Here is a 72,089-nt window from a genome sequence, read left to right as displayed (position 1 = left end):
TGAATACCACTGCTCTAGCACAACTGTGGTAGGTGAAATATATCTTTTTCTGTAACTATGATGGGGAATGAATGTTTCCATGCTGACTCTAATGAAATCCTGTATGTGGCCCAATGTGAAATTTGCATCTTGAGAGAAAAAGGAGGTCCATGGAACATCCATGAAAAAAATTTTGGAGACCCTCCCAGTCTGCCCTGTTGTAGTGCCATTTAGTCACCACAACAGGTTCAGAGCAGGAGGGTGTGGTAGGTGTTGAACTGGTGGCTTGTATCAGACAGTGAACAGAGGATCTGAGGGGGAACTTCACTTCGACATTATAATTTTCTTAATTGGTTGTTAGAAACAAACCCAATAGGTGGGGATTTTGATCGGGGTTGTCTGGTACACATGTAGGTTGATTGACTAACTGGGTGAGATTAAATGAGTCTGCAAATATCTCACATTAAAGACCAGAGTCATCAGTTCTGGGTGAATAAGTGAGCCATTCGACATTATGGACATTAAAATCACCCAGGATAGTAGTTTCTGATGCAGTATTAATGTTGAGGACACTTAGTTGTGAAGACAGAGAGTCAAATAAACTCGGCTCTGAAGGGGCATTAAGGGAACGATAAACACAACAGAAATACTTAATTTTACCAAAAGAATTTAATTTATATATGGAATAGTCAATATAAGGACAAACAAATTTAGTATTCTCCTCCAGGGCAATTTCTGATTTAGCAAGGTAACATACGCCTTCTTTGGGTCTGAAATTTTGAATCAAGATATAACCAGTAAAATTAAATCTAGCTAAATCAGTGGTGGAGCTTACTTTAGGCCCCGTCAAATATAGCAGATCTGGGGATTCAAATTGGAGGAAATTGTGAACAGAGTTGATGTTGGAGTGAAGTCCCCTAATATTGCAGAAGCAAGTTTTACTGCATTGACGAGCATTTTGGGGGCGCTGCGACACTGACGGTGGCACAGTTGCTTAATGATGACCGGGAGGGCCCTGTGCAGACGACCCAGCCCTGCCAGTGGTGGTCATCCAAGAAACCACCGCACTAATTCCCAGTATAGCTGCAGCTATGGTTCGTTTTATGGGGTGGGGTGGGGGGGGGAGCAGGGATATGTTGTGGAATGTGCATGATATGTAAAGACAAGATCGGTGTTTTTATGAAGAGAGGATAGCAGGTTTAAGGCAATGTGATATAATGTGGATGTGTGTGTGTTGTGTATGGAGGGCAGCCTGATGTCCTCTGATGTGTGAGGCAGAAAGCTGTGTAACCAGCTACCAAGGTCTAGGAGAGAAAATGGAATCCAGGCTATTCCTTGAGTCTCCCATTACCTTGGCGGTATTACTTCCCTGGGCAGGGCTGTTACTGGTTCCCAAAGGTCACTGTTAATATACACATTAACAAGAAAAATTGTTGAACTACTAATTTATGTACTGAGAACCATGACATTTGATACTAAAATAACAGTACTAATATTGATGTTAAAATCCTTCCTAAATAAAATACTTAACCCTCCCTCAGAACGATTCACCATAGCAACCCTGGCTTTTTCAGACCATGTCGCTGGTACACACACACACTATCATACTCTTCGCCAACATAATCAGTCATCAGTAACTTATCTTTCAGTAACATTGTTTCTTGTAAAAGTATTAAATCAAATTTCTTAACGGTCATTTCCCGTATAACTTCAGCATTCTTTACAAGGGAACGACAGTTATTAGAGCATAACTTCAGATCTTGGCAAACCATGGTGCATTACAGTGCGGAGCTTACAAGTATGCACAGTAAAGAAAATGAAATAAAAAATCTATTAAAATATTTGTATGTATTATTTAAAAAAAAAATAAAAATCATATAAATAGGCTATAAATAAACTGTATGGGTTAAAAATTACTGCTGCATAAAAAATAGAAAAATACACGTATAAAAAGATGTACTCAAATGACAAAAAATATGTGTAAAATATATTAAGAAAATGTGTTAAACCTTAAAAAAAACAGATAAGAAAATGAATTAATTTATTAATGAAGAGAAAAAAAATCACAAATAATAACAACTCAACTGAAATGAAATACTCAGACAAAAATAGTCCCCCCAAAACTAAAAAGTGCTAAAGAAAAATTTATAAAGAAAAAAGATCTAATTGCACTCTTCAATGTTTGGTAAAACTTATCAATCACAATATCCTCGGGTCAAAGATCTGCCTGAAACAACTTTTCTTTACCAAATACTCTAACCTTTATCTTAAAGGCATTGAATTTTTGTGAAAGAATTTCTATCCTTGTGAATGACCTTATTTCTGCACCAAAAGTATAGTAAATGTAATTCTTTATACTCTCCTCCGTCGCTTCCTTGTCAACTCTTCCAAGGAACAACTCTACATATCTAACAGCAGCTTTAAAAGATCTGCCTTCTACTTTTCTCGATTCAGTTGCACCACGAACGTTGCTTCTATTCATTGCACCCGAGCTAGATTTCCTTTTCCTGTTTCGGGATTTCTCTGTTACCCACTCATCACCGTAGCCACCATCCTGTCTTCATGCTGACGCCTCCACAGGAGAAGCCATGGCGGCACGGCGAGGCAGTTGACAGACACCCATGGTGGTTCTTTCGGTACAGTACTAGGGTTAGTGACGAGCAGATGGGGTACTGGTACTAGTACCACCTCCTCTCACACCACCTCCCACTACAGGCCACGTCCCGAAGCACGACCGCCACTCACCACACCTTGAGGCCTCCCCTGAGGACTTTTGTCAACTCACTTTGTCCCACAGATGATAAATGCAGAAATACTGCCATTCCAACTGGAATCTTGTAATCTCAGCAGCTTTACCACAGTACGTAGCATAATCACGGATGTTCACTTGTCTGTCCCCCAGATTCATCTCTTCCTTCCAGAGTGATGCTGGAGTTGATTTTAGTTGGGTCTGTTCATAAATCCTCCATATTTTCTAGTTCCACCACTGTCTTATCTTTGACAGCTTCTTGTGTCCCCAATATTACACTACAAACTTCATATTCAGTTCACTCATATCAATTCTCATGTTTCTCACAGTGTCTGATGTAAATCTCAGTTTTTATGTCTAATATTTTCGGTAGAAGTCCGTTTATTTCGCAGAATTAGTCGGTTAAGTTGCACAGAACTGGGGCGGTGGCTGAGCCGCAGAGAGGTGGCCTGCAATCCAAGTGGACCGAGGTTCGAATCTCTGCTGGCACAGGGAACAGTTTAAGGATTTAAATTTAATAAAAGCAGACTTCGCTGATCTACAAGAAAATCTGCCGACATGTCGCAGAAACACCTCCACTAGTACCAATACACCAGTCCTGAATGAAACAGCCCTAGCATGTATTCAATATGGACGGTGGGTGTTAGCACCGAAATAGTGACATGTGGACGTGTATGGTGTGCAGGAGGACTACTGGGCCTTGGGAAGCAGGCTGTGAAGCTGATGCCAAGAGTCTGACATTTAAAAAAATGTATATTTGTAAACCCGCTGAAGGTATGGCCTTGCATGAGTCTGCAACAAACTTGATTTTCATCCTCTTCTCCACAACTTCATTATGATAATCAAACACATCATTCAAGTCTCTGTTATACTTTTCAATATCGTGACGCCAGGAAGTATCCCTTCGTTAAAATACTACATAAAATTTCTTTGGCCTTTTTATTTTTTTTCGTGGGAGTATATGGAATAGATTATGTCAACTAATCCATTTTGATTATCAGACTTGGCTGAGTTTAGATAGCAAAGATCATTAATTATTTTATCGGATGCCATGACGAACCTGTTTCAGACTTCCTGACCTACTATGGGTTTCAGAGGCCGTGTCCCACTGTTTTTCAGGAATAACTTATCAACAAACAGTTGGATCAGTATGAATTTCTGGCAGAGCTTGTTACACACCATGCCCTAATTTTCGGTGATATACTGCATTACCAGATGTGGAGAAATAAGGCACTTGTCCCTGACAAGTGATGCTAAAGTCCCACATTCATGACGAGGTAACGGACAAGGGTTCCGTGACGTTGGTCAGTAGGCTCCACCCACCCCTCCAACTCTCTCCCGTCCCCACCCACACCCCCCCATCTCTCTCTCTCTCTCTCTCTCTCTCTCTCTCTCTCTCTCTCTCTCTCTCTCTCTCAATATGCTTGTAAAACTGATACCCACACATACAGTTTGTTCACTGTTTTGGCCATACTGTTTAGATCGCGGAGGGAATCCAATAACCTCGAAAAAAAATCCATCTAAACATGGAGCCTGTGAACAGGCTCCATGTATTATTATTATTATTATTATTAGTAGTAGTAGTAGTAGTAGTAGTAGTAGCTGCAGTAGTAGTAGTAGTAGTAGTAGCTGCAGTAATTGTAGTAGTAGTAGTAGTAGCTGCAGTAATTGTAGTAGTAGTAGTAGTAGTAGTAGCTGCAGTAATTATAGTAGTAGTAGTAGTAGTAGCTGCAGTAGTAGTAGTAGTAGTAGTAGTAGCTGCAGTAGTAGTAGTAGTAGTAGTAGTAGCTGCAGTAGTAGTAGTAGCTGCAGTAGTAGTAGTAGTAGTAACTGTAGTAGGGGTAGCAAGGGTACCAAATATCCTCAATATTTTCTTTAATTTTCGTTCAATCTCTTTCAGGCATACAAGGTACTGGCGAAGTTATATGATGATGTCGATTTATTTCAAGACGAAACCGTGGAGAAAGTGTGTAAGATGTTCCTCTTGTGTGTGCATAGTGACTACTCCGGCCGTGGCATTGGCACAACAATGGTCAAGGTGAGATTGATTGGTTGATAGATACATCCATCCATCTATCCATATACCTAGGCTGCTTCCCCCAGAAAAAGGGAGGTAGCCGAGACAGGAAGACACACTCCCAATATACTCATCCACACAAACACATTCATTTGCATCTTAGCCCCAAGGCGAGAAGGGACAGATCCTCACTGCACCACTGCATGAGGGGCAACTGCGCAGTGCAATCAGCGACATCCACAGCAGGGCCTGACAGCAGAGCTGGTTTACCCCTGCCGCATCATAATGGACCCATCCCCTTACCCGCACCTGACAAGATCAGCTGATCAGACCAAATGCGGGAGAATATCCCCTTAGGGCTACTTCAGCATTTATTCCCTCACTATTTCTCTTCAGTCATTTCTATCACATGCAGCCACTCTTTCTTGCTCAACAGACATCCCTCTCGCATCAAACACTCTCTTCACACTATCCATCCATCCTATTCGTGGTCTTCCTCTCAGCCTGACACCTTTCACATCCGATCCAGCTATCTTTTTACCCAATCGCTTATCATCCATTCTCTCCATATGCCCAAACCATCGCAACACCCTCTGCTCAACTCCATCAGTCATCTCCCGCACAACTCCATTTCTCCTTTGCACTTCATCATATCTCACTCGATCAATACGTGTCACTCCACAAATACTCCTCAGACACCTCATCTCCGTTACATTCAAACTTTTCCTCTCTGCTACACCCATATTCCACGCAGTCGGTACCACAACACCCTCATACAGCCTTCTCTTTACATCCATTATAAGTGAACGACATCTCAACACTTTTTTCATTCCTCCCAGCACCTTTCGTTCTTCATTCATTCTAAACTTCACATCTGCATCTATTCTTCCATCCACAGCAACATACGACCCTAAATACTTAAAACACTCTACCTTCTCAAGCAAATCACCATTCAAAACTATATTCATCCTCCTACCATCTACCAACCTAGTACACTTCATTACTTTACTCTTATTCTCATTTACTTTCAATTTCCTCATTACACACGCCCTTCCTAACTCCTCTACCAACTGTCTCAATCTCTCCTCTGAATCAGCCACCAGTGCGGTATCATCCGCAAACAGCAGCTGCTTCAGATTCCACTCTCCACCATCAACATTCACCAGACTCAGACCTCCATCTAACACTCTTCCATTCACCTCCCTTACAACACCATCCATATAAATATTAAACAACCAAGGCGACATCACACATCCTTGTCTCAGCCCCACTCTCACGGGAAACCAATCACTCACAGCATTTCCCACTCTTACACACGCTCTACTATTTACATAAAAACTTTTCATCCCTTTTAGTAACCTACCATCAAGTCCATACAATCTTAAAACAGTCCACAAAGCCTCCCTATCAGTTCTGTCATACACTTTCTCTAAATCCATGAATGCCCAAAACACGTCCTTGCCTTTCGCTAAATACTTTTCACACATGTCTCACAGCGAACACCTCATCCTCGCATCCCCTCCCTCTCCTAAAGCCACACTTCTTTTCACTAATCACTCCCTCTGTACCCTCTCTAACTCTTAATTAACACTCTACTATACACCTTACCTACAGCACTCAACAGACTTATACCATAAAGCTAGTACATTCATACTGATCACCCTTACCTTTATGCATCGGAACCACACAAGCACTTGCCCAGTCAATTGGCACCATACCTCTCACAAAACACGCATTCAACAATCTTACTAACCACTCAACTATAGTTGGTCCACCACCTTTCAGGCATTCCACAGCACACCCGTCCATACCTGCAGCTTTCCCTGTTTTCATCTCCTTTACTGCCTTCTTCACTTCATCCATCGTGATCAAAGAATCATTCAACTCTCCCAACATATTTATTCCTTGCACCTTCCATCTGCCACAGCCTCAGCCTCCTTTTCCTCCTCTACATTTAACAATCTTTCAAAATACTCTGCCCATCTCTTCCTTACTGCATCCATCTCAGTTAACATCCTTCCATCCTCTGCTTTTACTCGCTCTTCCTTCCCAGACTCCCTTTCGCAACCTTTTCACTTCCATCCAAAACATTTTCTTATTCTGTTGAAAATTCTCAATCAACCGCCTACCCCACCTCTCATGTGCTGCCACTGTAGCATCACGCACAGCCCTTCTCGCCCTATTCCTCTCTTCCTTATACCTCTCATATGACACATCCATCCTGTGGAGCCACACTTCATATGCACATATCTCAGCCACAGCCATACTTACTTCCTCGCACCAACATTCACATCCCTTTCTTATGCACCACCCACTCGTCTCACACCACACACCTCTTCCATATTTTTTTTTTTATGTGAGGAAGAAGGAACCAAAGGCCATGAGCCCACAGTAACAGTTCCCTCCAAGAGAAAAACAAAATACAATAGAGAGCCAAATTCAAGATCCGATCATTTTGAGATGCCTGAACACACTGCGTTTGAAAGACTGGAGATCATAGGCAGCAGGAAATAGAGACAGAGGGAGACAGTTTCAGAGCTGACCTGTTGCATAAATGAAAGACTGGGAGTAACGGTTAACTCTTGCATTAGAGAGTTGGACAGAAAAGGGATGAGAGTTTGCTGCCAGACGGGTGCTACGCGCCCGTCGTAGAGGTGGAGGAATGCAAGCAGACAATTCAGATGAGCAGTGACCATTAAAGTAGCGATAGAAAAGAGATAAAGATGCAACAGTGCATCGAAGAGACAGAGGTTGAAGGGAGTCAGTAAGAGGAGGAGAGTTAATGAGACGAAAAGCCTTTGACTCCACCCTATTGAGAAGAGCTGTATGTGGGAAGCCTCCCCACACATGAGAGTTGTACTCCACACAGGGGCGGATAAAACCCCTGTATAGAATCAACAATTGTGCAGGGGTAAAGAAAGAGCGGAGTTGGCTTAGCACACCCAATCTCTTGGAAGCAGATTTTACAAGAGATGTAATATGATCTTTCCAAGATAAGTCCCGAGTAAATGAAACCCCAAGCATGTTCAAGGATGATTCAGTATTAAGCTGAATATTATTAAACATTAGTGGATATACCCGTGGAAGATTTTGTCGGATTGATAGGTGTAAGAACTGAGTCTTAGATGCATTAAAAACAACCATATTATTTTTACCCCAGTCAGAGATACGAGCCAAGTCAGATATTAGGTGTGCCATAGCCTCATCCCTTGTTTGTTGAAGTAACTGTTGAGATAGGCGTTGCGGGAACCGAATGGAAAGGTGAAGGGTGGAGTCATCAGCGTATGAGTCGATAGGGTTAGATGTACAGCTCAGAAGATCATTGATGAATAAAAGGAAGAGAGTTGGTGATAGGACAGAGCCCTGAGGAACACCACTGTTGATAAATCTAGGAGAAGAACGATGGCCGTCTACAACAGCGGCTATAGAACGACCAGAAAGGAAGCTAGCGATGAAGGCACACATAGAAGGATAGAAACCGTAGGAGGGCAGTTTGGAAATTAAAGATTTATGCCAGACTCGATCGAAAGCCTTTGAGATGTCAAGTGCAATGGCAAAGCTTTCGCCAAAGTCCCGAAAGGAGGATGACCAGGAGTCTGAAAGGTAGGTGAGAAGATCGCCAGTGGAGCGTCCCTGACGGAACCCGTACTGACGATCGGAAAGAATGTTGTGATAGGAAAGATGCCTTAAAATTTTTCTATTGAGAATTGACTCGAAAACTTTTGAAATACAGGACGTTAAAGCAATTGGACGACAGTTGGAGGGTTGTGACTGATCACCCTTCTTTGAGACTGGCTGAATGAGAGCAAACTTCCAGCAAGAAGGAAAGGTACAAGTTAGACAAAGGCGAAAGAGTTTGCCTAGGCAGGGTGTAAGCACAGAAGCACAGTTCTTGAGAACAACAGGAGGGACCCCATCAGGCCCATATGCCTTGTTAGTACTGAGGCCAGTGATGGCAGAAAATACATCAGCTGAAGAAATTTTAATGTCAGCCATGAGGAAGTCAGAGGGGGGAAGTGATGGAGGAACAGCACCGGAATAGTCTAAGGTGGAATTGGAGGAGAAAGTCTATGCGAAGAGATCTGCTTTATCAGTAGAAGAAATAGCTATAGAACCATTAGAGCAGAAAAGAGGAGGGAAGGATGATGAGGTAAAGTTGTTAGAAAGATTTTTGGCAAGGTGCCAGAAGGAGCGGGAAGAATTCGAGTTGGAGAGTTGAGAGCATTTAGTACGGATGAAATTATTTTTAGCAGAGCGAAGAACAGACTTAGCATGATTCCGGGCAGAAACGTAAATATGATGTGATTCAGGGGTGGGTTGGCTCTGGTACCTTTTGTAGGCCCTCTCCTTGTTGCGGACAGCATTAGAACAAGCGTGATTAAACCAAGGCTTTCTTGCGTTAGTCAAAGGATATGAGAAAGGAATGTATGCTTCCATGCTCGAGAGAATAACCTCCGTAATGCACACAAGGCACACTCAAATGGCTCACGGCCATGGAAGCAATAATCATTCCAGGGAGAACCAAAGAAGTACTGCCTGAGGGCCTCCCAGTCCGCGGCTCCAAAATGCCACAGACGACGTTTCCCTGGAGGGTGCACAGGCCGTACCGGAGTGATAGGACAGGTTAAGGTGATAAGGTTGTGATCGGAGGGGCCCAACGGAGAGAAAAGATTAACAGAGTAAGCAGAAGGATTAGTTGTGAGGAAGAGGTCAAGTATGTTGGAGCTCTCTCCAAGGCGATCAGGGATACGGGTAGGGTGCTGTACAAGCTGCTCTAGGTCATTAAGGATAGAAAAGATGTAGGCTTGTTCACCAGGTGGATCAGTGAAAGGAGAGGAGAGCCAAAGGTGGTGGTGAACAATGAAATCTCCTAGAATGGAGATTTCAGAGAAAGGAGAAATGGATAGAATGTGTTACATCGTAGAAGTAAGATAGTCGAAGAATTTTTGATAGTCAGTAGAATTAGGGGATAAGTAAACAGCACAGATATATTTAGTCGGAGAATGACAGGAAAGCCGAAGCCAGAGTGTAGAGAATTCAGAAGAATCGAGTTCAGGAACACGAGAGCAAGATAAGTCGTTGCGTATATATACACAACAGCCACCTTTGGCTTTGAAATGAGTATAGAGAAAGTAGGAGGATACAGAAAAGGGTTTGCTGTCAGTTGTCTCAGACAGCTGAGTCTCAGTTAGAAAAAGAAGGTGAGGTTTAGTGAAGGAAAGGTGGTGCTCAACAGAGCGAAAGTTAGAGGAAAGGCCGCGAATGTTGCAGAAATGAAGAAGAAGAGAGTCAGACAGTGGTTCCAGACACCTCGAGTCGTCACCACAGCATTCTTAAACAACGGCCATTGCTCCTCCACAGTGCCATTCTCCTGATCTTTCACTGCGTTCCACTCATCTTTCAATTTCTCGTAATACTCGATCACTTTCTCTCGTTTATCCAGCTCACTCACTTTCAGAACCTCCCTGCAACACCTAACTCTCCTAGCTCTCACCCATCTCTTATCTACTCTCAACTTTCCCTCCATCAGGTAGTGGTCAGACTTACCTCCACCCTTCCTTCTTAAAACTCTCACATCCAACAATCTTCCTATTACATTCCTGGACACAACCACATAGTCCATCAGTGCTCTGTCAACAACACTTCCACCCTCCTGTCTCACCTATGTATACTTATAAATATATTTCTTCTCAAATAAGGTATTTCCAATCACCATCTCTCGTTCAACACACATCCCTATCATTCGTTACACATTTTCATCTCTTCCAGGCACACCATGAATACCAACTACACCTTCAACTGCTACATTTCCCACTCTGGTATTCAGATCTCCCATCATTACCACATTCACATTCGCTCCAAAACTCTGCAGACACTCATCAACATCATTCCAGAAAGACTCCCTCTCTTCTTCATCCCTTTCACTACCAAGCCCATATGCACTCACAAATACCCATAACTCACTTTCAAATTTCGCTTTCACCCACATCAGGCTCGATGACACCTTCCATTCAGTCACACACTGCTGTACTTCCGGGTTCATCAACAAGGCCACACCTTCTCTTGCCCTTCCTCTGTCAACACCTGAGAATCTTCTATTTACACCTCCAAACTTAGGCTCACCTTTCCCTTTCATCGTTTCACTCAAAGCTAACACATCCAACTTTCTTCTCACAAACATTCTCCCAATCTCCTCCCTTTTAACCTCAAGTTTACTACATCCACGCACATTCATAGACCCAATCTTCAGGGTACGGTGATAACTCAGTCCCCCATCCCTTTCTATTCCCTGTCTCATTGTAGGAACTAAAAAAAGAAAAAAAGAAAAAAGAGGAAGGGGTCCCTAGTCCCCTCACCCCTCCCCTTTCAGTCGCCTTTTACGACACGCAGGGAATACGGTGGCAGTATTCTTCCTAACACAACCTGGCCGCAGAGCAGTAGTACCACCCCATAGTGCGGCCAGACTGTGTCCCTCCCGCCACAGGGGTGATAGACATACTTCATGCATACAGACACAGATAGATAAATGGGCATAATACATGCATATATACAGAGGTAAATTGATTAATGGATGGATGGATGGGCGGAGAGAGAGAGAGAGAGAGAGAGAGAGAGAGAGAGAGAAAGCAATAGATATATAGATAATGTGACCAGAGTCCCGTTTTTAGGCGGGACAGTCCCGCTTTTTTGACAACTGTCCCGCTTTTTTAATTGTGGCTGAAATATCCCGCTTTTTGAGCAAATTATCTAAAATTTCCCGTGTTTAGAAAAACACTTACCTTAGCTATAACATAACCTTCTTTTATGAAATGATGATGAATTAGCAAAATTATGCATAATCCAAACCAAATGAAATAATGAATTGTTAATATATAATCTGTAATACTAACTGGTAACTTTAGTCAGCCCATTCACCGTACCGTACTGTATATTGGAATTCGTTTGAGACGTTAGTGTTTGATTAGCAGCCTCAGGGTGAGGTGATGCGCAGCAGCAGTCGCTGTCACTCACATAAGTCACTGTATTTTATATATACATATATATATATATATATATATATATATATATATATATATATATATATATATATATATGTGACAATGTCCCGCTTTTAGCTCCAATAAAATATGGTCACCTTATATATAGACAGACATAATACATAGATACATAAATAGGTAAATTGATGTATGGGTGGATGGAATAGATAGATAGATATAGATAGATGATGGATGGATGGATGGATAGATAGGTAGATGGATAGACAGGTAGGCTGGTGAATGGATGGATTGATATTTTAATGGGTGAATGGATAGATAGACGGGTTGATAGATCGATAGACAGATAGACAGTAGGCACATATTTTGACATTGATGGATGGATGGATAGATAGGTAGTTAAATAGAAAGATAAATATATGGATGGATGGACAGATAAATAGATAGATGGATGCATAGATAGACAGATAGATAGACAGACTAAACCCGTTTATTTCAATGAAGAAACAGGGGCGTCATTTGGGGGGGGGCAGCAAGGGGCACTCGTCCCCCCCAGGCTTTCTGAGGGGGCCTCCAAATCAAGTACAATTAACGAAAAAAAAAAAAGTTAACACCATGAAATTAAAAATAATTTGTATTTAACCTCAATACGTTTTGAGTGAAATATATCGTGTGTGTGTGTGTGTGTGTGTGTGTGTGTGTGTGTGTGTGTGTGTGTGTGTGTGTGTGTGTGTGTGTGTGTGTGTAATAATCACAAAATTTACTAGGTATATTAAAGGATGTCAGTGTAAATATGTTCCTAGCCCGCTGTTCAGTTACAGTAACTTCAGCATCAAGCTGCCTTTTTTATTGTATTCTGGCTATCATTAAAAGTTTTTATTCATCTTAGGAAGTACGTACCTGTCTTTTCGTGGACATAATGAGGGTGGTGAGCCATTGAATTCAGGAAATTTTGTAGCAATTCTTCTCCTAATTCCTGAATCAAATCCCTCTCTAAAACAAAAGTTACATCGACGATATGACCATCACACAAGTCCTCAGTACCAGCATGAGTTGATGTCAGTTGTTGGAAGTCATATCAAAGACACAACTTGTGCTGAAGCACAAGAAGCCAAGTACTTCTCAGTTATGGTTGATGAAACGAAAGACTTGTCAAAAAAAAAGAACAGATGGCTATTCTTGCGCGGTACTTTAGTGAGGGTATTGTGAAGGAACGTGTCATTGGAACCTATCACATGGAAAAGGTTGATGCTGCAAGTTTAGCTGATTTTATATATAAGGAGATAGAACAATCTGGTTTTATTTGGTCCAACTGTGTGGCTCAGTGTTATGATGGTGGATGCTTTAGCGGGATTCAAGCAAGACTACGGGATAAAATTCCCCAAGCAGTATACATACATTGCCATGCACACAGGCTGAATTTAGTACTGGACGCCTGCATAAAGAATACCAGTGGCCTCTATTCATTTTTTTTTTTTTTTAGTTATTAATACATCTTACACATTTATTACTAACAGTAACACAAGGAACCAACTTTTCACAGAGGCACAGAAAGCAGATCTTCAGGTTTTGACACTAGGAAGACCTACTATAACTAGATGGTCTTACTATTATAGGTCAGTATCAAAGGTTAAGCTTCGCTATGGAAGTTTGCTATCAGTGCTTCATACAGTTTCAGAGGGTTCTGATTCAGAAGCTGCAGCAGGAGCAATTGGACTGTACAAAAAATTAGTCTTTCAGGTTCGTAATGGGTCTACATATTACTGAACAAGTCCTTAGCGTTATCAATAGTTTGTCAGATCAGCTTCAAGCAAAGGAAGCCTTACTATCTGAAGCTTGCTCTCTCATACAGTCAACTATTAAAGAATTGCAGGTCTTGAGAACTGACGAGGCTTTCTTTGATATTTTTGACAAAGCTAAAGATTTTGCTTCAACATATGTGACTGATACCAACTTGGAAAATTCAAAGCAATTTGGCATACTTAAGAGAATTCAGAAGGTATCATGAAGACTAAAGAGCTTAACTGATTCAGCGCTAGAGAGAAGTGAGGTGAATACTTGTATTGCTCCAAAGACTGAAATCAAAAGAACCTATTTTGATATATTAGACAGATTTCTCTCAGAGCCTGATATTCGCATCACACAAAAATGCCCTTAATAGAAGCAATCAATGCACTCAGTTGCAATTCCAGAGACTTTCTAGAATATGAGAAGCTTTCTATTATAGTACAGTCTTTAAAATTCTTCTAGTTTCCTAAATATCTGCTGCAAAAAGACATTTTCTAAGTAAGAGTGACAAGCCAAAGCATCTGTTTGAATTATATGATGAACTCAAACCATTAGATTGTGCTTATTCAGAAATAGTGAAAATTATCAAAATTCTTATCACCCTTCTAGTAACTACTGCAGGCAATGAACGACTTTTTTCAACATTTAGCTTAGTCAAGACATTTCTAAGAACCTCAGTGAGAATTGATCGCTTAGTGACCTGCTACTTATGGCCTCAGAAAAAGGAACTTGTTAAAAATCTTAACTTTAACACCCTGGTTGATAACTTTGCAAAGCAGAGATCACGGAGATATCCACTGTTGCAGTAGTTTATTCATTTTTCAATGCAATAAATATGCGTAGTTTAGTTTTCAATTTCCTCTAACGAATTCTGAAATTAATATACTATTCTTACCTGAACCTCTTCCAGATTTGAAAACCATCACTTTATTTCTCCCACCGCTTAGTGTACAGCTAATTTTTAACATTACTTTGCATGGTTCATGGAATTTTGGAGGCTAGTAAACTAAAAGCTTTCCATTTTTAATTCATTTACAAGTTTACAACTTCTCATTCTCAATTTTATGTTCATTATCTTTTCATTAGTCTATAAGAATGAAGTCAGTGTAAGCTTTCACCAATACAAATATTTTAATTGCTATTTGGTCTATTATCCAAGGTCATTAGCATATAATGCAATGATATGTACTTTACCATGCACTTTAAATTATATATTCAACTTCACACAAAAATACTGTCAATGCTAGAATATCCATTAGTGTGTGTCAGGAAGTAATTGGTTAAATATATATATATATATATATATATATATATATATATATATATATATATATATATATATATATATATATATATATATATATATATATATATATATACATATAGATATTGATATAGATATATATATCATCATCATCATCAGCCTTTGAGGTCCACTGCAGGACCGGCCTATCCCTACCGAAGCAGGGACGATACAGCCAATGTATCTCTACCCAGTGGCTTAGGCTGTCTGGTAGAGACTGTACTGTATGTAGGGTGAGAAGTGCTTGTGAGTGTAACTGTAGTGTTGTAATGGCTTTGGATGTGTGTGTAGTCTGTGAACCAAGTGTAATCAGCCCGCCTCAAGTCAATTGGGTGAAAGCATACTACAGTCGCGGCGCAAGACTCTGAGGTTGTCATTATCGTACCCTGGCAACCTACCATTCAAAAGTGCGTCCGATGGCGTGTCATATTATACACGAATCATATTACGCACGAATATTTTATACACGAATATTATTATACACGAACATATTATACACGAATCATATGCATCTCATATTATACACGAAATCAGATGCACTTTTGAATGGTAGGTTGCCAGAGCACGATAATAACAACCTCAGAGTCGCGCGCCGCGACTATAGTAGGCGACACTGGTTCAACCACAGCACCCCTTATGTCCGCCAAAGTAGTAAGTGGCTCGGTGAACGCTTCCCAAATTTTTACAACTCTGGCGGGAGGTGAATCTACGTCCACCAGCGTGAGAAACGCACACTCTACCACTGTACCACAGAGGCTCCATATATATATATATATATATATATATGTGTGTGTGTGTGTGTGTGTGTGTGTGTGTGTGTGTGTTTACTGCTTTAATTCCCTGACCATAGCTTTGCATGTGACTTCAAAATGCTCGCTCGCCACCCCACCTATGTGGGGAGGTGGGCGTAGGGGGGGCCTCCTTAATAGCCTATCCCCCCCCAAAGAAAACTGAAATGACGCCTCTGTGAAGAAACGTCTCATATATATATATATATATATATATATATATATATATATAGAGAGAGAGAGAGAGAGAGAGAGAGAGAGAGAGAGAGGCAGCATTAAAAGAAATAAAGCCACCAAGTAAACGAATTTTGTCATATACTTTAGGCTGCGTTACTAAGTGAAACAGGAGACTACCTAACACCTCTCCCTTAGCGATTTATTTTTGAATAGTTGACTTAGCATTATCTTGTATGACACGTTGTTTTTAGTTTGCGTTATTATTATTATTATTATTATTATTACTGTCCCTGGTTGGTGGTGGCAACCATTTCCGTGTCTGCCCTCTCTCTCTCTCCCTATGTCTCCCATCTTTCCTGTCACCTTTTATTACTCCTCTTTCCTTTTAACGTGGCTTTACATTGAGTGACAAGCCAAATGGTTTCCTGTAAGCCAGGAAATCATTTACACTGCTGGGTGGTAACCATATACCCAACCCATACGTGTTCCCTACGTGACAGCAAGTGGGTTGGCGGAGGGTTAGTGCCCCTCCCTGCAAAACAACTAACTCAAAGACAAACGACCACCCTTACGGGATTACGGTGTCTGGCTATAGTATTCGGTTGCAGTAATGGTAGTAGTAGTAGTAGTAGTAGTAGTAGTAGTAGTAGTAGTGGTAATAGTAGTAGTAGTAGTAGGTCATAGTAATGGTGGTAGAGATAGCAGAAGTAGTAGTAGTAGCAATGGTGGTGGTGGTGGTAGTAGTAGTACTAGTAGTAGTAGTAGTGATAGTCGTGGCAGTAGTAGTAGCAGTAATAGTAGTGATAGCAGTAGTAGTAGTAGTAGTAGTAGTAGTAACAATAATGGCGGTAGTGATAGTAGTAGTAGTAGTAATAGTAGTAGTAGTACCAGTAGTAGTAGTAGTAGTAGTAGTAGTGGTATTAGTAGTAATAGTAGTAGTAGTTGTAGTAGTAGTAATAGTGGTGGTGGTAGTAGTAGTAGTAGTAGTAGTAATGGCGGTAATGATAGTAGTAGTAGTAACAGAAAACCCTGGAACTAGATCAAACAATAAGGTGCAACAATCGGAATAATTCGTTAAGGGGCAGGCGTTAGGGATTAATTCTCCCTATATCCACAGAAAGCACTGGAACTGGGTAAACAAAATGGCTGCCATCTTGCTTCAGTGGACATAACAAACAGTCTTTCGGGGAAAATATACAAACGGTTGGGATTTGAAATTTTGAGTACCTTGGATCTGACAACGGTGACTGTAACGGCTGTGGACGCGTCTTGCATCCCGGGAGAGACTACGATGATGGCCATGGTGAAGAGGCTACAATAGACCCCAATAGAAACATCCTAACACCTCTTCCTTAGCGATTTAGTTTTCCTGGATCTTGTTACGACTGTAGAAGCAGCTTGCATCCCAGGAGAGAATGTGATGAAGGCTATGGTGAAGAGGCTACAATAGACCCCAATGGAGGCTTCCTAACATCACTTCCTTAGCGAGTTAGTTTTCTTTGATCTTACGACGGATTTTATGTATCTTGCATCCAGGAGACGCTGATGAAGGCTATGGTTAACCCTAGAATGTTTACGTTATTATCCTCACAGTACTGCTTTCGTCGGGAGAATTTTTTTTTTTTTCGACATTTTCTTTCAGTTTAGTCTATTTTAGTCTCTGTACACTTTAGTCTCTTTGATATAATCATACACTAATTATACACCTGAAAAAAATAAAATAAAAAAAATGTAACACAAATGCTTTTGTTGGGTAAAAAAAACATTTAATCCATATTATACCTGTGAAACACCTTTTTTATCAATTTAGACTCTTTTAGATTGTTTTCACCCTTTAGTCTCCTTGATTTAATCAGAAACTAATTATACACCTGGAAAAAAGGAAAACACAAAAATAAAAAAAATGTAACACAAATGCTTTTGTCGGGTAAAAAACACTTTAAACCCAAATATCCTGGTGATAAATGCGAGATGAAACCACACCACTACCTATGTAGGTAGGGGGTAGGGTGGATTGAAGGTGTAGGGAAGGACAGCTCCAAAGCTCTTATCATAACAAAATAGCAAATAAATGAATCGCCGAACAGGGAAATTAACCCGACGTCAGCATTCTAGGGTTAAGAGGCTACAACAGACTCCGATAGACACCAGGAGACTCCAATAGAAGCTTCCTAACACCTCCTCAGTAGCGATTTAGTTCTTTTGCGAGTGGCTAATGCCGTCTTCTATGTTACTTTTAGGGAGAAAATGATTCAAGTAACAGAAGTAGATGGCATGGTGTGTACTAAGCAAAGCAAATCGCTTAGGAAAAGATGTTAGGGAGCTTGCGTAACCAACAGAAATAGTATTAATAGAAATAGTAAAAGTAAAAATTGTAATACTATTAATTGTAATAGCAGCAATAATAATAGTAGTCATAGTAGGCTAATGGTAATAGTAGTGGTAGTAGTAGTAGTAGTAGTAGCTGTAGTAGTAATAATAATAATAATAATAATAATAATAATAATAATAATTATTATTATTATTATTATTATTATTATTACTGTCATTATTATTATTATAGTTATTATCATTATTATTATTATTATTATTATTATTATTATTATTACTATTATCATCAGGTATAACTTTATGTAATGATGCAATGTAATTACCGTATGAAATAAAATGAAATGAAATTGCTATTTCTTCCTAATCATCATTATCATCATTACCATCACTAGCATCATGATCATCATCATCACTGGCATCATTATTATCATCACTACCATCATCATCATCATCATCATCATCATCATCATCATCATCACCACCACCACCACCACCACCACCACCACCACCACCACCACCACCACCACCACCACCACCACCACCACCACCACCACCACCATCATCATCATCATCATCATCATCATCATCATCATCATCATCATCATCATCATCATCTCAGTCATCATCATCATCCAGATATCTCCACTAATAATGAGGTAGGGTCGAGAGAAAGAGAGAGAGAGAGAGAGAGAGAGAGAGAGAGAGAGAGAGCAGTGTAAGATGAGAGGTTATAAAACGACGAACAAATAGAAGGAACGAAGGGAGGGAGGGAGGAGGCAAGAAAGGAAAAAGAAAGGAAGGAAAAATGAAAGAGAGAGAGAGAGAGAGAGAGAGAGAGAGAGAGAGAGAGAGAGAGAGAGAGAGAGGAAGGAAGCGAGGGAGATGGATGAAGAAAGGTAAGGACGGAAAGATGAAATAGGGGCAGGAGAATAAAGGAGGGTAGGAAAGAAGGGGGGAGAGACGGAAAGAGAAAGAAAGATGGGAAGATATAAAGGAAGAGAGAGGAGAGAGGGAAGGAAGAAATACAGAAATGAAGAAAGGTAGGAAGGAGGAAGGAAGGAAGAAAGGGAAGAAGAAAGGAAGGAAGGGAGAGAGAGAGAGAGAGAGAGAGAGAGAGAGAGTTACAATGCACCAAAATTGAATTACAGAAAGATGTCACTTTACCCAGTAAGTTAACTCACTACTAGGGGATTGGTTCACTTAAAATGAATAAAATCGTCTGGTTAAAACAAGAGACTGCGGAAGAGAAGCACACACACACACACACACACACACACACACACACACACACACACACACACACACACACACACACACACACACACACACATCATCATCATCATCATCATCAATCATCAGTCATCATCATCATCCGGACCTCCTTTCTCACCCTAGGGCAGGGTGAGGAGTAGCAATGTCCAGACAGCCCAAATTTGCCCAATCCAATGGGCCACGCTTCCAGTCACTCATCATTTAATCCTCCAGAATCCTGGCTCTATCGGTCGCGACAAAAACATTCACCATATTCTGCAGCTTCACACAAACGTATCCGATAGAGTCCATCCGGACGCTGCCACGTTCAAAAGGGATGCCAAAGCCCTGATCATGCACTTCTCCTCACAACATTCATCCAGCCAGCTCGATCTCTTGTCAGGTCCCTAGCCTCACCGACTTTCAAACCTCTCTTCCTCACACACTCATTCATCATATATCTCCACCTTCTCCTTGGCCTACCTCGCCTCCTCCCTCCTTCCAGCTCGCTCAGATATACCTTTTACACCACTCTATTGTTATCCATTCTCGCAACATGACCATACCATCTCAGGACACTCTTCGATTCTGGTGTCTACCGACTTCCTCATTACACATCTTTCACGAATCACATTATTTCGTATCCTACCCACCTTCTGTATTCCACATACATCCCTCAGCAGTCCCATCTCCACTTTTCTTACTCTTGACTTTTCATTTTCATGCCACACCATAGACTTACACAATATGTTGAAGTTGGCACTAACACTCCTTCATGCAAGCCTGGTGTAGCTGCAACACTAAAGCCTCTGTTTCTTATCAAGGCCTTCATTGCACCTGCGACTTTTCTTCCTTGTGTCACTCTGCTTTCCACTTCTTTTGCACATTTTTCTCTCTTTTCTCTCACTGTACCTAGGTATTTGAACTCTCTCACCAATTCCAGTCTCTCTCCATTCACTGTAACATTGCAATGAGAATCACCTTCTCTCTCAATAACCATCACTTTACTCTTTTCTTCATTTACTCCCAAGGCACGACGCTTACAGACATCTGCAAAACTCTGCACTAGCCTACCAAGTTCTTGTCCGGTATTTGCAAGTAGTGCTACATCATCAGCATACAACAAATTGGAGATATTCCATCCATCACCATTCATTACCAACGCCATGCCCTTCTCCATTACTCGTGTTTTTACTTTTCTCATCACCCCATTAAAAGATATATTGAACAACCATGGAGACATCACACAACCCTGTCGCATGCCCACACTTATCGTGAACCATTCACTTAGATGCTCATTAACCTTTACACATGCTTCGCTACTATCATAAAAACTCTTCACGGCACCTAGCAGCTTACCATCTACACCGTGCATGCGCTAAACTTTCCATGGTCCTTCTCTGTCCACTTTGTCGTATGCTTTTTCCAGATCCATGAATGCCATGAACACCTTATGGTCCTTCTCACAAGCCTTCTATGCTATCTGTCTCACTGCAAACTTTTGATCTACACATCCTCTGCCACTTCTAGAGCCATCCTGTTCATCACTCACTAGGACTTCTGATATCTCTCTTACTTTCTTTATAATAATTCTTCCATATACCTTCCCTATCACACTCAATAAACTTATGCCACGATAATTCTTGCACTCACTTCGCTCACCTTTATTTTTGTACAGGGGTACAATCACAGCCTTTTTCCACTCTGCAGGCACAGTTTCACTCATCCATGCCTTCTTACATATCTCCAACAAGCACCTCATTCCACTCTTTCCACTACTCTTAATCATTTCCGCACACACTTCATCAACCCCAGCTCCTTTCCCATTTTTCAGCCGCGTCACAGCACTCTTCACCTGTGCGAGTGTCACGTCTCCTGAGGGGAGCACACTCCCAAAACCAATCATGTTTACAGGTGCTCAGCTGTATTCCCATTCACTAGGCTTTCAAAGCAATCTTTCCATCAGGTCCTTACTTCATCCCCAAGGGTTAATAATTTACCACCTACATCCTTCACACCATCACATTTCTTTCCGCTTTCACGACTACATTTCCGCACCTCTTTCCAGAATAATTTCCTATTTTCAGAGTAGTTTGCATTCATTTTTCATCCTAGATCATCATTTACCTCGTTCTTTTTCCTTTTTACTAGTCTCTTTACGTGCTTCTTGCTGTCAATATATTCAGTTCTTATTTCAACTGAACCCCTGTCCTGTAACCACTTTAGCCACTTCTTCCTCTTTTCCTCCACTGCTCTTTTAACCTCCTCATCCCACCATGCCGTAACTTTCTTCTTTGTTGTTACTCTTGCCACACCACACACAGCTTTAGCATTCCTAACTAAGCAGTCCCTATACGCATTCCACAGGCTGTCCAGATCCATTTCATTCCAATTCACTGATTCTAACTCCTCCTCTAATTTGGTCCTGTAACCATATGCCATTTCTTCGATCCTCAGCTTCTCAACCTTCAGTCTTTCTCCCTGACTGCTCCTCTCTCTCCTGATCCACCTCACTCCTCTCAGTTTGATCACATACAACAACTATATGATCTGACATACCCCCCACATCGTTTTCTCACGGCCCTTGTAGCAGCAACCATTCCCAGCATTGACCTCTTTACGAGCACGTAATCAATCAGGGCTCATTCAATACGATTCCCATTCCCTCTATACCATGTATATTTTGTGCATCTTTGTTTGAAATACGAGTTACGAATGCACAACATCCTTTTTTGACACATGTCCTTCAGTCGCTTGCCATTATCATTTTCTCCTGGTACTCCCTTACAACCCAGTATGTTATCCATAGGACCAGTGCGTACTCTTCCATTCATATCGCCCATTACAATCAGTTTATAGCTCCTGGACATTTCTCCCGCTACTTCATCCAGCTCATCCCAAAACCTTTCTCTCTCTCACTCCCGTCTTCACACGGTGCATAAGCTACAATTACCGCCACTTTCACCCTCTCAGACTTGAAATGACATACATACACCTCGAGCTGACACATTTGTAATCTCTCATTCCACTCTGCTACACCTCATTCATCATTAAAGCAACTCCATCCTTGCATCTTCCTAGGTTCAGTAAATTAGTCTTACAAATCACTCTTCAGCTTTAAAATCGCCTGTACACCAAAGTTATATTACTTAGGTTACTCTCATCGTAAAGCTGTTATACTGGATTTAAGCTAACTTGGCATAATATCCCCCCAGTAATAATACCAAGTGAGATTAAGTCTGTTAGTTAGGCTAAGGTTAAGGTTATTTAGAGAACCGATTATATATCAATATTATTTGGGGAAATATTCTAATTTCACTGTTTCGCATTTGTTTCTGACAGATTAATGACGTTTGAGCCTAAGAGCAAAAAGAAACGAATTATCCAGTCTGATGTGTGTGTGTGTGTGTGTGTGTGTGTGTGTGTGTGTTTCGACGTGACAGACACTTCAATACTCCGCCGTCTTTTCATGTTCAGTTTCATTTTATATAATGATGATGATAAAGATGAAATTGACGGGAAATATTTGTGATAGTGATGCTGGTGATGATGATGATGATGGAGATGATGAGTGCAATGATGACGAAGGTGAAGATGATGATGATGATGATGATGGACTTTAAGAATTTAAGTCGCATTTTTTCACTACTCAGAAACTTCAATATTTTTTCCCCAAAAAATTTCAGATGGATAGATGAACATTTATCGCTTTACACGGGAATTTATGAGTGGCTAATCTCTCTCTCTCTCTCTCTCTCTCTCTCTCCTCCAGGCTTTTTTTTTTTTTTTAACCTCTCCCCTCCTCGTATATTAAGTTTTCCCCTTTATTCCCCTTTCCCCTTCCCCTCTTTTCTTATCGTTCTTTCTCGTTGGTTTGCCTTCCTTTATTCAGTGTGCTTCTGGTTCATCTTTGCTCCCCAGTCTTTGTTCCAGTTTTATTATATTTTGTTATTTGTATCATTTCTTTTTCTTTGTATCAGTAACTTCCTTTCCCTCTTCCTGTACGAGGGATCCATCTTTATATAACTGCATCTATTTTATCTATCCATCCATCCATCTGTCTATCTATGTCTATATCGACTTATCTAACTATATATCCAACTATCTGTTTCATTCTTACTGCCAGACGATTTTCTTTAGCTTGGCAGTAGAATAAGTTTGGTTAGGTTAGAATAGGTTAGGTTATTTACGGATAGGTAAGCTTAATTTAGTTTCTTTTAGAATAGATTAGGGAAGTTAGGTCAGGTGAGGTTAAGTTACGTTAGGCAAGTTAGGTCAGGGTAAGTTAGGTTAGCGTAGGTTAATACTGCTTATATGTGACTGAGTGACAAGGCAAATGGTTTTGTGCGTTACAAGAATCCATTGACTATGTTGGGCAGTTCATTATAACCAACAATTGAACTCCTGGCTGTAGAAGAGAAAGGGTTAGAGTTAGGCATATCGACTACACGAGATTCAAGATGAGAGTGTTAGTTGTCGCAAAGGCCGAATCTTATTTTCATATACTGTAAAAACAGATACAGGCCATGAAAAAAATTAGCGACAAAAGTCTGTAGTATATCGCCAGTACTGAAGACTTCACGATCGACAGACTTCGGCCTGGAGACACTAGATAGGCTGCTGTACATCTTTAATTAATCCCTTAAGTACGAGAGACATTTCATACATTGAGTAAAATCGTCTGGCAGGAACAAAAATTAGGTGCAACAACACGTCATCGCAATCAAGCGGCTAATAAATACGAGAAATTTGAGGTTGCCCAAAGCGTGGCATGCGAAGTAGTGCGAGTGATGAAGATAAAGCGAGGACAAAGTAACGAGCACAAAGTGATGACGATAAAGCCGCAAAAACAAGTTAACGAGGACAACATAGCGAAGGCAAAGTGAGATCAAAATAATGCAAGTTATGCCAAAGTGAGACTGGGACTTCAGGAGAATTCTCTTAAACTGCTACCTTTGCCCCTCCCACCCTCTCTAAATTCAGGCGAAGTTACTGCCACCACAGGGGAAAATTTATGGTCGTGAAATTACCGTGTGTGATTGTGCTTTTTTTCTTTTTTTTTTCATTTTGGGATGCGGAGAAATACGGTAAAATATTCTTAAAATTGAGAGTTTGGTTACTGCTTGTGGACATTATTGGCAGATCTGACGTTACTGGTATTTAGTAGTGCATGGGCATTATATCTGTCTATCTATCTATTGTCAGACGCCATAATCTCGTAAGGGGTGGTCATTTGTCTTTGAGTTATTTGTTTTATGGGGAGGGGCACTAACCCTTCACCAACCCACTTGTTGACATGTAGGGAGCACGTATGGTTTGGTAATATGGTTACCACCCAGCGTTGTAAATGGTTTCTTGGCTTTCAGGAAACCATTTGGCTTGTCAATGTAAAGCCACCTGTAAAGAAAAGAAAAGAAATAAGAAGTGACAAGAAAGATGGGAGAAATAGGAAGAGAGGAGGGCAGGCATAGAAAAAGAATGATAAAGGCTTAGGAAGAAGTAGGCAGTACTACATCCAGTGAGGGGATGATGGTCGCCATCACCTACCGGGGCATATTTGAAGGACAGTGCGTAAGAAATATGTATGGGTATCCCTATAATATTGGTAAGTCTGATGTTATGGGGAGTTAGTAATGCTTAGGCTTTGTGTTATGTAGGCTATATGGGCGTTGTGGATGTTGTGTTATGTGTGTGGGTATTTTGGACGGGTTGTGCGTAAGACAGGTGTAGTAGTAGTAGTTGTTGTTCCCTAGGCAGTCTGGCCGAACAGCCCCGAGTCCATTAGGAAGGTCATGGCCAAGACCGGGCTTTCCCACAGAGCTCTCAAAGAGTGTATGTTGTGTTGTTGGTGTAGGTGATTGTGTGCAATGCAGTCTTCCATAATGTGCTTAATAGTATGGGGTGCTGTGTTGCATCCTGGACAGGCATCAGTGACAGAGTCATCCAGCCTTTTCTGGTAGCTTAAGAGGGCTGGATGGTGCCAACATCTCAGCCTGGCAAGGTGGACCCTGTCCTCACGAAGGAGGTAGGATTCAGAAGGGTGGATGTCAGTAGGCCGTGCATGCAGCTGTGTGTTGTTTTTAAGTGACTGAATGGAGCGGCGAGTGATCTGAGTGTGGATATGCTTCTGGAAGCTGGTCTGAGGTGGGCGAGGGAGGACAGATGACAGTATGGTATCATGTGCTGGGTGTTGTTTTGATGTTCCTTGGTGTGGGTGGATGTGCTGCCATGTAATATAGTGGATGTTGTGGGTTCAGCAAGAAACTGGGTGCCTCTCATGTCCAGGTGATCCTTGACTTTGAGGACTTTGGTTTCTTGATGTAGGTGGTCTGTGGGTGTAGCAGTTGTGCAGCCCGTTATTATTTTTAGGGCCTTGTTCTGTATGGTCTGTAGAGTGTTGTAGTGTGTTTTGGTGAGGTTAGAAGCCCAGGCAGGGCTTGCATAATTCATCACTGAACGTATGTATTGTTTGTATACTGTGGTGGTGGATTCTTTGTTGTGTCCGAATGTTGTATGGGCAAGTGACCTCAAAGCACTGAGTCTTGGTGTTATTTTATCTTTAATGTTTGTGATGTGTTGTTTAAATGGCATTGATGTATTGTATGTTACACCATGGATTTTGTGTGTGTGTGTGTGTGTGTGTGTGTGTGTGTGTGTGTGTGTGTGTGTGTGTGTGTGTGTGGAAGGGGAGTGTTGTTTATGGTGAGGTGTGGGATGTGACTGTGTTCTGCTGTCCAGTTTGTGAGAAGGGTCACTGTAGATTTGGTTGGGGCTATTCTGAGCCTGTTTGTGGTGAACCATTCGTGTAGTGTGTTGAGGTAAGGTTGAATGATTTGTGCTGCTGTGTTTCCGTTCTGGTGCATACACGTAAGTCTTATATCATCCGCATAGGAAGCTACTTGTATCTGTAGTGTGTGGGGTGTGGGTATGCCGTGCACGTATAGATTGAAGAGTGTAGGGGACAAAACAGATCCTTGGGGGACGCCGTTTGTGAAGTTTCTGATGTTAGAAGACTGACAGGCAAATGTTACATGTGCACATCTGCCTGCTAAGTAGTTTGCCAGCCATCGTTTTGTGTTATTGTGCATGTTTGTGTTGAGTATTTTGTTTGTGAGGTTGTGGCGGGGGATGGCATCAAAAGCATTGCTAATGTCTAGTGTGATTAGGAGTGTTCTGTGTGGTGGCCTAGCTGAATTCATGCCATCGAAAACTCTCTGTGTAAGATGTGTAAGAAGGGTGTTTGTGGAGCGTAGTGGCCTAAAGCCATGTTGTGACTGGGCTAGTGGAATGTGAGGTGTGATTAGTTGTAGTACCAGTCGTTCAGTGACTTGAGAGGGGGTGCAGAGGAGTGTGATGGGGCGGTGTGAGGAGGGTAACGTGGGGTCTTTGTTGGGTTTAGGGATAGTGATGATAATGCCATGCCTCCAGATGTTGGGTATTATGTTGTGTGAGTAGCTGTAGTTTGATATGTTGGTGAGTGCTTGTATGCCTTGTGGTCCAAGGTGTTTAAGGTGAATGTTGCTTATGTTGTCTGGTCCATAGGCAGATGAGTGCTTGAGGTTGTTAATGATGTGCTTCGTCTGGTTGTAGGTGAAAGGTGCGTAGTCTGGGTCTGTGGGGAACTGTCTCTTACGTCGGATGATACGTCGGTCTTCGGGATGGGGATTTAAATGGCTGACTTGTGAAAAGTGTTTGATGAGAGTGTTTGCTTGTTGTCTAAATGGGTATGGTGTCTGTTGTTGTGATGGCAGCGTGTGATTGTATGGTGTTGTTGTTGGAAAGTGTGATGCTGTTTAGTGTTTTGTAGAGTTTGCTGATGTTTGTTTTGTGGTCAAGTGTTTGGAGGTAATATTTCCAGTTTAGTGTTTGCTGTTCTGATATTTTATTGTTTATTTGACAGGTGTAATTGGTATCACTGTAATACTGGGGCGCCTGATGTTACGTGGAGCTATTCGGAGTCAGTAATGCATGGGTATTGGTATGTGGGTGTATTTGGTTTTTGGGTAAGGCAGGTGGATTTTTATCACTTTCGTACGTCAACTCGCCTATCAACAATGAAAAAAAAAAAAAGTCAGTCATATTCTCTTCCAGCTGCTCATAGAAAGACGATTAATTTATCCACTGTTCTTTATATCTCTTCCTCATACTCCATCTACAACTCTCTCTCTCTCTCTCTCTCTCTCTCTCTCTCTCTCTCTCTCTCCATTATTTAACTAGGCGAAGATTTTCGCCCTTTTTGAAGCTAATTTCCCGTAGCACATTGACAAAATATTCCAATACATATTTCCATAGAACTTTTTTGTATCTAGCATAATAATCTAGTGTCAATTTTTTCTTAATTCAAGATGGAGAGAGAGCAACTTTAGGCTACTTAGTGGACAGAGTATGCTTCTCAATGCTACCCCTCTACAGACTTCCACAGCATTTCTTTGTGACTAGTATCATAATCTTGTGTCAATCTGTTATGACGACTTAGCTTTTAAGATGGAGAGAGGGCAATTTTACACCTAGTTAAAAGGAAGAAGACATTGTTCTCCACCCCTACCTTTCATTCCTTCTCTATAAATCATCTCACTCTCCCTCCGTCTCTCCATCTTGCAAGGTCCCCACAGAACGTCTTCGTGACTAGTACCATTTTCTAGTGCCACCCTGGCATCCTGGCTATAAAAAAAAAAAAAAAATCGTTTGGCACTCAACTGTATTCTGCAGCTTTCTGGCCGAGATCCCGCCAGTATCAATGCTGATCTTGTCACTCCCATCCCTACTGACCCTTTGCCCCTATATGGACATGTACACTTCCTGGTGGCACTACACACTTTCTGCCACTGCTTCTGCAAGCTTACCAATTCCTTCACAGCTCTCCGTCACTGAAACCCTTAACTCCGTAGCTCGCACCTACCCTTCCCATCCTATTAACATCTACGCTGATGGTTCTGTCCTCGCTAACGGCCTGGCAGGAGCTACTTGCAATGCCTTTACTACTTCTGCTTCCCCCGTCTTCTTCACCACCCACCGCCTTCCCATCTGGCCAGCAGTCCCCAGTGTGAACTATCTGCTATATGCCCTGCCCTTGACTTCCTTCTCTATCATCTACCAGGTCTCATCATCACCGATTCCCAAGCTGCCTTTGCCCTAGTTTGCAACCCCCAACCCCAACTCCACTCCACTCTCTTCGCCTCCCTCTACTCCAGCCTCCGTCAGGCTCATGGCCTTGGTCTCAGGGTTTCTTATATTTGGATCCCAGCCCAGGTTGGTCACATCCGCCATGACCAGGCAGATCGCCTGGTCCGAGCAGCTTGTAACCTTCCCCTAGCTGCCACCTGCCTCCGTGTCCATGGTGATTGTTCATAGAATCCTTCCTGAAGAGTCCTGGGAGGACCTAGCCCTATGTAGCCTACCGATGCTGAAAGTCCCACTAGTGTCACCATCCAGCACTATGACAACTACCATGGCATGAGACCTATGGCAAGCACCCCACCTCCACCTGCCGCTATGATGTGGCTGTTGCCCGTATTCGCCTGGGGTATTGCTCATCAGGGAAAGTCACCGGACGACCGGCCGTCAACAGGCCATGTGAACTGTGTCACAATCTCATGGATGAAGCATTATTCCATCACATCGTTAACTGCCCACTTATCGTCCCCTTCAGACCCCCTGGACTATTACATTCTGCCTTGTGTACCTTATTCATCACAAATCTTGATGTACTCGAAAACATTCTCACCCTTCACTCCGACTTCCTTCCACTGTAATGCCCTAGCGCTAAAACGATGACAACTTTTTGGCATATAATTATATATGCAAGCCTGTGTGTGTGTGTGTGTGTGTGTGTGTGTGTGTTGTCCACACACATACATGTCAGGTGCATGTGCATGTATTGTTCTTGTGCTCGGTTTTTAATCAAGAGATAACTATAATACGTATCGTTTCTGTCTGACTGTCCACCTGTGTACAGGCGTGATCATAAATAATCACCTATCCTCTGGTATCCCGTAAATCAGGCTGGCTCCTTTATGAGCGGCAAGTCACAATGGGGCGAGAAAGGCTGAGAGGGAGAGGCCAAAGAGAAGGGAAGGTGGGTGGAGGAACGAGTGATGGTTCAAGGGTGGAGTGGGGGAGGGGAGGGAGGGAAGGGTGGGGGAGGGAGATTGAAATGCAAAGTGGTGGTCACATTATTTGTCTGTTTTCATTCATTCAGGGCATGATATAAAGGTGTTAATTTTTGGTAGCTAATCCTGCATTACACCTTGTACAGCGGCGTCAGATCACAAGCTTTAGTGTGGTCATATCGAGGGCTGCCTAAGAGAAATATACTGACGTGATAGATCAATATTAGTACAGAGTTGTCGAGTCTGTGTGGGCCCAGACTGTCAATGCGAGGGAACTAGAGAAAGAGAGGACACGGGCAAGCCTCCTGCAGCACACCAAGGACAGGTGGGAGCTGCTCAGACGAAACCAGCAAACCATCAACAACTTTGTTTCCTCGGTGCCTCGAAGACAGCAAGAGGTGAGGCAGGAGACCACTGGACTACTTACAAAGGCTTTCCTGGTTGCTTTGGCTTGACCAAATTTGGTAAACAGTGACACAGATATATTTTCGGAGTTTGAGTTTGATTTTGTTCAATTTTCCTTCTAAAAGATTATGAGAAATAAACAGTAGTTATTATATCCTCCCGTGTACACAGACATCATTTTTTTTTTTACCTTCTATGCACAATTATTTTTAATAGCCTTTTCATAAAGAGATGCCGTAAAATAGTTAACATGATACTGACTGTACAGAGGGAGTGTACACCGAGAGGATGATCATCTTCATTGTGGACACAGCCATGTCAAAAGTTGCATATAATACTTAGTGCTAAAAATTAATTACATGTAAGGATAGAGGACGTTTCTTACACAAACATTACAAAGTCATAGGCATCCAGATTTCATTCTGCGTCGGCAGTCCAAATACTCGGATGAACACAATTATCTGGCTGGGCACTAATGATTGATCTGTCACGTCAGTATATTTCTCTCACGTGCCAGCCCTTGATATCGCCACTCTAAAGCTTGTTATCTGACGCCGCTGTAGAGGTGTAATGCAGCATTATCTACCGAATATTAACTCTCTTATATCATACCCTGAATGACAAAATAGACAAATATTGTGACCACCACTTCGCATTTCAGTCTTCCTCCCCTTCCTCACTCCATCACCGCACCATCATTCAGCCCCCCCACCCACCTTTCCTTCTCTCTCTGCCCGTCCCCCCCACTCTCAGCCCCTCTTTTTCCACTGCGATGTGCCACGCATAAAGGATCCAGCCTGAGGCAAGGGGTAACAGAGTAGGATAATTTAATATTTGTGACCACGACTGTATGTGACTAGGTATATGTATCTAATTGGAGTGTATATATATATATATATATATATATATATATATATATATATATTGTGGATGTAGCGTATATATCTGTATACAAGTCTGAACACATACCCGTATCTTTGTACATGCGTACCTATCCTGTACATACCGTATGTCTATGGGTACATACTGTATACGCGAATATACAGTATACGTATATGCATAGATATATAATTATGTATATGTATGTGTCCATATGTGCCTCTCTCTGAATACAGTATGTTATTGTATCCCTTTGCTCATTCCTAAACTTGTAATGATAATTACTGCAACAACTTTGTACCATGTATGTGTCACTGTATATCTTTGTTCATTACTGTGCTTGTAATGATAATTGTGATTATACCTTTTATACTATATATGTGTCAATGTAACCCTTTGTCTATGTCAGGTCAGACACTGTTCTGCTACTGGTGCCATGTGATTCAGTACTACCTGTTTCATGGTTGGATCGCCGGTGACTAAACTGACACCCCTACTAGTCTAGGCCAGTGAGGAGGGTGACTAGACACCCTGCAGGATGAAAAACATGACCTGTGAAGGGCGGATGAGCAATTTTTGCCAACCATCATCTAGTAGGGTAGGTGGAGCTTGTTAGTCTTGGTTGGCAATTCACCTAGACGGAAACTTCGAGGTAAAATCTGGATAGCCATAGTCAGGGATTCTACACCCCTATCCAGGGGCTAGTGGTAAGCCCTCTCCTGACTAGGGGGGTTGGGGTGGGCTTTGTGTCCCATCCCTGTAAAAACAACAACCCCGTGTGAAATAAGAGATGGAAGAGGGATAGGGGTCAGTGCATGTTGCCTGACCCTGACCCAGTTTCGCCGAGGAGTCCTCCCTCGGGCACCTGCCTGACAGGGCTTTTCGGGCCCTGTCATGCTGGCGCCCACCACGATGGTTACTGGGTAAAGGCGCCCACCACGAAGGTTACTGGGTAAAGGCGCCCATCATGATGGTTACTGGGTAAAGGCGCCCATCATGATGGTTACTGGGTAAAGGCGCCCATCATGATGGTTACTGGGTAAAGGCGCCCATCATGATGGTTACTGGGTAAAGCCTACGAGACCCCAACGACAGAATGATGATGGGGGATCCCCTAGCCCGGACCCTCCACTTGATTTGCACCATGGTGGTGCAATGGACTCCCGAGCCCTGCAGGACTTGAAATCTGGGGGGACCATCTCCATCGTAGAGGGGGCTTTATTTTTTTTTTATACATTCCTTCCACGTATATTTCTCCTAGAATTTATTGTATGAACATGTAATGAACTAAATATACATGCTGCATTATACTAGTGTAAACACTAAAACCAGCAGAACCAGTTTGTTGGTACTAAGATAAACATTATGCTTTTCTCTACACGTGAACGTCACTTACTGTACATGTCTGAGGAACTGATATCATAAGGCCGAAAATTCCGATGGAAGAATTATTATTTTTGTCCAAATTACTTTGACCTGGGGAAACTGATATTGTCCAAGAGTATATTAACACTCTCAGCCTCGAGGAGTTTCCTTGTGACAAAAAAAAATCGTCTGGCGTTAGCCAGAGTAAAATACAAAGTGCGTTTATGAGGCTGAAAATGTCTAACACCTATAACCTAGACCAGCTTATTTTACATATAGGCTAATGAATTACATCATGACCATATGATAACCGTCATTAAAAATGTAGCTGTATAGAATCAAATCATGTGTCATGAATAAGTAGTATATCTGGCTTGAATTTTCGTATATTTTCCCGGCTTGTGTGTAAGCAAATCATATAGGTTTTAAGTGAACAAATTCTGGGGGGGCTAATGAGTTATCTTTGGGGGCTACGCCCCTCCATAGCCCCCCGTGGCTACGGGCCTGGGCAGTGGTGGCAGTGACTGGGATTGTGGTGGTGGTACTGTTGGTGGTTTTCGTAGCGGTGGTGGCTGTGGATTACTAATGGAGGTGATAGTGGTGACTGTGGTTGTGGTGGTAATGGAGGTTGTGGTTGTGGTGGTTGTAGTTGTGGTGGTGGTGGTGAATGTGGTAATATTAGTTGTGGTTGTAATGGTGGTAACTGTGGTAGTGGTAATGGTGGTGATTTTACTAAAGATAATGGATGTCAGTGGTAGTAGTGATGATCACGGTAATGCTTGTGGCTGTGGTAGTGGTGATGGTTTTGATAGTGATGATAACAGTGATGCTGGTTCTTACTTATGGTGATGCGATTTTGTAACAGTGACTCTGATTGGCGGTGCATTGATAAATAAGCTGATAGATGTAAACATAAATAAATAAATCTACACAGATGTGAACAGATGGTTATACGAATAGGCTGGCTAAACTGATAAACGGACAGATGGGGAAATAATAGATTAGTTGAAAAAGTCAGACAGATACTGGTAGAAAATGACAAAGATATATATATATATATATATATATATATATATATATATATATATATATATATATATATATATATATATATATATATATAAAAGAGAGAGATCATCATTTTCATACTGCCTGGCCAAACACAGACTTAACAAGTGTTTACGAAATGGACCCATCCCAGTTAGAAAACACTTATTATAATACGGCCTATTTAAAGGCACCACCAACACTTACTCCCGCCAGGCAGATAGACATATAGACAGAGAGGGAAAAAATACTGTAGGTAGGGAGATAAATAAACGGAGAAATGATACAATTTTACCAGCCCAAACAATGCACAGACAAACCTCGCAAAAGTGTTCACGCAACTGTCCCGTGTCATATTCCAAATTACAATGAAGCCTGATTACAGGAAGCTTCATTATGTATACTCCCCAACCCACTGAACGGATTGTTTTCCAGAATCACAGTGGGGGTGGCGCTGGTATTTGCTGTTCAATTAAATGTGAACCTTTTGTATCGTGTAATAAGTGGATAATTAGCACCATAAAGCAGTACCTGTACCTTTTCACAATATTGGCATCGCATAGATCCTTGGCAAATACCCTCTTATGACGTATTTCTACATAAAAGGAATTGTGTTCTTCCATTTTATGAAGCAAAAATGTACTCTCTTCTTTTTCTTCCTCCTCTTCCTTTTCACTCTGGTTAAAATGCTTCACGCCATTATTACTTATCAATTGCCTTGAAAGTTCTATCTTTTTTTATGCAAGAAAGAAGGAACCAAAGGCTAAGAGCCCACAAACCATTCCTTCCAAGAAAAAAAAAAAAAAAAAAAAGAGCCAATTTCAAGATCCGTTCATTTCGAGATGCCTGGACACACTGCGTTTGAAAGACTGGAGATCATAGGAAGTAAGAAATACAGACAGAGCGAAACAGTTCCAGAGCTGACTTGCTGCATAAATGAAGGACTGGGAGTAACAGTTAACTCCTGCATTAGAGAGTTGGACAGAAAAGGGATGAGAGTTTGTTGTTAGATGGGTGCTATGCTCCCACCGTGGAGATGGAGGGATGCAAGCAGACATTTCAGAGGAGCACTGACCATTGAAGTAGCGATAGAAAAGAGACAATGACGCAACAGTGCTGCGAAGAGACAGAGGTTGAAGGGAGCTAGTAAGAGGAGGAGAGTTGAGACGAAAAGCCTTTGATTCCACCCTACTGAGAAGAGCTCTATGTGGGGAGCCTCCACACACGAGAGGTGTATTCTACACAGGGGCGAACAAAACCCATGTATAAAGTCAACAACTGTCCAAGGGTAAAGAACGCACGGAGTCGGCTTAGCACAAACAATCTCATGGAAGCAGATTCTGCAAGAGAGGACATATGGTCTTTACAGGATAAATCCGAAGAGAATTAAGGAGCCCCAAGTATGTTCATATAAATGATGCAGGATTGGGTTGGATATCGTAAAAAATGAGAGGGTCCTCCTGCAGAAGCTTTTGATGGGTTGAAAGATGTAAGAACCGAGTTTTTGTTTAATTTAAAACAACAAGATTAGTTTTACCGCAATCAGAGATATGAGCTACGTCATACATTACACGTGAAATACAGCCTCATCCCTTGTTTGTTGAAGTAATTGCTGAGACGGACACTGAAAGACGCGAATGGAAAGGTGAAAGATAGAGTTATCAGCATATGTGTGGATAGGGTTAGCTGTACAGCTTAGAAAGTCAGTGGCAAGTAGAAGAAAGAGAGCTGGTGATAGAGCCCTGAGGAACACCGCTATTGATAGTTCTAGGAGAAGAATGGTGGCCATCTAAAACAGCAGATACAGAACAACCAGAAAGGAAGCTAGAGATGAAGTCTTAGATAGAAGGATTGAGGGCAGTTCTGAAATTAAAGATTTATGCCAGACTTGATCAAAAGAGTTTGAGATGTCAAGTGCATTTGTAAAGCTTTCGCCAAAGTCCCGAAAGGAGGATGACCAGGGGTCTGAAAGGTAGGTGAGAAGATTCCCAGTGAAGCGTTCCAGGCAGAACCCATACTGGCAATTGGAAATGTTGTTATAGGAAAGGTGCTTTAAATATTAATTACTTAAGAACAGATTTAAAAACTTTTGAAATACAGGATGTTTGAGCAATTGGGTGATAGTTAGAGGGCTGGGAATGGTCACCCTTCTTCGGGAGAGGCTGAATGAGAGCAAACTTAGAACAAGAAGATACAAATTGACAGACGAAAGCAAGAGTTTACCTAGGTAGGGTGAGGACAAGAAGAGGGACATCATCAGGTACATATACCTTGTTAGTACTGAGGCCACTGATGGTGGAATATACAACTGGAGAAACTTTAATGTTGGCCATGAGGAAGCCAGAAGGGAAAAGTAATAAAGGAACAGCACCAGAGTCGTTTATGATGGATTTGGAGGAAAAAATCTGAGCTAAGAGTTCTGCTTTAGTAGAAGAAATAGCTACAGAGTATTCAGAGTGGAACACACGAGGGAAGGATGATGAGGTAAAGTTCTCTGAAAGGTTCTTGACAATGTGCCAGAAGAAGCAAGAAGAATCTGTATTGGAGAGTTGAGAGCATTTAGTACGAATGAAATAATTTTAGCAGAGTGAAAAACAGGCATAGCACAATTCCAGGCAGAAACATAAGAGATGAAATTCTGGGATGATTTGTCTCCGGCACCTTTTGTAGGCCTTCTCATTGTTGCTGACAGCATTAGAACAATCGTGATTAACCTTTTTTTTTTTTTTTTCATTAGTCACAGAATAAGAAAAATATATGCTTTCATGCATGAGAGAATAATTTTCGTGGCTGTCAGCTATGGAAACAATAATCATTTCAGGAAAAACAAGTGGTGCCAGGCACAGCAAACCTCCCCGAACAGCAGTAATTTTTCAACCGTTTGCAAGTAATAGCCCTCTGAAAATCAGTGATCTTGCGTTTCACCTTTCAAGGACACTCAAAGTAAAAGGTCAGGGTACCAAATATCTAGATAATAGTAATATCTATCTTCAACCAGTTTCGAGATGTAGCCATCTAAATAGCCATGACCTTGAGGTTGACCTTCTGAGGTCACTTAATTCAAAAGTCATAGTACCAATTAAAAGCCCATATGAGACTTCCTATACGTTGATAATAGCAAATATCTATCTGCAACCACTTTCAAGTTATAGCCCCCTGAATATCCGTGACCTTGAGTTTGACCTTTCAAGATCTGTTAAGGTCAAAGGTCATGGTGCCAATTAAGAGCCCATGTGGGGCTTTGTTTATGTTGATAATAGCAAATATCTACCTGCAACCAGTTTCGAGTGATGGCCCCCTGAATAACCCTGATGTTGAGGTTGACTTTTCAATGTTACTCAAGGTCAAAGGTCTTGGTGCCAAGTGAAAGGCCAGATGAGAGTTTCTGCATGCTGATAATAGTAAATATGTATTCCGTCCGGGCGAGGTAATCAATGAAGTACTGCCTGAGGACCACCCAATCAGCAACTCTAAATTGCCACAGCCGCTGCTTCTTTGGGGGAAGGGGGAAGGGGAGAGTCACAACCCTTACTGGAGTGACGGGATAGGTTATAAGGTGATAAGGTTATGATCGGAGGAGCCCAATGGAGAGAAAAGATTATCAGCATAAGCAGAAGGATTAGTTGTAAGGAAGAGGCCAAGTATGTTGGAACTTTCTCCAGGGCAGTCAGGGATACAGGTAGTGTGCTGTACAAGCTGCTCTAGGTCATTAAGAAAAGAGATGATGTAAGCTTGTTCATCAGGTGTATCAGTGCAAGGAGATGAGAGCCAAAGGTGATGGTGAACTTTGAAATCATCTAGAATGCAGATTTTAGAGACAGGTGAATGTGTTCCACCTTAGAAGTAAAACAGTCAAAGAATTGTTCATTGTCAGTAAAACTGGAGGATAAGTAAACAGCACATATATTTAGTCACAGAATGACTGAAGCCAGAGAGTAGAGAATTCATGATTCACGTTCAGAAACACGACAGCAAGATAGGTTGTTGTGTACATATACACAATAGCCACCTTTGGCACTGAAGTGAGTATAGAGAAAGTAGAGTACACAGGGATGGGTTTGCCATCAGTCTTCCTTATAATCCTTCTCTTAGTGTAGTGTTCAGTCGCTGTCCTGTAGGAGCTGCTTGTACGAGCTAACTGCATGGCCTAATGCAGTTATCCTCTCTTCCTAATTGTTCTTGTAATCTGCACACCATAAGCTTGTACACTACTCAGTGACACAGTGTCTGAGTACACGCTGGTACTTAATAATGATTCGTACTATAATTCTGTCTCGTGTTAAATGCAGAATCATTATGCGTTAACGGTCAGCCTTTCAAATGACCCAGTAACCGTTTGCTTTCGGGAGGGATGTCTTTAAATTCTGTTGTCATCTTCTTATGATTTTGTTCAACTTTTCAATAAACTTTTTGTACAGGAAGGGATAAATAAGACCTCGGTAGTCCCCTTCAGTACGAGGGACTAAACAGAATCTGTGTAGCAGCCAGATTTCGTTTAAAAAAGCACGTCACCCAGGCACATCTTCCCGTCGCTTAAGGAGGCTCTTTAGCTATTTATTTTTGGATATGGCTGATTAATGTCCTTTTCCTGTTATAAGTGCAGAGCACGGCTATATTCTAACGATTTATTTAACACGGGGATGGGTGATAAGGTACAATGTCAAAATAAATCGCTATGGAAAGTGTTAGGGAGATCCCGTTTGCGACGGGAACTCGGGTTCCCAGATTCAAGAAGTCAAAGGTTCTGTCTGAGGGCGGTATTGTGGTGAGGTTAGGAAGCTCACTAACACCTCTTTCCTTACTGGTTTATTTCTGATTCAGCTCCCTTGCTATATTCTGGCTAAGTTGGCTTGTTATTCGTGCAATTAGTGCCGATATTAAAAATGTGTTAGAAATAAAAGAGAGGATATTAGTGAGTAGTAAAGCAGATATTGTTATGCTGGGTGTTTTTAGTCCGACCTCCCGTCCTAAAAACGCCCGCGACTGAGCGGGGTCCTCTTTCTAGACCGGAAGTAAAGACCTCACAAAGGAACAGGGCATAAAAACTCGGCAGTATACCTTAGCACGTCTATTGTCTTAATTCGAACTCCTTACAATACAAGAACAAAGATATACTGAATATGGAATGGACAAGGTGACAGAGTTGTTATTATTGGTATAATGTGTCTGCAAGCACAGTAATGATGTTGGGGGCAATATACTTCATTAATATACATAGATATGACAGGTCACCAGGGCACAATGTAGGTGTTAGAGTTAAGGCACAATTTTCATTTAGTACATCGTCAGGATACACTATATATAGATGAAGTGAAGTGCCAGGTTAATCAGTATTACTATACATATCACATAGGTGCAATGTCTGTACCCGAGTCGCGGCACGTGGGAATGTCACTTAGCCGCTGCGACACTGTTTACTGGTCCTGTCTTTATTGACTGGTCTTAGTTAGTCTCGGGCTGCCACCGATACATTTCCCTGGTTCTATAAGGCTTGGGTATTGACACGGTACGTTGAGTGAATAAGGATAGGAATCTGGGTATATCACCTTTGTCTTGCTATTCATATTCACTGACCATTAGTCTCTGTCTTTATGTTCATATTCACTGACTGTCACTTTCTAGTATATTGTTTCTGCTTTACTGGTCACATTCACCACTGTCACATTTACTAAGTCTTTGACATGACTCGAGAGGTGGAAGATGTCGTCGCTGGACTGCTTATTCCTGGGGTTAGCAGAGGTGGCACCCGGGTGTGGGAGAGGCCCCTCGGGAGAGCTCTCCTGTAGGAGGCAATGAACAGCTCTCGGGGGCGTCACTGCCCAGGCGTGTTTCGTAGCTGGGGTGCAGGGAGGCCCTTCCGTCTGGGGGCTTTGACTTGATAGTTGGCCCCTGGGACTGGGGCCAAACAGCTTCAGGAGTTGGGCCTGCCGCCTCTTACTCAGGGCGGAGGGCCGACGGGGACTGGGGCCTGAGCAGTTCCGCCTTGGGGTATGCAGGGTGGCCCTTGGAGGCCTGGTGCTGTGGTCGCCTACAGAGTGGGGCGCCGTCAGGAGTGGGCTCTGGCACCTCTTCTGCAGGGCGTCCATCAGGGCCTGGCGTCGTCCAGAGACCGGCTGCAGGGCAGGAACAGGTCCTCGCCACCACTCCTGGAATGGCAACACCTCCAGGGAACCACACCTGGAGGGAGAGAGAAAAGGGCGTCCCGCACAGCTGAGAGGTAGTGAGCAGGCCTTGCAAGGGGCCTTCCCCTCCGGGAGAACCCTCAAGACTGCAGACGAAAGGTGTACGGTGGCCTTCCCCTCCCCAAAATGTACAGTGGGAGTTGTTGTGGTTCCACAGTCTCTAAGGGCAGGAGCAGAAGGACGTATGGTGACCGTTCCTTCCCCGGTATGTATGGTGGCCGTTACCGCGGAGCTACAGGGGGAAGCAACTCAGGGGCGTATGGTGGCCGCTCCCTCCCCAGTACATACGGTGGCCGTTACTGCGGTGTTGCTTGGGACTGTATCTGGAGCAGTCCCACCCCGATCCTGGTGAGGGTTGCTCCGTCCGTGAGGTCGTGTCTCATTCCTGCGATGTCTTAGTTGGGTAGGTTGAGGGGAAGACGGACTCAAGGTGGTGGCACTCATCTTCCTCTGGGCCAGTCCCACACTCAACTGGCCCGCCGTGGTGTCCTCCTGGGGTGGGGGTAGGGCTGCGTCTCCATAGCTGGGTGGGGGGTGGCGGGGTTGGGGGTCCGGCGGCGGAGGCGCGTATTTTAGATATACATAGCAATTATCGGTTAGGTAGGGTGGACCCAGTGGTTAGGTGGGGTAGACACAGTGGTTAGGTAGGGCAGACCCAGTGGTTAGGTGGGATGGACACAGTGGTTTGGTGGGGTCGATTCTGTGGTTGGGTGGGGTAGACCAGTGGTTCGGCGAAGTAAATAAAGACTAACCAGTCAGGTGTGGTAGAAAGACTGCAGTGCGGTGTGGTGTGGTGTGGCTATGTGAACTGACATCTATTGGCTGAGTAGTGTTAGGAGAAGGATGAAAGAGGGGAGGACGATGATGTTTTGAAGATGGAAGAAGAGGAAATGGGATGATCAAGAGGAGGAGGAAGAGGAAGAAGAGTGAGGGCAGTAGGAGGATGAAGACGGGGAGGAGGGGGAAGATGGGGAGGAGGGGGAAGAGGAGGATGAGGATGAGGAGGACTGGGGTGAAGACTGAATTGAAAAGGATATGCATAAAGATTGAGATGTGGAGGAGAGAGATGAAGGGTAGAATGATGATGACGATGATGTTTCAGAACACGATTTGAGAGGGCTGGGTTGAGGTGGCTTTTGTGTTGATGAGAGGGAAGAAGCGTACCAGGATGAGGTGGGGGACGGTGGGCACACTGGTGCTATCTTAATGCGCTTCCCCGCCCCGGTTGCCCAATCCTCCATATCGTTCAGCTTGCGTTTGGTTGGCGTCCTGGGTTGGGAGTGGGCTGGAAGCAGTCGTGTGAGGGCGTTAGACAAGGCATGCATAGTTGGCCGAACAGCACACGAAGGATGAGTCATATCAGCTATAATTCTGTTGAGGTCATTTGGCAAAGCATCTTGTCGGGGTTGCCAATCTTGTAGTTTAGCAAATGTGTGGCTCATATCAACACCTAGGGACCAGGTATCGCTCTGCTCATGGGTGACCCCATGCAGGAACAGTTCCGGGGCGTAGTGCTTGTACACCTGATGTTGCTCGGCGGTGCCAGTAGGAAAAGCGTAGTTTACACCAGCCCTGCTGGAGTGCCCAAAGTCTATTATGGAGACATTTATTTTTCCTTCGTCCAAGTCGATCAGAATGTTGTCGCTCTTTATGTCGTTATGGATCCATCCGACCCTATGTACTGCCTGTAAACCATCACACACTTCCTTATAAATTTTGACCCACTCCTCAAAACCGAGTCGCCTGTCATGAAGAGTATTCCATAGGGTGAGTCCTTTACATAGAGTCATGACTATCAGTGGGCTGTCGTTAGCTACTGCTATAAGACGCGGGGCGCCCCTGCACCATTCAGTTCCTCTAGAACCGCAGCCTCTCTCAGGTACTGTTTCACCGCTTCATCAAATCGTTTCCAGCCAGTATATTTATCCACATAAATATTTGCTTCTTTAACACAGCAACGCAGAACCGTATTTGTATTAGTATCTTTATATGAAACAATTTTTACTTTCCCAAACACACCTGCTCCTAGTGTCCGACCCACGGATTCAATGTTGCCACGAATTACATCAACAGAAAGTATTTTCTTATCCAAATCGTGCGCCATTGCATATACACTAACAACGATTACTGTCAGCCAAAAACTGCAATTAAAGTTAGGTGTATGTTCACAATAATAAAAGTACAACTAAATTGCAAGAACAATACTGATATAAACCAAGAAAGGTGAGCTATCAGTAGAGTTGGCGCTGGGACGTCTTACTCTCACGAAAACGAAAGCAATACTAATGCTTCAATAATGTCAGGGTCAATATATAACTAAGCATTTACCGCCCGGGGAAACTGTTGTACATATATTGATTGATTGAAATACTTATTTCATAAAATAGATACGATTTTACCGGGGTATAAAGAAAAAACTGAACTTCTGTTCTGGTCTGTTTCTTGACAATGTTTTATACTGTTATGTGTTTTTTTTTTTTTTTTTAAATAGTGCCTCATGTTGGAATCTATTACCATCACACCCTAATTATCGTACAAATAATTGTTTAGCGTCACTGTCCTAGTACATACATGTTATAAATCCTTAAGGTACGACCTCACTTTCCGGGTAAGTAGTTTATATCTCATACGTTAGTTTAAGGAAGAGTTTCAGTTGTCTCTTTCATATAAATTGTTTTATCTGATTTTTTTTTTGTACTGTTATAGGGCAATGGACCATAAAGAACGTCGCCCGTAGCAAAGTTACGTTTTAAAGAGGAAGAGGTAAAGTTTTAGAAGTAACCAACGTTTTCTTTTATTATTATTTTTATGTTTTCCAATGCAAAATAATGTGTTTTAATTAGTTTTGACCTTCATTTTTTGGGGAAAATCCCCCTTTTGGAATTTTGAGTAAGATTTCCAAAAGAGGGTTTATCCCCCAAAATCAAGATCAAAATTAATTAAAAACACACTATTTTGCGTTAAACTAACTCAAACTAACAACCTAACCTAACCTAGGCCTAACCTAGGGCGTGACAGACCGAGTGCACACGCCTGCACCAGCCAATATGGCGCAACATTCGTCCGCTACTGAGAGATTGCCTAACCTAAGCCACTATATGACTACCCCTACAAAATTCGCTCCCCCAACTCAAACTAGGCTTAAAAGGTAAGTCTTGGAATAGTTCAGGGACGTAATATAGTGAAAATTGGTAACTGGTTACTTCTAAAGTTATACCGCTTTACATAAGCTACAATTTTGTCCTTAATAATTTCTTCAAATATTTTGCAAATTACACTTGCGTTGTTCACTGATGTGTAATTTTGTGCGTGTGATCTGTTTCCGTTCTTGTATACAGGTGACACAATCGCTTCCTTCCAAGTCAGAGGTAGCTACAGTTGTAATCTTTAAGGGATGTTCATATCGTATAGTCAGTGGTTCACAAAGTTCATTATGTACCTTAGGATAGATGTTGGCATGTCCTGGTGCTTTATACTAATTTAAACTCTTTAAGTTTGCTTTTCACAAGAGACTTCTCAACACAGATATTTGTTAGTAAATTCTTCTTCTTGTTCTCTGCCATTGGAGTCAAAGGCATCCTGTACTTCATTGCTATAACATACTCTAATGAAATCATATAGCATTAATTCAGTTTGGTCATCCTTTTGAGTAAATACTGATTTAAAGAAAGAGTTCAATTCATTTGCTGTTTCTTTGTTGCTAGTCATTAGTGTGTTGTCATGTTTTATTACTCTTCTTACATGGTCTTTGATTCTTTTACTACTGTTTACCAGTTCATATTTATGCAGCACTGTTGAATTTGTTTTCACTTCCTGAAACAGCTTCAGTTCATATTTTTCTAACTTTCCATAGAACATTTGTGCATGGATTCCTTTCTTTGATATATTCTCTGTATCTAAGTTTAGATTTGACTTCTTAGTAAGATTTCTAAGCAAAGTGCTTTTTCCTGACTGCTCTTTGGTATGTGTGTTAAACCTTGGCTGTTTTTCCTCTTTTCTGCTATCATTTTTACATTTAGGAACAAATAAGTTTATTCCTTGTATTATTTTCCCATCAGTCAGTTTACTCATTTCTTGCACATCTTTTCCTCTCAAATCCTTCTAGTTAATGTCTTTTAAGCCTCAAAATTCTCTGTACCTGCCCTTGAAGAAATTGAATTTAACATTGTCAGTTTGGACATTTCAAAGTGATTGGTACACATACTCAGATTCTAACACACCATGATCATTTTTGCTTAAAGGGTTCAAAAAATTTATCTTCTCTATACCGTTTTCCTCATTTGTGATAACAAGGTCAAGAGTACTTGGTCTGTGATCTCCCCTAATGCTAGTCATGTCTTTAACATGCTGAGTTAGGAAGCTATCTCCCAGTCAGTCTTTGCTCTGGGGAATTTTCAGGGGCTGTTGTTGTTTGTGAGGTCCAGTCAGTGTTTGTCAATTTGAAGTCACCAGTGACTAATATTCCATTTGGCATTTCTCCAATGTTTTCCAGTAATTGATAGTAGAGTATCTTATCATTTTCTTTAGTTGAGTTGCTTTTACAATAGACATCCTGTAAGAATCTTTGGCCCATCTCCCTTTTTGACTCATTTAAACAGAGACTCTGAGAAGTTTCTTGCAAGGTCTTCCATGTCATTACAATCAAAGACTTCTAAATCTTGTGAAAATACTGTACATTAATATTCCACCAAATATCTCGCCAGTGTTGTCTTTTCTTTCCAGATGGTAATTTTGTAAGACTTCGCTACCAAGTTCACTATTCAGAATACTCTGTGGTTGGCACCATCTCTACTAATAATATTATGTCTGGTTTCACATCATTTACCAGATTTGTAAACTCCGGTAATTTGTTAATTATCCTCTCACAGTTTGTTGAAATGCATTTAATGTAAGAATTTTCTCTTACTACAGTATTCTTTGGTTTCGGCTCTTAATATCCACACAAACATTTACAAGGCTTTCTAATGCTTGTTCTGACATTGATAATGCTATTTTCCCTTAATTTTGATTTCTTAAATTCTACACAATTTGCATTTAACCTGACAACTGCTGCATTAGGTTTTCTGGTTTGCTTCCCCTCTGTGTGAAAAAAAAAAAAATCTCAAAAAAATGTATGCTCATATGCAATGAAAGAGTGCATGGAATAGTATAGGAAAAACATATACTGTACCTGTAGTGGGTATGACTTCATTATTTACCTTAGTTCAGCCGTGGTGCAGTAATGAAGTTGCACATCTGACCTCTCCCCTTCATACTAGTACAGTAATAGGGAGATACTGAGGATGCGTGGGTTGTGGCAGGACGCATGGGTGTTGACGGAAATAGCTCAGTTGAGATCCCAAATGGCATTAGAAATGCACCCATAAAAAAAAAAAAAAAAAAAAAAAAAAAAAATGCCTCTATGATGTTTGTACACGTAGCGGCTACACATTTTCCATCATATGAAGTGTGGATGAAAGGATGCGAAGATGTGTAATGGATGCAAGAGTTTATAGAGGTTGGGGGAGTGGACTTTCTGATCACTACTTGGTGGTGGCCAGAATTAGAATTCAAGGAAGATGGAGGAATAGAAGAAGGGAAAGACAAGAGGAAGAAGTAGTTGCAAGGAGAGTGGAAAGGTTACAAGAGGATGAGAAAAAGGCAGAGTATAAGAGAGAAGTGGAGGAACGATTGGGCAAATATGAATTGGAGCAGATGGGAGGCGTGGAAGGTGTGTGTAGGATATTTACAGAAGAAATATGTGCAGCATGTGATGTGGTGTGTGGAAGGAAGAGAAGACGGAGGGGGGTGCAAGGAACAGCGTGGTGGACTGAAGAGGTGAAACAGGCTGTGGCACAAAAGAAGAAAGCATACAATGAATGGATGAGAAATAGGGGCGTGGAAGAAGTTGAGAGGCGGAAGAGAGAGTTATATGTAGAAAGAAAGAGAGAGGTGAAAAGATTAGTAAGAGAGAGTAAGAAGAGAGTGGATGAGGAATTCAGAAGGAATTTGAGTGTAAATGGAGGGACTGTAAGAAAATGTACTGGAAAGAGGTGAAAAGAGTAAGACAGAGTGGAAGTGAAGTTAGCAGGGGAGTGAAAGATAAAAATGGTAGATTACTAGTGGAGAAGGGAGAAAAAGTGAGCAGATGGAGAGAACACTTTAAGGAATTGTTGAACATAGAGGATGGAAGTAATGCGAGTATAAGTGGCTGGGGAATGGCTGGGAGAAGGAGGGAGGTGAGAAGACAGGAAGAAATCAGTAGGATAGAAGTTGTGGAAGCAACGAAGAAAGTTAAATCAGGGAAAGCCCCTGGAATTGATGGAGTGTGTGGTGAAATGCTGAAGCATGGGGGAGAGATAGTAGTAGAATGGATGTGGAACATGTGCAGATTGGCCTGGGAGGAAGGTAGAGTCCCGGAGGATTGGAAGTCAGGTATAATTATTCCCTTGTACAAAGGAAAAGGGGAAAAAGAAGTGTGTGGTAATCATAGGGGCATTTGTCTTCTTAGTATAATAGGAAAGGTAGGGCAGTGGATGTTGGAGTGGCCTTAGTGAGAGAGGTCAGTGTTTGAATACTCCCCGTTCTGTTGTTTGCAGATGATACTGTGTTGTTAAGTGAAGATGAAGGAAAGCTGCAAGGCTTGGTGGATGAGTTTAGGAGAGTATGTAAGAAACAGAATCTGAAGATGAATTTAGGGAAGAGTAAAGTTAAAGTCTTCGAGAGAGGTGAAGTCAGTGAATGTACAGTGAGGTTGGATGATGAGGAAGTGGAAAATGTTAGTTCATTTAAGTACTTGAGTAGTGTGATGAGTAAGGATGGAAGTTTAGAGGGTGAAGTGCTTGAAAGGGAATAACAGGGAAGAAAGGTTCCTGGTTCCTTGAAGGCAGTGATAAGAAACATGGAAGTGAAAAAGTTATTACATGACAGTATTGTGATACCAACTATGATGTATGGAAGTGAAGCTTGGACATTGTTGGAGGGACACAAGTCAAGAGTGAGATCAGTGGAAATGAGTTAGTTGAGAGGAGTCTGTGGAGTCACATGGAGAGAGGCTGACAGATGAAGATGTGAAGGAGCGTTGTGGTGTGGATGTGGATGCGATAGGAAGCCTTAGGAGAAACACATTGAGGTGGTTTGGCCATGTGGAGAGGATGGAGAGTGAGAGATTGATAAAGAAAGTGTCTTTGAGTGAGATGGAGGGGGAGAGAGGGAGGGGAAGGCCAAGGATGAGGTGGAGGGATGGAGTGGAGAGGTATATGAGAGAGGGGTGTGTGAATTGGAACAGGGCAGTAAAATGGCAGGGGACAGGGTGACGTGGAGGCGATATGTTTGTGGCCACTCTGTATGGGATTAAGGCGTCTGGCAATAGATAGATAGATAGAATTTTACACTTCACACTTACAATTATCAAGTCAGTTTTACAGTATGTAATACCTTTTAATCAAATAATGAAGAGGGCCAACAATCTATTAGACTTACCGGGATCTGCAAAAAAAAACAGGATAATAGCTACTGGTATTTTCTTCAGAGCTCTGGAACATGTCCACTCAGCATTGCAGACCACTAGTTATCCAGAGGTGGATACAGAGTTGGATGTCACCCATAGCAATCACTTGATACAAAGGTGGATGTCACCCATAGCAATTCTATCTCTCTATTACAAGATGCCTTAATCCTGTTGGGGGTTGCCACAAACAAATTGCCTCCATGTTGCCCTATCCCCCATCATTTCACTACCCTGCTCCCAATTCACACACGCCTCTATCATACACCTCCACTTCATCCCTTCATCTCATCCTTGGCCTCCCGCTCCCTCTCCCCCGTTCCACCTAACTCACATACACCCTCCTCATCAGTATCTCGCTCTCCATCCTCTCCACATGGCCAAACCACCTCAGTGTGTTTCTCCTAATGCTTTCAATCACATCCGCACCACAGCACTCCTTCACTTCCTCTTTTGTCAGTCTGTCTCTCCAATTGACTCCCCGTGCTCCTCTCAAATAACTAATTTCCACTGCTTTCACTCTTGACTTGTGTCCCTCCAACAAGGTCCAAGTTTCACATCCATATGGCAGAGGTGGTATCACAATACAGTCATGCAGTAGCTATTTCACTTCCATGCTCACTTCCCTGTTTCTTATCACTTCTTTCAAGGAACCAGTAACCTTTCTTCTTTGCTGTACCATTTCAAGCACTTCATTCTCTAAACTTCCATCCTTACGAATCACACTACCCAAGTACTTAAATGCATTCACATTTTCCATGTCCTCTTCCAACCTCACAGTATATTCACAGACTTCATTTCTCCCGAAGACCATAACTTTACTCTTTCGTACATTCACCTTTAGATTCCATTTCTTACACACTCACCCAAACTCATCGACCATGCCTTGCAGCTCCCCTTCGTCTTCACTTAACAACACAGTATCATCTGCAAACAACAGTACAGGAAGTTTCCATACACTGCCCTCTCTCATTAGGACTGCTCCAACATCCACTGCCCTACCTTGAATCTCTTTTATAACCCCATCCATATACAGATTGAACAACCATGGAGACATGACACATGCCTGCTTCAATCCAACCTTCAAATAGAAAAATTCAGTCAGTTCAATATCCCCATGCACTGCAGCCGTAGCACCCTCATACATACTCTTCACAACATTCAACAACTTCCCATTTACTCCATAGACTCGACCCTCCATTTCCCGGACTTTTGTGAGAATCCCAGACTTGTACGGGAGCATGCCCAGCCTCAACCCATGTCCGTGAAATCTGAAATTCGGGAAATTGGGGTATGGGAGATGGAGGGTCGAGTGTATATTCTTAATAGTTTCCACAGTCCTTGTCTATCCACCCTGTCATATGCTTTCTCCAAATCCATGAAAGCTGCATAAAACATCTTTCCCTTCTCCAGTAACTTTTCCAATAAAGACCTAAGAATGAATATCTGATCTGCACAACCTCTTCCCTTCCTAAAACCTCCCTGTTCTTCTCCAACTAATTCCTCTGTTATTTCCCTAACTATGTCAATAAGTATCCTGGCATATACTTTTCCTATTACACTAAGAAGACAAATGCCCCTATGATAACCATACATTTCTTTTTCTTCTTCACCTTTGTAAAGGAGACTAATTATACCTGACTTCCAATCCTCTGGGACTTTGCCTTCCTCCCAGGCCAATCTACACATCTTCCACATCCATTCTACTACCGTCTCTCCCCCATGCTTCAGCATTTCACCACATGCTCCATCAATTCTTGGGGCTTGCTCCATTTTGGCTTTCCTCATTGCTTCCACAAGTTTCATCCTACTGATGTCTTCCTCTCTTCTCACAGCGCTCTGTCTCACAGCCATTCTCCAGCCACTTATACTCTTATTACTTTCTTTCTCTTTGTTCAACAATTCCTTAAAATGTTCTCTTCATCTTCTCACTTTTTCTCCCTTCTCCAGCAGTAATCTACCATTTTTATCTTTTACTCCCTGACTAACCTCTTTGACACTTGTCTAACTCTGTTTACCTCCTTCCAGAACATTTTCCTACATTCCCTCCACTTTACACTCGAATTCCTTCCAAATTCCTTATCCACTCTCTTCATACTCTCTTACTAATCTTTTCACCTGTCTCTTCTGTCTCTCAATTTTTTCCACACCCCTTTTTCTCATCCACTCACTGTATGTTTTCTTCTTTTGTGCCACACCCTCTCTCACCTCTTCATTCTGCCATGCTGTTCCTTGCACCCCGTTTCGTCGTCTCTTCACCCAACACACCACCTCACATGCTGCACAGTTTTCTTGTGTGAATATCTTGCACACACCTTCCATGTCCCCCATCTGCTCTAATCCATATTTACTCAGTCACTCATCCACTTCTCTCTTATATTCTCCCTTTTTTCCATCCTCTTGTAACTTATCCACCCACCCTGTATGAACTACTTCCTCTTGTCTTTCCATTTTCCTATTCCTTCATTTCATTTGAACCTTGATTCTCACCACCACTTGGTGGTGGTGAGTAAGTCCACTTCCCCAACCACTATATGCTCTTGCATCCTTTACACACCTTCTCATCCTAGCGTCCACACACACATAATCAATCATTGCCATCCGTTCATTCAGTTCACCACCCACCTTTCTCATCACTCGCCACGCATACTTGTGGATGTCACCCTTAACAATTAGCTACCTGATACAAAGGAGGATGTCGCCCATAGCAATTACTTGATACAAAGGAGGATGTCACCCATAGCAATTACTTGATACAAAGGAGGATGTCACCCATAGCAATTACTTGATACAAAGGAGGATGTCATCCATAGCAATTACTTGATACAAAGGAGGATGTCGCCCATAGCAATTACTTGATACAAAGGAGGATGTCACACATAGCAATTACTGTACTTGATACAAAGGAGGATGTCGCCCATTGCAATTACTTGATACAAAGGAGGATGTCACACATAGCAATTACTTGATACAAAGGAGGATGTCACACATAGCAGTTATTTGATACAAAGGAGGATGTCACCCATAGCAATTACTTGATACAAAGGAGGATGTCATCCATAGCAATTACTTGATACAAAGGTGAACATCACCCATAGCATATGACATCCTCCCTGGGAACATGATTCACATGAAACATTAAGCTGCCCACCAGCTTGCCAGGTCTGTGACAGTTTCTTGACACTGCTATTAATGTTTGCTGCAACACTGGTATTGACCTGGTGAGATTGATGTGGCATCTTGACCTACCATAACAGTTAGGGGGCAGTATTTATTTAATTGGCACCTCTCTTTTGGCAAGTTTTCATTTTTTCATTTTTTTTTCTTTTGTCTGTGTGCATTGATTTTGTGATGCAGATTGTGAGTAATATATGTATATTTTAATACCATATATTGAACCAACCTCATCTTTTGTTCGTTCATTTATCAAGTCTTCTGTATGTTTGCATGCATTAGCTTTGGTCAGCTAATGGCAGCTCTCCACACATCATGATCTCAGCAGCCTCTCTGGTCAGTTTACCGTTTCGGACAATCTTGGATTTTAATTATGACTACTTTTTTCTGGTATTTATTGTTGTGAATAGATTGAATTTCATCTTGAAACTGTCTGCAAATCAACTGTTTCCAAGTTATGCCCCTTCCCACCTTCTCTGATGAAGCGGAACTCTGATGAAGCGGAACTAGTGGGTAACTGGGGGTTATGGGTGGGTAGCATGGCTTAGAGAGTTACATTCCTAAAGTAATTATGGTAGAAATAGATTGAATCACACACACACACACACACAAAACAAGCACTTCCAAGACTCCCTGGCAGTATTAATCACCTCAACCCCTTCAAACCTGACCTTCAAAATGCAACTTATTTGTTGTTTTGTGATAAAAATAAAGTCAAAAGTAGGTCAGATTACAATAAGTAACACCAGAAAAAAAATGTTGTCGTCCTAACAGGGAGGTTGTACCTCCCAGACCTCCCCCCCCGACATTAACCACCTCATCTAGTTCAAATCTAACCTTCAGAATGCAGAAATCGTACATTCTTAAAGGTTGTTCAGCATGCATAGTACTGTAAACATAAACATTTGTCTTTTCTGTAATTTCATGGTAGTTTACAGTTAGGACTGTTAGCTACTCTTGGTAAGATCTCTTAGTAAGTCAATAGCTGCATTGTCCTTTTGGAAAACCTTAATCACAGTTGCCCAGTACAATAGTCTCTCAAATATGTGGTGTAATTCAGCCAAACTCCCCGCCAGATATTGGAAATTGCCTGATATTGCATTGGTACCCCCAATCGTCTATCCATTTGGCCAGCCAGATATGTCACCACCTTAAGCCAGCTGTCACGACCCCTTTATCTTAAAAACATTTCTACAATATTACCCATAAGTAAAAGATTAAACTCAAGCATAAAATACAACACAGTATTGATACAGTACTTATTTTTTTTTTTTTTTTTTTTTTTTTTTTGGGAGGAAGAAGGAACCAAAGACCATGAGCCCGCAATAAGAGTTCCCTGCAAGAGAAAAACAAAATACAAGAGAGAGGCAAATTCAAGATCCATTCATTTTGAGATGCCTGGACATACTGCGTTTGAAAGACTGGAGATCATAGGCAGCAGGAAATACAGACAGAGGGAGACAGTTCCAGAGTTGACCTGTTGCATAAATGAAGGACTGGGAGTAACGGTTAACTCTTGCATTAGAGAGTTGGACAGAAAAGGGATGAGAGTTTGCTGCTAGATGGGTGCATGCAGACAGTTCAGAGGAGCAGTGACCATTAAAGTAGTGATAGAAAAGAGATAAAAATGCAGCAGTGCGGCGAAGAGACAGAGGTTGAAGGGAGTCAGTAAGAAGAGGAGAGTTAATGAGATGAAAAGCCTTTGACTCCACTCTGTTGAGAAGAACTGTATGTAGGGAGCCTCCCCACACATGAGAGTTGTAGTAATACAGTAAAAAATAGTCATATATATCATAAATAATATATCTATGCAGTAGGTAATCATATACAGGTATAATCATGAGGAAGCAAGTGACTGTGCTGGTCACAAATGCACAAGGCACAGATAGGTGCTCACTCAACAGCATCCAGTGGAGAGTGAGAGGGCAATGGTTGGCTTGGCGTGTTGGGAGGGTTGCTCCCGTAACACATTGTGCTTTGCTGAGGTGTGTTGCAGGGTCTGCCTGCGCACTGATTGGGTCCCATGTCTGAGCCAGATGGTAAATATTACTGCCAAAAAATACATTGTACCACTGATTGCTTCCCATTTTTGAGGCAGATGGTACATATTACTGCCAAAAAATATGTAGTACCAGTACCACTGATTGCTTCCCATTTTTGAGCCAGGTGTCATTTTAATAGAACCAAGCCAAAAGCACCGGATAATGCGAGAGGACAGAAACTGTGACAATGGATGATTGAGAGTCTACTGCTTTTGTAAGAATAGGCACTACATCTGCGAACCATTTTTTAACTGATTTCAGATTCAGAGTTTAGGAGGTGTGGCTGCTCACGCTAGTGTGACGTGCTGCTTACATTTGTGTCACGTGGCCCAAAAGAAGCCCTTTCATTAGCTTCGCTGCTCCAAGCAGATTGGTCAATGCATTTACCCTATTTGCCTGGTATCTGTTTCCCGTTTGATCCCTCCTAACAGGTGAAGGTCTGATTAAAAACTTACGCACTCTGGTTACTGTTCATTTTGCGACAATTGCTTATACTGTACCTGTATCGGAAAAAAGTTGGAAGGTGACACCTATAAACTGTCAGTAGGAAATTTCATAATTTCCCGTTGTCTGAAATGGCAGATTGTCTCTGTGTTCATTTCATTATCCACAAGGTCAGTGAGGTCACGCTCTATGAACTCATCTCAGGCCTTTTTTGGTCTGCCTTTTACAACTTTGCACTCAGTGTTCACACTTCTCACCCTCTGCATCCAGTTATTGTCCTCCATCCTCTTCACATGTGCAGACCATCTCATCTATCTCTTCTCATCATATTGCTAATACATTCAAGTCCTATCCTTCCTCTCGACTCTTCATTCACAGTCCTTACCCTCCAGACCTGTCATTCAAGGTTGCACTACTGTACATATAAATTTGTTCATCATCACTGTATGTTTGAACCTGTGAAAATCCTCTTCCTTTACTGCTCAAGTGTCACTACAATACAACATTACACTCCTAATACATGCCACATTGGCTACAAGGACACCTTAGCCCAGAGGGCAAGCCTCTCAGCATCAGGAGTGGTAATACTCCCTAATCTTCTTCCAACCACTTCTTGCCCTTGCTACCAAGCCAGCTTCAACCCCACTCCAACCTGTATCATGTCTCCAAAATAACAAAACTCCACACACCCAAGATTAATCCTTTCCATCCTCCCTCCTGTGTGCCCTCCTTTACATATGGTACCATACTACACACAAAAATCAATGTTATTTCACAGTCTGCCTCTGATACCACGACATCTCTTTATGTACCCACTAATTACAAACACTGCACAAGATGGAGTTACTTCCCACACCTTTGTGGCAAACTACACAATGCCACATTCCATGTGCTTTTATAGTACTGCCACCACCCCTAGATATCATCACTTTAGTTCTGTCCACATTTACTTTCAAACTGAGACTAAAAGGAGAGGCATGAGTGTAAGAGACTGGAAATATGGATGGAGTATATGTGTGAGAGTAGGTGAGAATGAGAGGGCAAAAGAGGGTGTATGTATTGTTGTGTGCAAGAGATGGAAGGAGAATATAAGAGAGTATGGATCAGTTGGTTCTAGGATTGTGTGGGTAAGACTGAAAGTAGAACTACAAATGTGGGCAATTTTGTGTGTGTGTGTGTGTGTGTGTGTGTGTGTGTGTGTGTGTGTGTGTGTGTGTGTTCTTACCCAATTGTTCTTACCTAATTGTATCTTTACAGGGATGAGTCAAGCTCGTATTGTCCCGTGTCTTAGACCATATTTATCGTACATATCCTTAAATTTGTGAATTGTTTTGGCACACACTATTTCATTCGGTAGTGCATTCCATTGATCAATTGCTCTGTTTGGGAACTGAATTTCCTTACGTCTTTATCACCTCTCTTCTTATGCAGTTTTTTGCAGTGTCCTCTTGCTGATGCTTCTCCATATGTTAAGTAATCATTTATGTCTATTTTCTCCTTTCTTGATATGCACTTATATAGCATTATCATGTCACCTCTTTTCCTTCTCTCCTGTAGTGTTGGTAGATTCAGTTTATTTAGTCTTTCTTCGTAGCTTAGGTCCCTTAAGCTTGGTATCCATCTTGTAGCGGCCCTTTGAACTTTTTCAATCTTGTCTATATGCTTTTTGAGATGAGAACTCCAGACTATTGATGCATATTCCAGGGTTGGTCTAATGAATGATGTTATTATCCTTCTTAGCATGTCTTCATTTATGTATGTGAATGCTATTCTCATATTTGCAAGCAGTGTATACATGTTCCGTACCTTCTCGCTGATGTGGTCAGCCGGAGATAGTCTGTTATTGATAATCACACCTAGGTCTTTCTCTCTTTCTGATGTGTATAGGGTTTTATTTCCTAACTTATAATCCCAATCAGGTCTTTTTCCACTTTTACCAAACTTGATTACATGACACTTGTCCACATTGAATTCCATTTGCCATGTACTACTCCATTCATGAAGTTTATTTAATTCTTCTTGTAGCTCCCTACAAGTGTCTGTGCTAGTAATTCTCCTTTGTATTTTTGCATCATCTGCAAACATATTCAGATAGCTCTCATTTCCAGTGTTACTGTTTATGTCATTTATGTACACTAGAAACATGATTGGTGCTAGCACCGAACCCTGTGTGTGTGTGTGTGTGTGTGTGTGTGTGTGTGTGTGTGTGTGTGTGTGTGTGTGTGTCAATGCAAGATCGTGCAAGCAAAGTGAAAGAAGAGTTCTGTGCAAATGTGGAAGCATGCCTGGAAAAATTTGAGAGGAATAAGTGTGTTTTTGATTGGAGATATGATTGGAACCATAGGGAATGTGAAGGTGATGAAGTAGTTGGTGAGTGGGGTGTGTCTGCAGAAGTGGATGATAATGGCAGTGCTCTAGAGGTTATTTGTGCGGGGAGGGAGACGTGAATCGCCAGTACCCACTTTAGGCACAAAATGATCCGAAGGCGTACGTGGCGAGTGACAAAGAGGGTGGGTGGTGAACTGGATGAATGGATGGCAGTGATTGTTTATGTTTGTGTAGCTGAGAGAATGAGAAGGGTTTTAATGGATGCAAGAGCATACAGAGGTTGGGGGAGTGGTCTTTCAGACCACCACTTGGTGGTGGGGAAAGTCTGGGTTCAAGTGCAATGGAGGAATAGAAGGAGGAAAGGACAAGAGAAAGTATCTGGTCCATACAACAAAGGTAGAAAGGTTGCAAAAGGATGAAAAAAAGGCAGAATGTAAGAAAGAAGTCTAGAAGTGACTGGGTATATATGATTTGGAGCAGATGGGGGAGGTGGAAAGTGTGTGCAAGATATTCTCGGAAGAAATCTGTGCTGAACGTAAACTGATGTGTGGGGTGAAGAGAAGACGTTAGGGAGTGCTAGGAACAGCATGATGGAATGAAGAGGCAATACAAGCTGTGGCACAAAAGAAGAAAGCATATAGTGTGTGGATGGGAAAGAGAGGCATGGAGGAAGTCGAGAGATGGAAGAGAGAGTTGTATTTATGTAGGGAGGAAGAGAGAGGTGAAAAGATTAGTAAGGGAGAGTACGAAGAGAATGGATGAGGAATGGGGAAGGAATATGAGTGTAAAGTGGAGGGACTGTAAGACAATGTTCTGGAAGGAGGTAAAGAGAGTTAGACAGGGTGATAAAGAAGTCAGTAGGGGGATGAAAGATAAAAATGGTAGATTGATAGTGAAGGGAGAAAAAGTGAGCAAATGGAGAAAACACTCTAAGGAACTGTTAAACATAAAGAGTGAAAGTAATGCTAGTATAAGAGGCTGGGGAATGACCAAGAGAATTAGGGAGTTGAGAAAGGAGAAAGAGATGAGTAGGGTAGAGGTAGTGGAAGCTGTAAAGAAAGTCAAAATGGGGAAAGCCCCGGGAATTGATGGAGTGTGTGGTGAAACTGAAGCATGGGGGAGTGATAGTAGGAGAATGGATATGGAAGATGTGCAGATTGACCTGGGAGGAAGGTAGAGTCGTGGAAGATTGGAAGTCAGGTAAAATTATTCCCCTGTATAAAGGAAAGGAGGAAAAAGAAGGGTCTGGTAATCATAGGAGGATTTCTGTTCTTAGTGTAATAGGAAAAGTATATGGTAGGATACGTATTGACAGTTTGGGAAATAACAGAGGAATTAGTTGGAGAATAACAGAGAGGTTTTAAGAAGGGAAGAGGTTGTGTAGATCAGATAATCATCCTTAGGTCTTTAATGGAAAAATTTCTAGGGAAGGAAAAGAATTTGTATGTAGCCTTCATGGATTGGAAGAAGGCATATGACAGAGTGGATAGGCAATGAAGGTGGAAAATATTAAGAATATATGGAGTAAATGGAAAGTTAGTGAATGCTGTGGAGTATGAATAAGGGTGTTAAGGCTGCAGTGCATGTGGATGATGAACTGAGTGAATTTTTCTGTCTGAATGTTGGATTGAAACAGGGATGTGTCATATCTCCATGATTCTTCAATCAGTATATGGATGGAGTTATAAAAGAGGTACAAGGTAGGGGAGTAGATGTTGGAGTGACTATCTATCTATCTATCTGCCAGACGCCTCAATCCCATACGGGATGGCCACAAACAAATCGCCTCCAAGTCGCCCTGTCCCCCGCCATTTCACTGCCCAGCTCCCAACTCACACCCCCCTCTCTCATATACCTCTCCACCCCGTCCCTCCGTCTCGTCCTCGGCCTCCCCTCTTCCCCCCTCCACCTCACTCACATATACTCTCTTCGTCAGTCTTTCACCCTCCATCCTCTCCACATGGGCAAACCACCTCAGTGTGTTCCTCATAACGCTTCCTATCACATCCACATCCACACCACAATGCTCCTTTATATCTTCATTTGTCAGCCTGTCTCTCCATGTGACTCCACAGGCTCCTCTTAAATAACTCATTTCCACTGCTCTCACTCTTGACTTGTGTCCTTCCAACAACGTCCAAGCTTCACTTCCATACATTAGAGTTGGTATCACAGTACTGTCATATAGTAACTTTTTCACTTCCATGCTCACTTCCCTGTTTCTTATCACTGCTTTCAAAGAACCAGCAACCTTTCTTCCCTGCTGTATGTTTTCAAGCACTTCACTCTCCAAACCTCCATCTTTACTCATCACACTACCCAAGTACTTAAACATACTCACATTTTCCAATTCTTCACCATCCAACCTCTGTGTACATTCACTGACTTCACCTCTCTCAAAGACCATCACTTTACTCTTCCCTACATTCACCTTTAGATTCCGTTTCTTACACACTATCCCAAACTCATGCACCAAGCCTTGCAGCTCCCCTTGGTCTTCACTCAGTAACATGTGGAGTGACCTTAAAAGCAAAGGGCAGCGTTTGGAAACTTCCTGTATTGTTGTTTGCAGATGTTTCTGTATTGTTAAGTGATGACAAAGGAGAACTGCAAGTCTTAATGAATGAGTTTGGAAGAGTGTGTAAGAAATGGAATTTAAATGTGAATGTATGGGTGAGTAAAGTTATGGTCTGCGAGTGAAATGAAGTCACTGAATATTCAGTAAGGTTGGATGATGAGGAAATGGAAAATGTGAAAATGCATTTAAGTACTTGGGTTGTGTGATGAGTAAAGATGAATGTTTGGAGTATGAAGTGTTTGAAATGGTACATCAAGGAAGAAATGTTCTTTGAAAGCAGTGATAAGAAATAGGGAAGTAATCATGGAAGTAAAAAAATTGCTGCATGATATTATTGTGATACCAACTCTAACGTATGGAAGTGAAGTTTGGACGTTGTTGGAAGAACACAAGTTAAGAGCGAGAGCATTGGAAATGAGTGACTGGTATTTGAGGAGTGCATGTGGAGTAACATGAAGAGAGACCGGCAAATGAGGAAATGACGGAGTGTTGTGGTTGTAATAGAAAGCATTAGGAGAAATACACTGAGGTTGTTTGGCCATGTGGAGAGGATGGAGAGTGAGAGACTAACAAGGAGAGTGTATGTGAATGAGGTGGAGGGGGGAAGAAAGAGGGGAGGCCGGGGATGTGATGGAGGGATGGAGTGGAGTGGTATATGAAAGAGAAGGGTGTGAGCTGGAGGGGGAGGGCAGTGAAATTGCAGGGGACATGGTGACATGGAGGCAATTTGTTTGTGGCCACCCCTTATGGGATTGAGGTATCTGGCAGTAGATAGATAGACTTTCAAACCCTTTTTCTCATACCATCTCTCCATTTCCTGAATCTCTCATCTGCCTGCTTCTCATTCTTTGTGATGAACACAAGATGTCAGCATAGAACACCTCCCAAGGGAGTCCAGTTCTGATGTAATGTGAGAGAGCTTCAAGCATCATGATTAACAATAAGGGGCTTAAAACTGACCACTGATGCATACCAACATTCATGAAAACTCATTACTCAAATCTCCGTTCACTACCACCTGGGTGTGATCATCCTCATACATTGTTAAACTAATATAACCAGCCACTCCTCACCCCAAGCTTTCTCATTGCCCACTGCACCACCTCCTTGGCCACCCTGTCAAAAGCTTTCTCCAAATCAACAGAAACAAAGAACAGTAAAAGCTCGATTAACCGGAATGCATGGAGATTCTTCCATTCCGGATATGGAATTTTGCGAGTAATCGAATGTTACTCTTAGAAATTTTCTGGGAGGTCAAACAAATGAAATAGTACCAAACCTGGGACTTTATTTCATTAAGTGCATTATTCTGTATTTGATTTAGTACAGGTAAGATACAGTACAGGTACACTCATGCTCACTAATATCTGCCCAGGGGTGCCCCCTTCCTACCTCAGAATACCTAGGGAAGAGGGGAGGGGGGGGGACGAAACAAGCTCCACCCACCATTACCTCAGCTCCTAACCATCCCCCATACCCCTACCCAACCCCCCACCCCACCTGTCATTCTTAACTTGGGGGGAGGCGGTAGCTCAATCGGTAGAGAGGTGTCCTGCGGTCCTACCGGACCCAGGTTCAAATCCCGGCTGAGGCAGGGAACAGTTTAAGGATTTCAATTTCTTAAAATCAGACTTTACTGATATACTAGAAGACCCGCCGACATGTCGTAAAAATACCCACGATAATACCATATACCAGTCCTGTATGAGACAGCCCTAGCATGTATTCAATATGGACGGTGGCTGTCAGCGTCGAAGTGGTGACATGTAGAGGTGAATGGTATGTAGGAGGACTACGGGGCCTTGAGAGCAGACTGTGAAGCCTATGCCCAGAGTCGGACACATAAAAAAAAAAAAAAAGTTACATCTCAAGCTGATTTCATGCTTAACACTTTTGGTCCCACTACTAACACAAACAAAGAACATTAGGATATGTTAAAAGAATATAACTATCAACATGTTGCAGCAAGAAATTACTACATTATGACGTTGACAGTAAAACAAAAACATTAACAACGGCCACCTCAGGCCTCCTGTGTTCGGTGCACTGCTTTGCAAACACACGAACAAACAGCCGGAGAGAGCAGACGTCCCAGCCATCGCTCCTAACCTTGAGTAGTTTCAGGAATTTTGTCTGTCCTGTCTCCTAGGGTCTTTCTTTAAATTTAAAATAATGAAAGTTAGTAGACTACCAAAAATGTAAAGATTTGTTGGCTATTGTATACATGAATGTTTGTGGTTCATTCGGTAACAGCTGTTTTGGTACGTTACCGGTACAGTAAACATGGCCGAAAATGTAAACAGTGAGGGAATGGAATTTCAAGGATTTGATGCTAATACCAATGTCATGGACCTGGTGAAAACATTAATTATGAGGATTAGTGAACTCGAAAAGAAAGTAGAGAATCTAGTGATAAAGGATGTGTCAGTAAATACGGAAACCACCATACAGAGTCTGATCCAGTCCAATGAAACAGCCAATGAAGAGATTAGGAATTTGAAGCGGGAAAATGTTGAACTGAGGAGGAAACTAGAAGAGAGTATTAATAAAACGGAGAAGGTGAGTAATGTATTAGAAGAACATAAGGCAAAGTGGGCACACGTAGAAGAAGAACAGAAAGAAGTGGTCAGCTTAAGAGAGATCATCCAGGAAGAAAGGGAAATGAACAAGAAAGAAATGGAAGAAAATGTAATGAAAATACTGAAGAAAAAAGAGAAAATAGTGAGAGAAACTGTAGAAAGGAACAGATATGTGGTAGTATTTGGAAACAGGGAAGAGGAAGAAAAGGTTAGGTTCGTAAGACTCGAGAGAGACACGAACATGGTGAGAGGAATATTAGGTAAGATTGACCCCGAAGGAGACAAGTGGGTAAAAGAAATTTTGGAAGTAAGGAGGATAGGGCCTTATAAGAAAGGGGAAACAAGACCAATGAGAGTCAAGTTTACATCAGAAAGTGTAATAAATGAGATACTTAAAGTGACCTGGAAATTAAGCAAAGAGGCGGGGATGGAAAATATTATAATAAGAAAAGATCTGAATGAAGAAGAAAGAGAAGTTTAAAATCATTAAAGGAAGAAGTAAAGGAAAAAAATGATAAGAGGACAGAGGAAGAACGTAATACTTTTTTTTGGAGAGTATTGGATATGAAAGTAAGGAAATGGTATTTAAGGAAATAGAAGTGAAGGAAACTAGGGGGGATGGTTGTGAAAGATCAGAAGTTGAGGAAGTGGTACGGACAGAGAGTAGGAGAGAAGAGGGTATTAAAAAAGTCAAAAATAATTTGAAGGTGATATATACTAATGTTGATGGTTTCATATCGACAAGGATCGAAATTAGTGATTTCCTGAGAGAACATGAACCTGATGTCATGTGCATTGTAGAGACCAAATTAAGAGAAGATATTGATGTTCATTTGGGAGATGGTAAATACAAACTATGGAGAAAAGACAGTAAAGAAAAAAAGGGAGGAGGAGTGATGATAGCAGTGAAGAACAACATAAATGTAGATACTGTGGAAATGGGAGAAGGCAGGGCTGAAGTGATATATATGAAATTAGAAACTGGAGAGAATGTTAAGAGAGATATGGCGGTAGTGTATGTTCCCCCAAAGACGAGAGCATGGAAGGATGACGAATACCTTGAGATGTTGTCAGATATGGCTAGCTACTTGCAAAAAATAATTGAGAAAAGCAATAATATAATTTTGGTGGGTGACTTTAATTGTAAAGAAGTGAACTGGGAGGAATGGTACTCGGGAGGCGGCGAGGATTCGTGGGGCATTATGTTATTAAATATAATAATGAATAATGTGATGACGCAATGAGTCAAAGAAGAGACACGGTTTCGAGGTGAGGGCACACCAGCAAGGTTAGATTTACTGTTCACCAAAGAACCCGATGTAATAGAATCATTGGAATATCTCTGTCCTTTGGGAAAAAGTGATCATGTGGTCATTGAGTTCCAGATGTTAATAGGAAACGTCGAGCCAAGAGACGAGCTTCATAGACAGGGAAGATACAACTTTGGCAAAGCAAATTTTACAGGATTGAGAAACTTTTTTGAAAATGCAGATTGGAGAAAATTCAGAGAAACAAGAGAGATACAGAGGAAGTGGGATATCTTTCTAGACCTCTATAATTTGGGAGTGGAAAAATTTGTACCAAGAGTAAGAGGGAAAGAAAACAGGAAAAAGGAGTGGTTTAATAGAAGGTGTATGATAGCAAAAAAAGAGAGAGATAAGGCGTGGAACAGTTGGAGAAAGAGAGGTAACGACAGAACAAAGGAAGAATATAAAAGAACAAGAAATGAATATACAAGAATACGTAGAGAAGAAGAAAGGAATTTTGAAAAGGGTATAATTGACAAATGCAAGGATGAACCCAAACTGTTTTATAGATTTGTTAATGGCAAACTGAAACAAAAGGAAGGAATCACCAAGCTGAAAGTAGAAGGAGAGGTCTTTAAGGATGCGGCAATGCATGCAGAAATAATGAACAAACGTTTCCAGTCAGTTTTCACTAAAGAAAAGGAGCTTGTGGAAGGGGAGGGAGTGATTAGAAATGTTCCGGTGATGAAAGATATAAAAGTGGAGGTACAGGAAGTGTATAAATTACTGGAAACTCAAGATGTAAGGAAAGCCCCAGGACCTGATGGAATTTCTAATTGGGTACTGAAGGAATGCAGAGAACAACTGGCGGATAAAATTCACAGCTTAATTGTATGCTCACTGGAAGAGGGGAAGGTGCCAAAAGAATGGAAGAGGGCAAATGTGGTCCCAATTTACAAGGGAGGAAACAGGGAAGAACCCCTGAATTATAGACCAGTGTCTCTAACCAGCATGGTCGCAAAATTGTGTGAGAGAATCCTGAAAGACAGATGGATAAAATATCTGGAAGAGATGAATATTTTGGCTGAATGTCAGTTTGGATTCAGAAGTGGAAGGTCATGTGTTTCAAACTTGTTGAGCTTTTACTCAAGAGCGATTGATGTGGTACAGGAGAGAGATGGTTGGGTGGATTGTGTGTACTTAGACTTAGAGAAGGCCTTTGACAAGGTACCTCATAAGAGACTAATGTGGAAACTAGAATATATAGGAGGACTAAAGGGGAAACTTCTGGAATGAGAGACTTTTTGAGAGACAGACAAATGAGGACAGTAATAAAGGAAAAGATGTCTGGATGGAGGGAAGTAACAAGTGGAGTCCCTCAAGGCTCAGTGTTGGCACCAGTAATGTTCCTGATTTACGTAAATGATATGGTAGATGGAGTGAACAGTTATGCAAGTCTGTTTGCTGATGATGTAAAGATCTTGAGGAAGATAGAGGTTGAGGAGGATTGTATAATACTGCAGGAGGATTTGGATAGGATACACAATTGGAGCCGGACGTGGGAAATGAAATTTAATGTAAAGAAATGTAAAATATTGGAAATGGGTAAAAGTACCAGGAGACCATCAATGAATTATTTTTGGGGTAATGAATTAATCACAAAAAGGAGAGAAGAGAAAGATTTGGGAGTGCTGGTCCAAGATAGTTTGTCACCAGAAAAGCACATTAACAAGATAGTTGGAGAGACTTATAAGCTCTTGACTAACATAAGAGTAGCATTTCATTATATGGATGAGGAAATGATGAAAAAATTGATAGTGGCCATGATCCGCCCCAGGTTAGAATATGCAGCGGTAGTGTGGTCCCCACACAAAAAGAAGGATATAAACAAGATTGAGAGAATACAAAGAACAGCAACCAAGATGGTCCCCAGTCTGACAGACCTGTCATACAGAGAGAGGCTGGAAAAACTGGATTTGCCTTCGTTAGAGGAAAGGAGAAAGAGGGGTGACATGATTGCGGTGTTCAGGACCATGGTGGGAGTAGATAAAATTGACAAAGAAGATCTGTTTGTATGGGATAAGAGAGCAACAAGAGGACATGGAATGAAATTGAAAAAGTCAAGCTGCTTGAAGGATATCAAGAAATATAGCTTTCCTTACAGAAGTATACACTTATGGAATAGCCTGGACAAAGAGATCGTCCAGTCTAAAAACTTAAACGAGTTTAAAGTTAAATTCGACTTATTGAGAAACAGCGACGGAAACCCACGAGCATAGTACATTCCGTGTATATCACAATTAGGTATATTAGGTAAATACTTAAATATTTGGAACGACTTAGACAAAGAGGTGGTGCATGAGAAAAACATTCATGTGTGTAAAGGTAGACTTGATAAATGAGGATATGGAGATAGGACAACACGAGCATTGCTCAATTCCTGTATACTACAAATAGGTAAATACACCCACCCACCCTCACACACACATACACACACACACACACCGGCGCTCCATACAAGCTCAACACGGCCAGAGGCATTACCTAAATAAGTATCTTTGAATGAGTCAAGCTCTGTACCAGGTTAGACTAAATGATTTTTCATTATTAAAAGGAAAAGAAATAATAAGTTTAAATAAGACTTTCAAACAACAAAGAACCACGATGCGTTGAGTCAGCTGGGTTTGTTTATACTACAGAAAGACCGGGAAAGCGTGCACACTGTAAGTACATACTCTGTTCATTTAGTATTACAAAATGGATACATACTTCAGTAAAACAAATTTGGAAAAGAAAAGGGATAAAAGTTAAAAGCAAAATGATGATTTCTACCAAGAACTAGTTGAAGTGGAGACTCACAATAGACTGGTTGAACGTGTACACAAACTAGAAATGGCTTTCAAAAATGAAATTGATGAAATAAAGAAGCAAATGCACTTGCAAAAGGAAGAGATAGAAAAACTGGGAAGGGAGGCCAATAAGAAAGACACAACCATCAGTGAACTAACAGTGGAATTGAATACCCTTAGGAAGAAAGTGAGTGAAATGGGAAGTACAGTAGTTAATCACGAGAGTGTTATGGAAGAGTTAAAAAATGACACAGAGACAGTTAGACAAGCAAGCAGTCTTATGGACCAGAGCAGTGATATTGAGGAGAAGATAACACAGGTGAATGAAGCTGTGCAAAGCTACAAAAATGATGTAGAAATCACGTATGCTGAAATGGTGAAAGTAAAGAAAGACTTAGAAACAAGGGTGGAGGAAAAAAACATTAAAAAGGAAGTGAAAAGAATAATCCAAAACAATCCAAAGTTAGTCAGAGATTCAGTAGAAATAAATAAATCAATAGTAATCACTGGTATAGAAGAGGAAGAAATTAAAAACAAAATCACTAGAGACAAAAAGGAGATGGCAAATGTAATGAGCTTACTGAAAGAAGTATCAGAGGAAATCTGTAGTAAAGACATAGAGGAACACAAAAGGTTAGGGAAATATGAGAAAAGCAAGACAAGACCTCTAAAGGTGACTTTCCAGAGTGTAAACACTGTGGAAGAGTTACTAAAAAATGCAAAGAATCTTATGGAAAAAGAGGAGTTCAAAAATGTATGGATAAAAAGATGCCTAACACAAGAGGAACTGGAATTACTGAAAGAGAAAAGGGAGGAAGCAAAAACAAAAATGAGGGAAGATCAGAAGAGGACAAGAAGAAATTTTTTTACAAAGTAATAGGATTGCAGGTACGAAAGTGGTACACAAACAGGATGGAAGAAAAAGGAGGAAGTTAGTAGAACCATGTCATGACAAGTATATAAACAAGATGATAAAGTTGATGTACTCAAATGTGGATGGAATGGTATCTAAATTACTAGAGATGAATGATTATGTCAGAGAAAATGAACCACAAATAATATGCCTAACTGAGACAAAATTAACACCAAGGATATCCAATGACATACTAAACTTAGAGGAATACAATATATGGAGAAGAGACAGAAACAAAAAAGGAGGAGGAATTATAATATTAACTAAGAAAAATCTAAAAGTCAAGGAAATAAACCTAGATATACCATCACAAGTAGAACTGATTGCAGTAGAGATCGACACATCTGAAGGTAAAGTAATTGTAGCCAATTTGTATATGCCACCCAGATCAAACACATGGGAAAGAGACGAATATGAGGACCTAGCAGAGAGTACAATTCAGAGTATAAGATCCTTGCTACATAAAATGGAAGAGAAATCGGAAAGAATTATACTAACTGGGGATTTCAATACAAATATAGATTGGAATACTCTAGATATAAATAGCCAAGAAAGCTGCTGGGACCAAAAGCTCCTGGATCTCGTACAAGAGTTTTTCTTAATGCAACACGTGAGGGAAACCACTAGAAAAAGAGGACTTGATGTACCTTCAGTGCTAGATCTAATATTTACTAGGCAAGAAAATGACATTGACAGTTTAATATATCACCCTCCACTCGGCAAAAGTGATCATGCAGTACTAAATTATAACTTCAGGATAGCATATGACATAGTAAACAGCACTGACAGTTACAAAAAGAGCCTAAACTATAAAAAGGGAAATTATCAAGGCCTAAAGAATTATTTCTTAGAAGTTGATTGGGAAAATGAGCTTAGAGGACAAGATTTAAATGCTGTATATAAAAAATTTTGTGAATTTTATGAAATAGGAGTCCAGAATTACATCCCACAGCACAAAGAAGCAGATAAGAAAATACAGAAATGGTTCAATACAGAATGTAAAAAATCAAAAGAAAGAAGAGATTTGTTGTGGAATAGATACAGAAGACACAATAGTGAAAGGGCGTATAATAATTACAAACAGGCAAGAAACGACTATACAAGAATAAGGAGGGAAGCCCAAAAACAGTTTGAGGAGGATATAATAAATAAAAGTAGTGATCAACCAAAGCTGTTTTACAGCTATATCAGAAGCAAAACCAAAGTAAAAGATATAATACAATCCATGACGGACGAGGGAATCACTTATACACAAGAGAAAGATATTTGTGAAGCACTAAATAAGAATTTCCAATTAGTTTTTACAGAAGAAAAAAATTTTGAGAGGGACTATGTGGAACACGCATGTCCACACATACTACCAGGTATACAAATAGCAGAAAAAGTAATACAAGAGGAGTTAAGTAGATTAGACAGAGGAAAAGCAAGTGGTCCTGATGAAATTTCATGTTGGGTGTTACGAGAATGTGCAAAGGAGTTAAGTAAACCATTATTTTTAATTTTCAAGAAATCTTTGAGTCAAGGGAAACTACCTGATATTTGGAAAAAAGCAAATATAGTCCCCTTATTCAAGAAAGGAAATAGACAAAATCCTCTCAACTACCGACCAGTATCACTGACTAGTGTTGTAAGCAAGGTATTAGAAAAACTTATAAGAAAAGCTTGGGTAAATCATCTAGAAAAACACAGTATGATAACAGAAAGACAGTTTGGTTTCAGAAAAGGAAAATCATGTGTTACTAATCTGTTGAGCTACTATGACAGAGTAACAAACACAATACAGGAAAGGGAAGGATGGGTGGACAGTATCTATTTAGATTTCAAGAAAGCTTTTGACACAGTACCACACCAAAGACTTCTATGGAAGCTGTACCATCAAGGAGGAATTCGAGGCAAACTGTTTTGTTGGATGCAAGACTTTCTCATAAAAAGGGAAATGAGGACAGTACTAAGAGGAAACTACTCATCATGGAAAGAAGTGACTAGTGGAGTACCACAGGGTTCGGTGCTGGCACCAATCATGTTTCTAGTGTACATAAATGATATAAACAGTAACACTGGAAATGAGAGCTATCTGAATATGTTTGCAGATGATGCAAAAATACAAAGGAGAATTACTAGCACAGACTCTTGTAGGGAGCTACAAGAAGAATTAAATAAACTTCATGAATGGAGTAGTACATGGCAAATGGAATTCAATGTGGACAAGTGTCATGTAATCAAGTTTGGTAAAAGTGGAAAAAGACCTGATTGGGATTATAAGTTAGGAAATAAAACCCTATACACATCAGAAAGAGAGAAAGACCTAGGTGTGATTATCAATAACAGATTATCTCCTGCTGACCACATCAGCGAGAAGGTACGGAACATGTATACACTGCTTGCAAATATGAGAATAGCATTCACATACATAAATGAAGACATGCTAAAAAGGATAATAACATCATTCATTAGACCAACCCTGGAATATGCATCAGTAGTCTGGAGTCCTCATCTCAAAAAGCATATAGACAAGATTGAAAAAGTTCAAAGGGCCGCTACAAGATGGATACCAAGCTTAAGGGACCTAAGGTATGAAGAAAGACTAAATAAACTGAATCTACCAACACTACAGGAGAGAAGGAAAAGAGGTGACATGATAATGCTATATAAGTGCATATCAGGAAAGGAGAAAATAGACATAAATGATTACTTAACATATGGAGAAGCATCAGCAAGAGGACACTGCAAAAAACTGCATAAGAAGAGAGGTGATAAAGACGTAAGGAAATTCAGTTTCCCAAACAGAGCAATTGATCAGTGGAATGCACTACCGAATGAAATAGTGTGTGCCAAAACAATTCACAAATTTAAGGATATGTACGATAAATATGGTCTAAGACACGGGACAATATGAGCTTGACTCATTCCTGTAAAGATACAATTAGGTAAGAACAATTAGGTAGGTAAGAACACACACACACACACACACACACACACACAGTGAAAAACACAGACATAAACACACCCAAACACACAGGAACAGACAAGGACGCATGCAAACACCCAACGCATGAGGCCTGCGATGGCCGTTGTTAATGTTTTTGTTTTATTGTCAACATTATAATGCATTAATTTCTTGCTGCAGCATGTTCATAGTCATATTACCAGTATATACTTTTTACATATCCTAGTGTTTTATATTTGTGTATTAGTAATGTAACTATGAGTGTAAAGTATGAGTTTAGCTTGAGACGTAACTGCCAGTTAAGAATGACGAGTGGAGGGCTGGGAGGGGTACGGGTATGGGGGAGGGTTGGGAGCTGGGGTAGAGGCGTGTGGAGCTCGTTTTGTCCCCTCCTGTCTTCCCTGGGTATATGGGGGTACGAAGGGGGCACCCCTGAGCAGAAATTAGTGATCGTGAGTGTACACTACAATACACACAAAAAGACAGCAAGAGAAATTGTACAGGACTGAACACAAACCAGCAAACATTACTAAAAATTATTTAAAGAAAAATATAGCATATGTTACAGGCCAAAATAATTTTGAAAACTTAGCTGCGTACGCTGCTTAATCCTGTACTGTTCAGAACTAATCAAGAATTATAGGGGGACTACTGGTATCTGGAATATTTTTGACCCCATGCCGGATCAATTTGTGTTCCGGTTATGCGGATGTGCCAATGCATCAGAAACCGGTTAATCGAGCTTTTACTTTACCAGTCTGTCTTCCTTCCCATCCATTTTTCCTGAAGCTGTCAGACGTTGAAACTCCGTCAGTGTTCCTTTGTCTCACATAAATCCAAACTGCTTCTCATCAATATTCACTCTTTCCCTCATCATGCCTTCCGGGACTCTGATTTACAATCATTATATGATACAAAAATTTGTTGCCTCCATAATTCCTCTTTCCAGGGCATCACCTTTCCCCAGATTCACATTTGCAATCGCTGTGTTCAACTAGTTGTGTGGAACAACACACTCATGTGTAGCTAATCAAATTTATCAAATCAGTAACTAAACCCACTTCTGTATCTCATGAGGCATTTAACATCTCAGCAGCCATCTCAGACACACCCTCTACCTTCCTCAGCTGCATCCTGCCTATTGCCCTGCTCACGATATCAGCATCGACCTAAGGCTAAGGGCCAAACACTTGATCCTCTGACTCCAAACCTTCCCTTCTCCAGCCAGTCTCAATATTGAGCAATTGGCTGTAATGCTCTCTCCAAGCATCTTTAATATCCTCACTGTCTACAACTACTTCTCCTTCATCATGCTTCACACACAGCCCATCTGTGATATCCCTTTTGTCTGTCTTCATTTTCTTAGCCATCTTGAATACATAGTCCCTCTTTCAGTACTATTTAGGGTGTCCATTAAAAGTCTTTGAGACTCAGACATTGCCCAGTAGCTATACCTCCTTTACAACCAAATCATAAGAGATCGTAGTGCATTAAGATGGCACCACTTCGCAATGCACAACAGCAGATAGCAGCCATATCCCTGGAAAAAAAAAGAAAAAGTCCCTGTCACAGTACTGTATATCTTGTCTGAGGCTAGATGAGATTAATTTTATTTTTAAAAGCACCCTTTCCACTTTGGGCATGAAAAAGTTAGTGAAAACTAAAAAATGCTCAAAATGAGTAGCCCATAGATAAGACACTCACTCAGCACAGTTACCATACATGGATATATCTCTTCCATATGGTGCTTGAGAAGGATGCCTTCATGTGGTGGCACAGATACAACTGTGTGGTTTCACTGTTTGGTTATACAAGCATCCCTCATTACCTCCCTGTCCACTGGAAGGATGGTGGACTGCGGAAGAGCAAGTTCAACCTGCATCCCACCAGGTTCACATTTCAGATGAACCTGGAGCCACAATTACCACTGCTACTTTCCCATCTGAACCCTTCATATTCCCGTGAATTCAGCCTTTAAACTGGATTTGTTTCTGCAGGAAGAACAGGGAGAGGAGAGTACAGTACCTCCATGCTTATTTTTTCTTACTGCAAAAAGGAAATCTTGGCCGTAAAGGGGTTACGGTCTCCATTAACCCCCTTCAGTGTGATCACATGTAGCTATATCGTTTTACTCTTTCTGTTTACAGACAGATAATTTTATGGAGCTTTGGAGAAACTACATCTACTGAAGGAAGCCATTGTGTCTTACAAGTCTTTGTTCTACATGGTACTGTATAGGAGTCTTTGTAGTACTGTACCTCTGCCATAATGATTTATTCTTACAAATACACTTATCTATACCCCTTCTGGCAGTTAGGTCTTGGTAGGTCTTCTTGTACCAAATTTCTTTCTGATTCAGTTGGTACAGTTACTCAGATCAAATATTGGTGCTTTATAATCAGATAGAATCACTCGTGTTCTATTGTTTATAGATATTACCCCTTATGGCAATACTTGGTGATGTCACTACAGTATCTGGCAGATCATTCCATAACAAATCAGTTCTTAATGTACCTAATCGCAATTTCATTCTTCAGTGGTGATGTTTCAGTGTCAAATGTTTCCCCACACCTCTCTCTCAAGGTTCCCCATTGGCAGAATGTTAGCCACTAGATCCATGACACCATGTTGCATATTACACGTTAATGTTGTTTTGTTTGTTACTGTATTTGTATTGTTTTGAGACTGACATACTTTTGCACGAGTGTAGGCCTATATTCTTTGTGGCACAGGATTCTTCAGAGCACCGCATCCTTACCATTATATTTTGCATATTGTACCATAAGTCTCATGTATGTTATTATTATTGGTATTGCCTTAATACCACCATGTATTGCATTAATGGCGTACAAGAGGTTATATAGGCATGATGGGCAAACTAAATCACTGAAGAAGAAACATCATGAAATCTCGGAGGTCATCTTGAAATAATACTCAAAGAGAATGCCAGCTTTATTTACCTATATGTTTTTTTTTTTTTAGTATCATTGTATACCAGTGATTTCTTTGAGGAATGTGGAATCTCAGTGATAAGAAGTGGATGTGGCCAAAATGTTTAATTTGTAGTTTCTCAGCCTTAACTAGGCAGATATTATTTGCATGTCATTTCCCATCCATAGGTGAGAAAAAAGACCATGATGATGATGATGATGATGATGACGGACGCTAACCTAGACTCCTGCCTTTTTTGTTGTCACTGAAGGTTGATTGGCAGTGAGCAAGAGGATGCTGTTGGTGTGATGTGTGGTGATGAAGCATACAGCTTATACCAAGACCACTGCAAGCATCACAACATACCAGGTAGCCATCTCAGCCATTAAGTCCTCCTTTGGCAAGCTCATAAAAAAGCTCTTCCCTCACTTTGGCATTCAATATCTAAATTAGAAGTTTTATTACAGAGTGTTTTCTCTGATGCCTAGTAATACTGTTGCAAGCACTAAGATACTGCTGCCAGGGTTTTGCACCATTGAAGCCACAAATCTATTAATAATTGCAGTTGCCACTCTGCTATAGATGACAAGCCTCTGGCATTCAGCACTGAGCTTGCTGAATAGATGAAAGTGTCCACATTAAATACAGATGTGGACTTGATAAATCTGGCAAAACTCTGAATTGCCAGATGCTGATTGGATAAGGTCATACTCTTCCATCTAAATCAGACTGAATAAGTATTAGTTTGAGTTTTGCTACCTAAAACCTAGAGGAAGAGTTGTACAATGGTGGCTGAAATACAGAAATGTTAATAGATAACTAAATGAAAATGTCTCTATCCATCTGTCTATTGCCAGATGCCTCAATCCCATACGGGATGGCCAAAAACAAATTGCCTCCATGTCACCCTGTCCCCCGCCATTTCACTGCCCTGCTTCCAGCTCACACCCCCCTCTCTCATACACCTCTCCACCCCATCCCTCCATCTCATCCTCGGCCTCCTCCTCCCTCTCCCCCCGTCCACCTCACTCACATACACTCTCCTCGTCAGTCTCTCACCCTCCATCCTCTCCACATGGCCAAACCACCTCAGTGTGTTCCTCCTAATACTTCCTATCACATCCACATCCACACCACAATGCTCCTTTATATCCTCATTTGTCAGCCTCTTTCTCCGTATGACTCCACAGGCTCCTTTTAAATAAC

Source organism: Coenobita brevimanus, chromosome 104, assembly GCF_032717465.1.
Source record: "Coenobita brevimanus isolate Jiangsu-jjx chromosome 104, ASM3271746v2, whole genome shotgun sequence".
Classification (NCBI taxonomy): domain Eukaryota; kingdom Metazoa; phylum Arthropoda; class Malacostraca; order Decapoda; family Coenobitidae; genus Coenobita; species Coenobita brevimanus.
Note: the sequence above shows the minus strand (reverse complement) of the source record.